This window comes from Triturus cristatus, chromosome 1_1 (assembly GCF_964204655.1).
Source record: "Triturus cristatus chromosome 1_1, aTriCri1.1, whole genome shotgun sequence".
NCBI classification, from domain to species: Eukaryota; Metazoa; Chordata; class Amphibia; order Caudata; family Salamandridae; genus Triturus; species Triturus cristatus.
Window position 1 is genome coordinate 307,749,402 of NC_140579.1, and position 72,089 is coordinate 307,821,490.

General features: G+C 47.0%; 1 protein-coding gene across 3 annotated transcripts; it reads left to right on the plus strand.

Annotated features, from left to right (window-relative positions):
• Nucleotides 1–20,200: 20,200 nt before the first annotated feature.
• On the plus strand, nt 20,201–43,029 carry LOC146870160 (uncharacterized). Of its 3 annotated transcripts, none has more exons than XR_014959138.1 (7): nt 20,201–20,238; nt 32,742–33,003; nt 34,099–34,203; nt 36,393–36,654; nt 37,750–37,854; nt 40,044–40,304; nt 41,400–43,029. XR_014959138.1 is itself a non-coding variant. In XM_085599648.1 (7 exons), the coding sequence occupies exons 2-6, from the start codon at nt 32,959–32,961 to the stop codon at nt 40,069–40,071; spliced, it is 414 nt and encodes a 137-aa protein (XP_085455774.1). In that variant the 5' UTR covers nt 20,201–20,238; nt 32,742–32,958; the 3' UTR covers nt 40,072–40,304; nt 41,400–43,029. The 3 variants fall into 3 exon arrangements, 1 of the variants encoding a protein (XP_085455774.1); XR_014959144.1 differs by having other exon boundaries at nt 32,742–32,872; XM_085599648.1 differs by having other exon boundaries at nt 36,393–36,523.
• The last annotated feature ends 29,060 nt before the right edge of the window (nt 43,030–72,089 follow it).

The window sequence follows — 72,089 nt, forward strand, 5'->3', positions numbered from 1 at the left end:
ATAGCGGGGCCTCCCTGACTGTGTGGGTCATTGGAAACAAGATATGCGATGCCTGGTAGCATCCCACAACAACCTTGATCATTCAACATTAAATAACTCCCATTTGAGAGCAGTTTGAACACCGGATAAATAACGGCAGCTGGGGATCCTTTAATGTGACATGATAGGTTTGCAACCAAAGCATTACAAGCTCCGTGAAGCATAATATCCTGACAAATTAGAGACCCACTTAATGAATTCTCACAGTCTGAACCACTGAGAAAGACTTCAGTGTCCCCATTCCTAAATCCATGCGGTAATTTCCAAAATTCATGTATGTATTCCTTACCCAATGCTTCATACCTGCCTACTTGGTGATATTGTGGACAATATTGAGTTTGGAACGTTGTGACTGGCAGTGTAATATGGCCATGGATTAGCCATTCTGTGGAGGGGGAGTCAGCCACGGTAAAAGGTAATTGGTCCAATTTTTCAATGTGACATTGTTATCTGTCTTTCTTTTATTATATGCAGAAAACAGAGATGTACTGTTGATATACTGCCAGGACACGTGACCAGAGCGCAATGATTGTAGCGTCCAGCTCAGTAATTGAATGGACCGCAATTGCGATTGCCCAGGCTGAAGAATAAACAAATCCTGTTCTATTATCTCTATTGCAAAAGACACAATGCTGCCCAGTAAATAAATCCTGAAAGTCAGTGTGGGCAGTGTGGGCATGCCATTGTCGACCACTGCCTTTTCTAAGGAAACCCTATCAATCTCATGGAATCTCTCTGCAGCTTCCTGTTGAGAGATTTTCTATACTTCATTATAAATAGCATATAAGAATCATTTCTGAAATGGTTTTTGGGGACCTAACAAAAAATCCCTAGGATCCATGCCGTCTGAGAGTAAGAACATGTGTTGTTTCACCTGGGACAGAGTTGAGGTTTTTAGCCACTCTAGGCACAACTCCCCAACACTATGTTTATGTTTATGTTTATGCAATTTATAGAGCGCGCAAATACCCGTGGGTGTCTCGGCGCTATGGAGTGTCTAGAGGACGAGATCAGTCATGGACATTTATTGGTCAAAAAGCCATGTCTTTAAGAGTTTCCTGAAGGAAAACAGATTTTGACATGTTTTGATGTGCGTGGGAAGGGTGTTCCATAATTATGGCAGTGGCAACGACAAATCTTCTGTCGCCCCAGGAAACCTTCTTTGTCCGGGGGACCTTCAGGAGGTTGGCCGTTAAAGAGCGTAAGGCTCTATTGGGCTAGTAATACAGAATGCCTTTGTTAGAAAGTGGGGTCCAGTATTGTGGATGGCCTTGAAGGCGATGCAGAGTGCTTTGAATTTAATACGGCTTGTTATTGGTAACCAGTGGAGTTTCCGGACCTGCGATGCAATTGACTGGTATTTGGGGGTGTCTGTTATCAATCTGGCTGCGGCATTCTGCACCATCTGAAGTTTGTTGGTGACCTTTATCTGCGAGTTAAGAAACAGACCATTGCAGTAATCAATTTTTGACATAACTAATGTGCTGATTAGGTTTTTTCTGGTAAAAATGGGAGGAGTTTTTTTATCATTCTAAGAGTGCGAAAGGCTGAGGATACAATTGAGTTGGCGTGAGACAGAAAGGTGAGTTTGTCATCGAACATGACACCTAGATTTCTCACTTTGGTTACCGGGAGCGGTGGTGGGCCCAAGGTGGTTGGCCACCATGTAGGAGACTAAACTGGGTGGAGCTTTCCGAAAATTAAAACTTCAGTTTTTTCGGAGTTTAGCTTTAAGCAATTATTGGCCATCCAGGTGCTCATTGCAAGCATTCCATCTTGAAAGCTGGCCGCGATTGCTCCTCCATCATTATGTATATTGAGCACCAGTTGAGTGTCATCGGCGTAGGAGGTGAGTCCCATCCGTGGGCTCTGATGACCCTGGCCAGGTCTGACACATAAATGTTAAAGTGTGTCGGACTAAGGGATGAACCTTGTGGAACAACGCACGGGAGGGGGGGCCAAGGGCAACAGCTTGTTTGCGATTGGAGAGAAACGAGGCCAGTAGCTCTTTAGACTTGTGTGTAACGCCTATATTTGAGACACGATCAATCAGTGTGGTGTGATCAACCATGTCAAAGGCTTCTGATAGTTCCAGCAGCACCAGTACTGCCGTGCCCCCCTGGTCTAGGATGGTTCTTACTTCGTCTGCAGCTTTAATGAGGGCGGTTTCTGTGCCATGGCCTTTCCTGAAGCCAAATGTCTTCAATATATTTGGCTAATTGCTGGTTCATTAATTTCTCGAATATTTTTGCCGGGAATGGTAAACTTGTGATAGGTCTATAATTTTGGGGATCTAGTTGGTCAAGATGTTGTTTCTTCAGCAGTGGTTTAATGATGGCCTTTTTCCAAATATCAGGGTAAGTGCCGGTCGTAAGATGTCACCACCCGAGTGTTCTTGTTGTACGTAGCGTTGGTCAGGCATATGGATACGAAACCCTTCGGTTGTACCCCTGAATCTCGACTGACACCTATTTGTGTTGATAAGCCAAACCAACTATCCCTTCCAATTGGGGTCTGAAGAATTGTATGAACCTTCATGTTTAATGTCACCTAGCATATCCTCACTATCCTCACTATGCTGTGTGTAGTTATGCCACCCCTCAAAGTTTGTGATTGAGAGAATGCGAGGTATGTTCAAGTCCTTGACAGGAAGTCTGCTGCACAGTGTCGTTCAGGAAGATGATTTGCTGTGGAATGAGGCATGCTCTAAATAAGACCTCAGTTCCCTGAACCTGCCAATCTTTAGTCCCCCAGACAGATTTTGGGTCTATGTTGTCCCTCCAAAAGTTGAAACCCTGAAAAGACAGCTAGGTAATAAAGGGAGCAGAGTATATCTGTTTCGTGTTGCTGAGCATATTTTTCCTTACAATTATAGACGCAATCTTATAATAATATGTCAGGTCTTTAGTGTTAAACCCAAAACAATTAGCAACATTCTGTGCAAAGGGTTGTGAACTACCTTTCGGTGGTGTCTGGCAATGTTCCCATTGATGGTAAGTGAAAACATTACGTGAGATACTTGCTTTGTGCAAAAAAGTATGACCATAATGTTGGTAACAATACATGGTGTCAAAATCAGATGTATCATCATACAATTTATTATTAGAGAATGCAGCAGATTGTTCTAAATCAGACTGCATACATATTACAATTTCAAAGCCACAATCATCAGAGAAAGTACTGGAGGTGAGGATATTATTCAAAGAAATGTTAAATAGGTGTAGTATTTTCAAAAGTGTAGTGGGACCAAATACATGATTTGAAACCCTATCCTAAACTAATACTTTGGGAACCGGAACTGCTGTAATGTTCACAAAGGACAGGTCTCTTTGTTAATGATGCATGTGGTTTCAGGACCAAGTTTACATGTTGTGCTGTGGAGCATTCTGGGAGATAATGTCCATTCAGGCCCAGGAAAAAGACAGTCAATACACCTATTCAGAAGACTAGAAACAGTGGACCAATTGCAATCCAGAGTTGTAGCCTGGGGGAAACAAAATACCTCTTTTTTAGCCATGTATTTTTTCTTTGTAGGAAACAGAAGCTGGCGTTGACTCAGGTTCACTCGGATCCAAAGAAAATGTATCGAAATCGATGAAGTATCCAGACGTTGTTTATATATCTTTGGTAGCTCAGTGGGTTTTGTAGAACTGGCTTTTGACTCATTTCAAGACATATTCACATAGATATCGGTATTAGGCTGAATTGAAATCTGTGTTTCATTTGTATTTTCTTGATGTTCAATGTCAACAGTATCGAGTTCCATTCCATTGTTGGTAACTCCTTCTTTCATAGATTTGAATCTTCAAATGTTATTAATCTTTCTGGCTGAACTTCCTGTTTGATAGTGAGAGGAGATCTGCGCCTACCCAGGCGTCCATGTGGCCTGCTATTCAGTATTGATCTCTTTTCGTCCTTGTCGGCAAGAGGTGGAAGAAGTACTGTTCTTGTTCCTTCGAAAGCCAGGACAGGTATAGACGCTACGTGAGATTTGTTCACAATCTTTTCTCTGACCAGGCCCTTGATCTTTGGGACCCAGGCAGGTTTTGCTGTAACAGCTTTCACTTCCCCAGTGGTGGTGCATTTTCCTTTAATGTTGCTTTGTAATGCCCGGAATTCATGGAGTCCCTGTAAAACAGCCAAACGATCATTGATGTCAAATGTTATTTCTTCACCACAATCGAGGTCGGGTACCCACATTGTCATCCCAAACAGGACCTCATATGGAGTATGACCTCCCAGGGAACTTCTTGGCATGTTATTAAGTGCCCTCTGGAACCCATATAGGTGATTGACCCAACTGCCACCAGAGCCTAGCTTGCTGCCAAGGATTGCTTTAAGTCCCGGTTTTTCCTCTCCACAATCGAATTTCCCTATGGAAGATATGGAGAGGAGTGCCACAAGACAGTTTCTAAGTGCTATAACGTGATAAATGTTTAAAAATTCATATCTCCGGTTCCCTACATTGGATGTTTGTTGTTTTGGTGTCATTTTAAAGATAAAATCATTTCCTATGTTTATAGATTGGTGTTGGATTTTTATTATATGGAGTGTCTCAATTATTTACTGAATTGGTGTAAATGCTTTACATACCTGTCTTTGAAGTTAATCAGGCCTGCTCACAGCCAAGCTACCAAGGGTTGAGCATGGGAATAATTTTCTAAGACCTATTCTGAGCCCTATACTGTGTTAGTGGCATTATTGCCAGCAGCAGACCTGCATTTGCCCCTACCAATAATACACTTTCCAACACCTATTAATTGTGATTTCACAGGTCTAGCTCCCAAATTATCTTTACCCAGCAAAGTATAGGTCTCTTAGAAAATTTAGGTAATCCCCGCTCCTGTTGTGCGGCAGTGCATTCCCTCAGGCGTTGGTGTATAGCCATCACTGCTGCCTCTCCTTTTATGTTTGCTAACGTAATTGTAGATACCTGGAAAAAATTGCCTATCTATTTCCAACCCTAAGTCCAAGGCAGGTTCTGCCCCATCCTCATTCTGTATGTGTTTCAATACTTCAGGTTTGACTGCTATTGAGAGGGTTACCATGCGTTCTGGTATAAACTGCAGCAAAGACTGTACCCCAAGTGGTACAATCTTTTATCGGGAGACCTATCCCCATTAGCAAGCAGATTGGCAGTATTCTATGTTTTTCTTGCTGGTCTGTGTGTGGAAACCCTGCCTCAAGCTGTGCTATTTTCTGTGCTATCCACTTAGTAGGCATTCTTTACATAATCACGTTCAGCGTTTTTGGGGTGATTTATGTTGCGGTCCCTTGTAGTTAACCTGTTTGAGTGACCCTTGTAGGTTGCAGTTTGAGTGTTCGCATAACGAACTGTGTAAGATTTCTGTAAAGATTTATAACTTCTTTGTGAAGTGAACATGAGTCTGCTGCTGGCAATTTGTAAATTTCTGGGTGCAGTGTGTAAGCAGCTACAACTGGCCATTCATGCCATCTCTGCTGAGCGGACCGAGTCTCACTTTTTCTTTGGTATGTGGGACGGTACCTTTAAACTAGTTTATATGTTCCTGGTACATTAATGCAACTTCTATATCTTTGTATCAATTGTATTTATCTGGTATTTCATCCAAAGTGTATGAATGAAATGTATTTGTGCGTGCTCCTGCAGGTGGGATTTTAACCCAAGAGTAGAACACCTGTGTTCTGTAAACCTCTTGTGCCTCAATCACAAAGGTAGCAGTCCCGCCTAACGCTGTGAGACCAACATTTTCTAATTTTACAGCAAGTGCATTTCTGCAATTTTCTGAAATGTTTATAGCACCTTCTTGCTCAGCTTCCTCCCTACTTGTACCGCAAGTACCACTATCACCTGTGTCTGCCCTTTGAGACATTTTGGGTAGAAGCTCTATGAAAAAAGAGCTACATTTTTGCACAATGTGAAGAACTATAATCCTTCAAGCTTTAATAAACCTACAGCCAATACTTAGGGAATACATACACAACTGTGCAGATTTTTTCCTTCCCACTCCAGACTTCTCTGGGTAAATTTGAGTACGGGTCTCTGAGAAAAGCACGAATGAACTACTCAGATTTGATCGTTAAATAAGAACTACACCAACGTTGTCAGTACCATGTTGTGTAGTTCTTACACATTAATTTAGGATCTGTGTGTTTAGACAACATAAACTGACGGATTGTTGTCCGGACTGATTCCAGACACCCCCAAAGGATATGTTAGTCTGTAGAGCAGCTAGCTCACAGTGCCACTATAAACCCTACAATCTTACTCTAAGGAGCGAATAGTTTCTGGCAACTATCAAACATGACAACCCGATCCCTTAGGGATTATGGAAACAGTACAGTACTTTTTGCTCAGTGACTTGTGCTCACTTTTTCTCAGAGAGATACACAGAATAAATGGTGTGGACGTTTTCAATCAACATTTATTGAACCAATGCCATTCTAGTAGAAAATACGTGTGCTGCAACAACCATTAGACAGAAACAGATGTATACAGTTATAAGCACCAACAGACTAAATAATAGGCAGAATTCTACCATGGTGCTAAAACAGTGAATATATGCAGGCATATAGATTACATGCCAGATCCGTTATGTAGAGCCAGGTAGGACAAATGTAAGAAAAAGGTTGCGCAACTACCTAGACCTATATTGGGGTACATTAGGGCTCATAACAATATCTTGCTTCACGTGTATTTTCCATTCTTGAAAAATCTGTAACAAACTGAAAAAAGTAGTATACGTGTGCTGTATAGAAATTGTTTATTTTTCCAATCTATTGGCCCATTCCTAGATAGAGAATTCTGTTTATTATGAATAAATGTACCTGTTCAATTGGTCCTTATTGTTTTGGCTTCAGTCAATTTGGGTTTTCTTGAAGTGGTTTGCCTTGTATGATTCTCTGTCTTCCATCACTGATTCTATTTGTGCATAACTTATGAGTTTATTTTGTACTGTTAAATACCTTATTTATAGTGCCTTTTCTTTGGATTTGAGCAATGATTCTAATTCTCCTTTTTGTTGCAAGATGATGCTGTTTTCCCCCCTATAACTTGGTTGGATTTGTTATGGTTTTAAAACAGTAGAAACATGTTAATACATTTGCCTCACAGACACTATCTAGCCTCTTCCCTGACTTTTGAGAATTGTAAATCTTGCCCCGTAGTCACTGTCCACCATTTTTCCAGAGGTAACACTTGACGAAGTTAGAATAGCTAATTCTTCTCCCCAGTCACTGTCCAGCACCTTCCCTAAGGTGGCACTTGGTGGAGTTAGAATAGTAAATCTTGACCCCCTGTCACTGTCCAGCACCTTCCCTGAGGTAAACTTTTGCAGAGTTAGAATAGTAAATCTTGCCTCCCGTCACTATCCAGCTCCTTTACTGTGGTGACACTTGGCAGAGTTAGAATAATACACCTCTCTACCTCTAGTGACTGTTCAGTACATTTCCTGTGAATTCTGTTTTTCTTTTTAAATTTAAAAAAAGTACATTTTATCTTTCACAATGCTGTGAAAATTGTATCATTTAAATTTAAAAAAAGAATATTTTTGTATATTAGCTTACATTGTAGCCTATTTAGAAAAACTTCACAGTCAGATTCTTCTTATTAATATCCAGTGAAAATATTGTCTGAAAATGTACATATAATTAGTATCTTTCACTTGTATAATATACCTTGCTATTTGTTTATATATAAATTGTGCAAGTTATACTTACTTTCAAAGATAGATAGCAGTCTTTTTTAGTATGTCTCATTCTCCTGTACTACAGTGTATGTGGTCACGAGATACCACAATTTACATTCAAATAAGTGTTGGAAACTATGTTTTTTCTGAAGCAAAACATGACAAAAAATATAATTATTTCTGTATTTCTGTAGTGAACTCTAATGTGTATTTGACCTCCTTGGTTGGGGACAGAGTGTTTGTTTATGTAGAAATTTAAAAAAGTTGGAACTTTTAAGTGTAGATAGTGTTCTACTATGCTAGAATACGCTTGTGTTGTGTAATGATATGTTGCTTTGTTTTAAATTTATTTTTGGCAATGTTGGTGAAGGTTGCGATGTGTTGTGCTGTGTTGCATTGATATGTAATGATGTTTATCAAATTTGAGTAGTGTTGCATTGTTTTATGTTGTGTTGCATGCACTTCATATTGAAGGGCTGTGTCGCATTGTGTCCTGTTCAGTTCCATGGAGATGCGCTTCAAAAAAGTACTTTTGACATAAAAATGTCGCACAAATGTGATATGTGTAATTTTAATTATATCATCAACTTATATATTGTTTACATTATTTTACATAATTTTTACTTTTTATATTAAAAAATGTTATGGTCAAGATTTTTGCAGTAAAATCTGGGTCATAGGGGTGTGGCCAGGATTGCGGCCGGAGCAAGTGCGGCTTGAAGAGTTCCACAAACTACCGGTTTGGAATCCTCTACTTATCCTGCCCATCCTGGTGCTCTTTGCCTGTACGGAAACTCCTGGCTCTCGGCACGAGTGGGAGCCATATGGAGATGTGGACTGCAGCTGAGGGCCTAGGCTCCAACTGTTTTGGTGATGAGGCCTAATGGGGCCTGGCGTAGGCTGTGGGTGTTTGGGTGGCCTGAACCGTGAGACGGTTGCCCGCAGAGAGTCCTGTCTCCCTGTTTCTGCGTTGTTGCTGGTGGAGCTGACCTCCCGCTGGTTGCGTCAAATACTGTGGGTGTTTGGAGGAGTGAGGAGGACGCCTAGATCAAGGCCCCCCCATCGGGGGCTGTTTACTTCCCTGCAGGTTGGGCCCAAGGGGCACCTCGCTGCTGGCTGCTGCCTGCGAGGGCTGAGCCGGCTGCAGAGGGGGCATAGAGCTGCAGACGGGCCGAGTGCTCAGTAAAATTAGCCCGCTTGTAGCCCAGCACTTGTGTGGCCGGCACGTGTCCCGACGGAGGTGTGGTAGCCACACTTTTAGATTCTACTGTGCCAGTCTGAAACATTTGCTGGCCACCAGGTGAGAAGCTGAAGTGGGCAGGGAGCAGAGTGGCCTGGCCTGGGTGGAGAGCCCCTATCCCACTGAGCTCTCCTGCTGTTGATGGACATTTTGCACTCATTTCAGTGGTCGCCAGGGTTCCTCATTTGTGTATTGCAGTTGATCGTCCCTGTGGGGGGGCTCTGTCTCCTGGTGGTGGGGGCCCTTGGACTTATGCCAGGTGATTGATTTGCCCTATTGAGGCATGACTGGTGCTGAGAGTTAACTGGGGCCATTGGCTGTCTTCTGCTGTTCCGGTTTTGCCTGGCCCTGGACAGTGTCTTGACACTACCGGTTATTCACCGTTGCACTCCACTACAAAAGAGATTTGCCCCACACTTACCTAAACAGACTTTGGGGGCTACAAATTATTCCTCAGTGGGCCATCACGGCGGGCTGTGCTAGACCTTGGTTATGCTTATTGGTGACTCGAGGTCTACCTTTACACTGCAGAATGCCGTGGAGGTGGCGGTACTTAATTTGCAGCTCATTTCATCTAACAACGTCTGCCCGCAATCTGAGTGCACTGCCAAAGCCAAGGATAGACCACAAAGGGGGGTCATAAAAAACAAAGGTGGATCAATATACGGCCCAGGGGGGTGCATTGAAGGTAGATCCTCCATGTGCGTCCCTCCCAGGGAGTGAGACATCACAATCAGACCCCTCAGGAGCTCAAATCCTTGCAGTTATAGAAGCAGTGCAAGCCAAGATCGACGCAGTGTCCCTAGATGTTGGACTCCTGCGAGTTGACCTCCGCACAGTGGCAGAAAGATCCTCTACTGAATAGACTGTGGCTGACTTGTAGGGTGAGGTTTCTGCCTTGATGGTTGCCCTCAGTGATTTGTCTGCTAAATTAGTGGTTTTGGAGCATAGAGCAGAGGACGTAGAGGGCCTCACACGGAGATGTAATCTCCATTTTGTCGGATTTCCAGAAGGGGCGGAGGGAGAGGCTCCAGAACTCTTTCTTGAAAAGTGGATAAAAACTGCATTCCCTATGGATAGAACTGTCATCTATCTTTGTGATTGAACGGGCACATTTTGCCCTCATGCAACCACCCCCAGCAGGAGCCCCACCTTGAACACTTATGGCAAAGGTCCTCAACTACAGGGATCGTGATTGGATCCTCATGGTGGCTCGTCGAGATGGAGACACCACTTTTGATAACCACATCTTCTGAATTTTCACGTATTATATGCGCATGGTGCAACAGCAGAGAGCATCCTTTGGGGGAGTGAAACAGAAATTGAGAGCAATGCACCTGCAGTATATGTTTCTCTATCCTGCCAAACTGAAGGTCATCCACAGAGACTGCACCCATTTCTTCAACACCTCAGTTGCCATGTGGGGTTGGCTAGAGGTGTGATGTGAGGGGAAATCTCTGACAAAGCAGGTATGGATGCCAGAAACTCTGGCAAAAAGCTGACGCGGAGGGCTGGGGACGAGGCAGGCGAAGCGGACTTGCCTCCTGTGTGACCCAATGAGTGGTGGTACGCCATGATGGTTCCCTGGATTTGGAAAGGCCGGACTCAGACAGTGAGGGACAACGACCGCTTAAAGTGGACCTGCTGTTGCTGCAGTCTGAATGTGAGGCTGCGAGAGCCCTGCTATCACTGCCTCTAACTCTGACGCTAGTATGGGAGATGTGGTGGAGGAGACCCCTCAATTGGATAATCCTTGAAAAGGCCAAGGAAGAGTGTTTCGCACATAAATGTCATCACTTGCTGGAAAGGAGGTCCATACGCTTGACTCTAGTGGTGGAGAGCCGAGAGGACTGCTGCATAACATAGTTTTAATGACTAGAATTTCCAGACTACCTATGGTGTGACTAGGATAGGTGCTGATATGTAACAGGCGGGCGCCTCTCCTTCCTTTCATTCCTCTCATCTCTTTACTTCTCCCCTGTTATCGCCTTCTCTCCCCTTCCTAATCCCCTTTTCTTCTTCTTTCCCCTGTTGGCTGTATTGTTGTGCGGCAGGGTATGTAAGGTGTGTGTCTGAATGTTTGCTTGTATGTGAGTGATGGCTGAGTGCTGGAAGGTGTGACCGGGGATGTACACAGAGTGGCTGCCGCTGGTGCATCTCCTCAATCTGGCACTGTGTCTTTCAGTGATTGACTGTGCAGTGTATGGGAGTGGTTTGATGGGCATAGTTTGCTGCCCACTGGTTGACTGGGTGGTGACAGGTGTTGTTTGTGGCTCAAATTGGTTACTGTCCACCATTCTTCCTCTGCCATCGTTGGATGAGTAAAGATGGCAGATGTGTGTTGCTGGGAATTGGGGTTCGACAATGATTGGGGAGGGACAAATTGTTCTTGTTGTGTTTACCCAGGTGGGTGTCATTTATTGAGGTTGTGGTCTTTGGCGATGGTGGCAGGTCAGCAGGTGGATGGAGCCGGGATGGCTACCGTTGGGGAGGGATGAGTAAATGTATATTTGTAACGTGGAATGTCGGGGCTAAATTCTTTCATGAGGCATTATAGGGTACAGTCTCATCTCTGTATACAAAGGACACAAGTTGCATTAGGGCACGAGACACTTATCAGACCCTGAAACTCAAAAGCTACTCAAGAAAAGGTGGGGACAGATGTTCTCGGCCACTTACTTCACATATGCCAGAGGAGTAGTGATTTGGGTGGCCCCACAGGTCACGTTCAGGGTGCGTGGTTGCAGGGCAGATATAGAAGGAAGGTATGTGGGGGTGTATGGCACACTGGACGGTGTGGACATATACCTCCTGAATGTGTATGCACCAAATGTGAATGATGATGGGTTCTACTTAGCATTGGAGAAGTTACTGCTTCCATTTGTGGGAGTGCCAATTACATGGGCAGGAGATTTTAATTGTGTGCTTGATGTGACCCTAGATAGGCACCCTCCACACACTAGGTCCAAATGACAGCTGCTCTGTGGTGGTGATGGATTGTTTACGCTATGTCGATATTCGGTGTGAAACACACCCTGGAGTGCAGGTTACACCTGTTACATGCCCTCACAAGCCATTTCTAGCAGGCTTGATATTTTTTCTCTCAAGTGAGGACACTGCGGGTGGTGTGCAGACCTCCGCATTAGGACGTTTGCCGTCATACCATGCTCAGGTACTGCTGGAGTGGGGGTAGGTGGCAGTCCGCCAAGGGTCCCTTTGTGGTGCCTGCATCCTAAGGCCCTCAGAGACACCGTGTTCTGGGAGGAACTTCAGGAGGCTGTTGCAGGATAGTTTGACACTAATTGGTCATCCACCACTGGCAGAGGACAGGAGTGGGGCGCGCTAAAGGTGGTCACACAAGGGGAATGCTTGTCCAAAATTGGGGGTACAAGGAGACGGCTGAAGAGAGAGCTTACCGAGGCAGAGGGTGCGCTGGCCAGGTTACAGCACAGGGGTGCATGTCAGAGCCATGTGGTGAGTCACTTCTACATGCCCGGCGTGGTGTTGGGGAAGGGTGGGATGGACTGGATTGCTTCATCCGATGCAAATATTGCCAGCTGGTTCATAGTAAGGGTGACAGGTTGGGGAGGCTGCTGGCATGGCTGATAAAGTGGGAAAGCTCAGCCCCACTCATACTGACACTAAGATACCCAGATGGGACCGAGGCCATTGTGCAGGCTGGTGTTAATTCTTTACTGCTGGGCCATTTTGCTGCGGTCTACAGGGAAGGCTCATGTTTCGACCCAATTGAGATTGGGGGGTTTCTGGATGCCCTACAACTCCCCCAACTTACTGGTTCGCAGACAGATGATCTAGGCAGGGTGCTTCGAGGAGCTATGAGTAGCAATACAGAACATGGCATGCTGTCAGTCTTCGGGCCCAATGGTCTCCCGGTGGAGTCCTACCAGGCAAATGGTGACCTCTTACTCCCCCGTTTAATGGAGACTTTGCAGGAGGACAAGCGAATAGGGGTTCTGCCATTGTTCATATTGGAGGCGTAGATTGTTATGCTCCCCAAACCGGGTTAAGATGTACGTGACCCTGGCGACTACAGGCCTTTACTTATGTCGGCGGTGAATGCCAAATTGCTGGCCAAGGTATTGGCGACATGTCTGGGCAAGTTAGTAACTCACCTGGTCCATGATGACCAGTCTGGGTTAATGTCAGGACACGCATGAATATACGTCGACTCTCACATGTACTGAACTCGATGGCAGATGTCGATGTTCGGCTGGTGATAGTCGCTCTGGACATCGAGAGTGTTCGATTCACTGTGATGGGAGTATCTATGAGAGGTCCTGACGAGGATGGGACTGGGCCACAAGTTTATATCCTCGGTCCGTTCCCTCTATTGTCGACTGGTGGCTAGTGTCCAGAATGGCGGCCTGATATCCGAATGCCTTACCATTGACAGGGACACGAGACAGGTATGATGATGATGATGATGATGATGATATGGAGCTTATTAATTGCTCGAATGCCGAGGCGTCTTGGCACTGATGAATGTAGGCAGAAGCAGGGACTGAGCTTGATCTACTCGGGAGTGAACAGCCAGGTTTTCAAGGCTTTCCTAAAAAATAGGAGGTTTAGTTGTAGTCTGAGTGCCACTGGCAGCTTATTCCACAATTTTGCCGCGCAACTGGACAGAGATCGACTCCCCATATGGCCCTTCGGAACGTAGGAGTACAGATCAGGCCAAGACTGGATGAACGTAGGTTTTGCGCGGGAATATAGGGCCTAAATATTTCCTGACAGTCATCTGAGCCCCCCCCCCCGAATTGTGCCTTGTGCACCAGGCAGAGTGCTTTAAATTCGATTCTTCGCCGCACAGGGAGCCAATGTAGTGCTCTTATTCCATGTGACGTAAGGTGACCCATAGGAAGCTTTAGAATTAGTCATGCCGCCGCATTCTACAGCGATTGCAATTTGCTAATCTAATGTTGATCGATACCCAAAAACATCGCATTGCAATAGTCCAATTTGGACAAAAAAAGGGCCACCATTACAGTCTTCTGAAGTTTGAGGGGAATGAAAGGGAAGATTTTACGAAGGGTCTTTAACAAGAAAAAACTATCAGACGTCAGACTGTTGACCTGTGCCGACATGTTAAGCTTATCATCGAAAATAATTCCGAAGTTCCTGACCTTTCTAACAGGATGCGGGCATTTCCCAGCCTCTACCGGCCACCAGGACTTGTTCCATAGTGATGAGGTTCCGTTTGCAAACTCGATCACTTCCGTCTTTCCTGTGTTTATATTTAAGAAGCTCAGGCTCATCCAATTCATGATGACCTTTAGGCAGGAGTGAAAACTGGCAGCTGTTATCTCAGGCCTATCTGACAGAGATATCACCAATTACGAATCGTCGGCATACAACACAAATGTGAAACCATGTTTCCTAACAGTGTTGCTAGTGGTTTCACATAGACGTTAAACAACGTCGGGGACAGAGCTGACCCCTGCAGAAAACAACACAGGGTAAATTAAAACTGTCCGATTCTAAGCCGTCCCACCTCAAACTCTGTTTCCTGTCCTGTAAAAAGGAGGAAAGGAGGGCCAGAGCTGCGTTCTCAATTCCTACCCCCCGTAGTCGCCGCACCAACACCGTGTGATTCACGGTGTCGAACGCGGCTGATAAATTGAGGAGAACGAGAATTGCCTGGCCCCACCATCCACCACTCTCCGAATCCCCTCTGAGACCACAATCAGGACGGACTCAGTGGAGTGTCTTGGCCAAAAACCATGTTGGGTGGGATCCAGCAGCCTATTACTCTCTAAGTATTCTGTCAGTGTCTTGTTGACAGATTTTTCAAGAATTTTAGCTACAAACGGTAGCCCCGAGATTGGACGATAGTTTTTAAGTTCAGTAGGCTCTAATGTGCTCTTCTTCAAAATTGGCCTAATACATTCGGTCTTCCAGGCCGAGGGGTAGATCCCTGATGCCAAGACTTGGTTGATCAGGGGGGTGAGAAATCCACACACGTCTCGGTATGCCCATTGTCCCCACTCCTTTTTGCCACAGGTGATCCGGTCGCATCGTTATATGCCCAATGGGGCATCACCGTGGATGGTCGTACCCATGTAGTTTCCTTATATGTGGACAACACGCTTCTGTACACTTGCCACCCGGAGGGAGCAGTGACTACACTCTTGAGTCTACTAGCCTCCTTTGGAACAGTTTCAGGGCTCCATGTTCATCGCGAGAAGTAAATTGTTTTCCTGCTGGCAGCCTTAGAGTGAGGAGATGCTACAGGCCTTCCAGATGTGGGGTTTAGGTGGGAATGTGATCACTTCCATTACCTGGGTATACAAGTGGCCCATCTGATGGATGCTCAATATGCCCTGAATATGGGAGTAGCCATCGCAGGGCTGGAGAAGTCTATTCGGTTCTGGAATTGACTCTAGAACTCCTTTTGCGGAATCCCAAAATCTGCCTTTGACACTCTAAATAATCTCCTGCTCTCCCTGGACGCAGTAGGGTAAAACTGGAGGTGCTCAAATATAGATATGGATTTGGAGAGGCTTGGGTCTCCCAGACTTTGGCCCCTACTATCTTGCAGGGCTGTTGCAACATGCGGCACAGTGGTGTGCTGAGGGTCCCAATGTAGAGAAGGGACTGTTGGCGGACTGGGGTGTGGGGCGGAGCTTCCAAGATACCTTATGATGGGCTCCAGGACCCCTTTGAATTTCCCGTTTGTGATCCGTCAGGTTGCAGAAGCCTGGGAATGGGCCTTTGCCCTGGTCGTGCATAGGGCCCCATATGCTTAATTGCACCCCCTCTGATGGCTCTAGGGCTTCCATCAAATACAGTCCGTCATGGACCTCATGAGGTGGCATGAAGGGGGATGTACAGCAGCTGGGGACATGTTAATTAATGGGACCTTCCTCTCTTTTAACAAGGCAAGGGAGTGCTTCCAAGTGCTGCATGGTCATTTCCTAAAGTAAGTGAAAATATTGAGCACAGCTTGCGAGATATGGACCACATTTTTGGTTGAGGCGGGGGAGACACAGACCTTGGTGCTGCTGCTTGATACAGGGTCTTCTAGGGGACTGATCTCCTGCGTTTATGAGGCCATGAAGGCAGATGGTAGGATTGAGGGGTTGAACACCCGGGACAGATGGATGGCTGACTTACCATCACGCTCATTGTGGGTGAATGGAGGTGGGCGTTTGCAGAGCTCTGAGAGGTGGCTAGTAATGCATGGTTTAAGCTCACTCAGCTTTTTTACCTGCATCATGCATATCTAAAGCCCCAGAGATTGTCACAGTTTGATGCGGGATACTCTTCACCATGCCCCCAGTGTGGAGTGGGTTTTGCGACATATCTGCATATGACTTGGGCTTGCACCCGACTTCAGGCACACTGGCAGGAGGTGCTGCATATACTACGTGCATAGACAGGTGTGTGTATTGAGGACTCATTCAAGCATTGTTTCCTGGGTGTGCTCCCTACTCCCAGGACGGGAACTCGCATGAGATATAAATTTGCTCTTCTAGGACTTGTTCTAGCTAAGCGACGCATCACCATACACTATACACACTCTATGCCCCCCGGCTGGCTAAAAGGAAAGCAGACCTGCATGAATGGGGCGTGGCCAAAGAGTGCAGACTTCAATCCGTACCCATCCATGAGAATGCGGAGTGTGATCTGGAGATATGCTAGAGAGCCTGCATACAGATAAGGGTCGGGTGAGGGGGCTTAAGCCACTCCGCAGACAATGGACCTTGATAAGCTGAATTTGGAGGATGACCCTTTGCTTGGCTGAGTGAGCTGCTGCACAGTCTATGGCTGCATGTAATGGGTGGGTAGGAGTGCTAGAGACTGGGCAGACAGCGGGCTGGCAGATGACCCGGAGTGTGAGTTCAGGGGGATGAAAGAGAGCTGCTTCCCTACACACACCCCTAATTGTTATCACAGCAGAGCTTGATTTGAATTGATTTGATTAGATTGTGAAATGTATATAGTGCTCAAATGCCCAAGGGTGTCTAGGCGCTGCACGGAGGTGTCTGCCAAGATTCCAGTTGAAGAAGGTGAGAACTGTTTCAAGAAAAACGCCACGTTTTCAGTAATTTCCTAAAGGAAAGTAGAGTTGGGCAATTTTTAATATCTAATGGAAGTGTGTTCCACAGTGTCACTGTATTCGGGATAAAACTGCTTCCTCTCCAGTGAACTTTCTCAAATTTGGGTGTCTGGAGGAGTTTGCTCTGAGCTGAACGTCGATTTCTGCACGGATGATACCAGGTGAGGTGTAGTTTTAGGAACGCAGCTCCTGTTCCATGCATAGCTTTGTGCGCTAGACATAAAGATTTAAATTCTATCCTCTTCTTTACCGGAAGCCAGTGGAGTTTTTTAAGCCTTGGCAGATGAACAGGAATTTGGGGATATCCAGCAACATTCAGGCGTCTGCGCTCTGTACTCGCTGGAGTTTGAGCATGTGCTGTTTCTGAAGGCCCAAATATAGGGCTTTTCCGTAGTCCAGTCTGGCCATGACGAAGGCCGTCACCAGTGTTTTTACTGCTTCGGGGGGAATAAAGGCGCTTACCTTCCAGATTGACTTTAGTGTTAGAAAGACCAGAGAGGCAACCTTGTTGATCTGATGTTGGAATGTTAGTCTGTCATCAAAGATAATGCCCAGATTCTTTTCCTAGAGAACTGGGGCTGGAGGATTTCCCATGCTCGAAGGCCACCAGTTCTGTGACCAAAAAGAGGTGTCAGATCCCAGCAGAAGAACCACTGTTTTGTTTCCATTGAGCTTTAGGCAGTTTGCACTCATCCATTGGTCTACGTGGGACATACATTGGCTAAAACGATCAGCAGTTTCCTCCGAGTCACTTGAGATGGACACCACTATTTGAGTGTCATCCACGTAGGAAACCAGTGAGAAGCCAAACTGCCTGATGATATTAGCTAAGGGGGTCACATATCAGTTGAACAAGGTGGGACTCAGTGAGGAGCCCTGCGGCACCCCACATGGAAGTGTGAACTGCTCTGAGCAAGAGTCCCCAATCTGAACATATTGAAACCTACTGTTCAGATAAGATTTGATCAGATTTAGAGCAGAATTCTTGACACCCAACTTTCTGATAAGGATGTCATGGTTCACGGTGTCAAAAGACGCCGATAGATCCAAGAGGATCAGGGCGGCCCTGGCACCTGTGTCCAATATTGATCGGAGCTCCTCTGCTGCTGTAACCAAGGCAGTCTCCATGCTGTGTCCTTGTCGGAAACCATATTGTGAGGAATCCAACAGGTCTTCCGAGGACACGAAGGTGGTGAGTTGGGAGTTTAGAATTTTTTCCAACACCTTAGTGAAAGGAATCCTCGCGATTGATCTATAGTTGCTGTGGTCGCTGGGGTCTAGATTGGGTTTCTTTAGTAGAGAAAGTATTGAGACAGTTTTCCACGCATCTGGGAAAATGCCTGACCTAATAATCTCATTAAAGAGTATGCAGAGTTCTTCGCTAAAACTTTCGGATGCAAGATGAAATATTTTAGGAGGGCATGGGTCGGAGGGTGCTCCAGATTTTAGTGATCTGGCTACATGCAAGATCTGTTCTGAGTTCGGTGGAACGAAAGAATACAAAACGTTAGTGGAGCATGAAGGGGTTATGATGGGGGTGTCAACTGGGAGGTCAATGTCCTTGTCTGTGAGGGAATCAAAAATGGATTGCACTTTGTCCTTAAAAAACCCTGCAAGTTGGTTGCAGAATGCCACACTGCTGTCCTCTAATACTGGTTGAGGACATTTGACTAGTTCCTTTAAAGTTGCAAAGAGTACTTTGCTGGAGTTACCTGCCTGCCGTATTTTCTCTGAGAAATAGCTAGTTTTCTTATCCAAGATTAGTTTTTTGTAGGTGCTCAATGATTGTGCCTATAAAGTTTTCTCAGCTTCATAGTAGTTTTTTCTCCTTTGTCTCTCAGCTTTTCTGCAGAGTTGCTTCTGTGTGCGCAGTTTATCACAGAACCAGGGTTAAGATTTTTTCAGACGCTTGCTGGTGAAGATTTTTTTCTGGAGCTAATGTATTTACTGCAGTTTGTACCCAATTGGTGAAACTGCCAGTTGCCATATGTACTTCGGACAATAGGTTTGGTTTTGAAGATGCTAGTGCAGATTGCATCCGCTGAGGGCTGATATTCCTACAGTTGTGCCCTTTAATTAACCTATTAATTAACCTATGGGGAACATGAGGACGAGGGATGTGGTGAATGGTAGTTACTGCAAACAAGATGACCTTGTGGTCTGACCATGGGATTGGCAAAACCTCTTATACTTTCATGGTCTAGTGTGTGACCGGCATCGTGTGTAGGATGCTTGACCATCTGTTGCATCGAGGCACTGGCCAACATCTCTAAAATAAAGGCTGTTTAATGGTCTTCTGAGTTTTCTAGATGATAACTAAAGTTTCCTAAGATAGAAAAATTATGTAGAACGGTGCTAGATTCTATAATGGGGCTAATGATTTCTTCAAATTTCTTTTCGCACCAGGAGGTCAATACAGTAAAGTGCCATTGAAGGTGTAGTTGTTGCTTAAAGTGATTCTAAAAGAGAGCATTTCGCAGTCTGTGCTGCTTCCTGTGGGGGAACTTTTTATAGCCAAGGTGTTCTTAATAATGATCGCTAAGCCACCTCCCCTCTTATCCTGTCTATCATTTCTGATTATTACAAAACCTTGAGGGATGGCTGAGGACAGTTCAAGATCAGAGGTGATGTCTGCCCAAGGTTCGGTAATGAAAGCCATTTCTATTTTGTGTACTGTCAACAACTCTGCAAATTCTGTATTATGTTTAATCCAAGAGCAAGTGTTCATGAGCAAACCTAAGACCGACTTGGGTAAGAGTGTTTGCCGGCGTGAGTCCTGTTTTACGGTAGGACAACCTATTGTTTTTGAGAAGAGAAAGTTTGCATCGCAATGTAGACATAACTTGGGCACCTTAAGTGGGTCAAGCTGCTGGCAAGGAGGCTTTGTATTAGATATGTTTAGACTCAGAAGAATTTTTTTGGAGTATGTCAATCTGGCCCCCGTTTTTAGTGGGAGACGGACAGGGTTTGTGGCCCTGGGCCCGATCCAGGCACGGACTGGTGCAGACGGGCTTGGGCGGCGCCAGCTGCGTGCATCCGCTGTGCATCCGGTCCAGCATCCTGCTTATATAGCAGTGAAGCGGGAAACTGGCTCGCAGGCAACTACCTGCCCCCTTTGAACCGGAAGTCTACCAAAGTGTTTCCAGATCACCTCACCCTCCACTACAAACAGCAGCAGCCGCGGTGGAACAGGGCTTAGAGCGGATCACTGGGTAAGTGTGCTAATGTGATCTACAGATAAGAGGACATAAAAACAGGATGTTTTTATAAAAAAAGGATAAAAGTGTTTTTAAAAGAGGATTTTTTAAACAGGATTAAGAATGTCTTTAAGAGAAGAAACAGGAGCTGCCAAACGAAGTGAGAAGTGCTTCGAGCAGTGAAATTCAATTAGAATGCAAAATTTTAAAATGCCAGGTAGCGCGATGGTCAAGAGCTGAACTATATATATTTATCTCAGCAGACTGTGCAGCTCTTCATTGCTATCTCGGGTTCGCTTTTCACTCACCCCCTGCTCACATGCATTGCTGCCGAACCGCTAGGGAATTGAGGGGCTCGGCACACATGCGTCCCTGCTTCTCTGCCTACTGCTCAAAGATATTTGTAGTTCTCCTTTTTTCTCCTTATTAGAGACTGCTGCTCACTTGCATGTCGCTGCCAATTTTTTTATTATAGTTTTTTTATTTTTATGTTGGTTACTACTGCGAATAGTTCTCTATATGGGAGTTGTTCTGTATGTCGCACAAGACAGCGCATGCCCAGCAATGACGCTTAGGAGCGGAGCTTATGGGCAAACGTTCAGGCCACTGTGATATCCTGCACTGCTTACCTGGAGTGTACGCTAATTTGTGGTTCTTTATTTTTTTCCATTGTTGCGCAGCCTGATGGACCTACATGTAATGTGATACCTGTACAGTATTGAATAAAAACTTTAAAAATAAATAAATTAATAAATCTGCATGGTAACAGTATACGTGGTAATGGTTAAAATAATGTAAGTCTACGTGTGTTTGAGGTAAAGACATGTGTGGTAAAGAAGTGCATGGTAATGGTATATGCGTGGTAAAGATTGTGTGGTAAAGGCTTGCACGGTAAAGGCATGCGTTGTAATGTCATACAACCTAATCCCCCCCCCCATTTCACTGGCAGTACTGTGAAGGTTCTGTGTTCAAAATTGTGTCAGTAATGCTGGGGCAGGGGGAATGTGAATCTTTGAGACAAGAAGTGTTCTTCCTCGTTTTCAACTTGTTCTGTGTCAAATTTCACTTTTTATGCTGCACACCCTATTGAGGTTTTCCTGTGGGTTATTCTGTAGTGCACGATCCAACAGAGAAAGATAACTTCTCATGAACTTTTGGCGACTTATTTTATTAACCTTAAGCTGAACTGCTTTGCGTCTTATGAAAGAGCTGGTAGCAGAATAATAGCAAAAATTATTCTCAGTGGCCCATCCTCATGCTTCCTTCCCTACCCCTGTACTTTCTGTGATTGAGGTGCTTAATAATGCCTCTTGCACACACACAGGTTTCTTATCATTGGCTTGGGAAATAGTACATTCTAACACAATCTTAAAATCAGTCCATTAAAACTTACTGACTTTTAATGACTTTTTTATGCATAATTATTGGGACCTAGTGCCCCCAACTTCTCATGTCTCCTTAGATATTATTCCAAGGCAATGCTCTAATTAGAATTTGTATCATACCTGCTTATTATACAAGGGGGAGGTTTCAGGTGTACAGAAATATTTATCTGGGTCCTTCAAGTACATCTAAGGGGCAGATTCCGATTCCGGCCTTAAAACGTACCTACCGACACGGACCGGGAACGGAGACCGACCGTCACGGACCGGCGCCGTACGACCAGCGCAGTACGATGCTGTGCGTTTCAATTACAAACCACACGCACGGAACACGAGCCGCACAACTGAACCGTACGCAAATCAGTGATTCGCCCGTAAAATGACCGGGAATCGTACCGACCGACACGCATCAGGAATTGACGTGACCAAAACGTACCCGCGATGCACGAGCCGCGCAGTACGATGCATTACGTGTGAATTGAGGGCGACTTGCATGGACCACGATCATGAAAACTGAGACGCACAGCAAATAGCACCCTGCCCCCCAAGAAGAATCCAAAGTTCACAGATAGTGAGTCATGATTGACGAAATACTCAGGGTAGAGCCACAGTTGTTTGGCACATTGGTCCAACAGACCCCCATGTCACAGAAAACCAAGATGTGGGAGAGGATTGTCGACAAGGTCAACGCACAAGCACCTTGTTTGCGCACAAAGGACGATATACAGAACAGGTATTAGGATGTGCGCAGCAGGGTCAAGCAGCTCATCAACAGGGAACACACCCTGAGCAGGCAGACTGGCGGTGGCTCTCCTGCCAAACCAACGCACTTCAGGTCCTGGGAGGAGAAGGTGCGGGCCATCCTACCACCGGAGAGCATACATGGATTAACAGGAATACCAGAGCCTGGTGAGTACACAACCAATTTACTCAAAATTGTGTGGCAACACACATATAGCACTGTCAAGGGGACTGTGAAACCAGTTACCACCAGCAAAGTCATAGCAACGGAAAGGCAACTATCCTGTAATGTGTATCTCAGTTACACAAACACAATACCTGCCATCCCACAGTAATACGGAACTACGACCTAACATGTACAAACCTAAAGACTAATACTGCAAGGCAATACCATAAATAACCAACAAACACTGTCATCGATTTTGCCACCACTGTCACACCACCTCACAGGAAAGCTGAGTCAAAATGAAGGAAGGTTTGGCTGCTAAAAGCTCACACTGAACCCTGCTCACCTCACAGGTAATGCAAAAGTACTGCCAAAATGGCTGACACTAGGCCCTGCTGTGGGGAGACAATTGCAAAAATAACAGTTGATGGACAGACTGCAGAACAATGTCATACATTCACCCCAGTACAGAGATCTTGGCCTAAATCCATCGTTTTTTTGCTCACCATGCCATTCCAGGTTGAACCCAGCTATATGCAAATCAGTCTTGACCCTGTGCCTCATGGGAACAGTCCAGCCCGAACTGCCAAGCCAGGTCCTCCCTGGACAGGAAACAAGCATCCTAGGACCGGTTTCGGGGTTTCACCCCTCTTCAGCCAGGATAGCTTGAGTCCAGTGGCATGGAGAGCACGGTACTCACGTCTGAGCATACCCGTCCCACTCGGGGTGACAATTGCAAAAATAACAGTTGATAGACAGAATGCAGAACAATGTCATACATTCACCCCAGTACAGAGATCTGGGCCTAAATCCATCGTTTTTTTGCTCACCATGCCATTCCAGGTTGAACCCAGCTATATGCAAATCAGTCTTGACCCTGTGCCTCATGGAAACAGTCCAGCCCGAACTGCCAAGCCAGGTCCTCCCTGGACAGGAAACAAGCATCCTAAGACCGGTTTCGGGGTTTCACCCCTCTTCAGCCAGGATAGCTTGAGTCCAGTGGCATGGAGAGCACGGGACTCACGTCTGAGCATACCCGTCCCACTCGGGGTGACAATTGCAAAAATAACAGTTGATGGACAGAATGCAGAACAATGTCATACATTCACCCCAGTACAGAGATCTGGGCCTAAATCCATCGTTTTTTTGCTCACCATGCCATTCCAGGTTGAACCCAGCTATATGCAAATCAGTCTTGACCCTGTGCCTCATGGGAACAGTCCAGCCCGAACTGCCAAGGCAGGTCCTCCCTGGACAGGAAACAAGCATCCTAGGACCGGTTTCGGGGTTTCACCCCTCTTCAGCCAGGATAGCTTGAGTCCAGTGGCATGGAGAGCACAGAACTCATTCATTCATTTCATTCATTTAAATCTTTATTTCGACGCATTTGTGTCATAAAAGAGCAATAGAAACATTTGTTATCTTACATTTTGACATTTGCTAGCACAAAAAAAAAATAAGAAAAGCAGTAAATAAAAGGTCAAATAAGCTAACCTATTCGTGTATATCCATAGCATCCGTGTATACAATATCTAATTTCATAATCTTTGTCAAACACATTTTACCCGGGCGGAAAATTTACAAAGTTAAAAATACAATTTAACAATAAATATAATTTAAAAACTATTAAATCAGTAACCGCTAGGACATTTTTTATATAAAAAGAATTCTTAAAAATTCGTATGAAATTCATAAAAAGCAACAACCACATATACCTAGTTGGAAAATAAAGCAGCAATTACATGTTTTAATATCATGGTCTTTTTGAGAATATCAAATAATGTATCGCCTCGATTTATCTTTTTCTTTAAAAATGTAGACCCAACTTTATTCTAATAAAATTAGCAGCGAGAAGAAACCTACTAACTCCAAAAACTATCACCTGGCTGGTGTCAGTTTTTAAAATTCTGCCAGCCTCCTTGTATGATCTAGAGCCTATTTTATGGCAGAGTGGTGCTATCCACTTTTTCCTTGGTATTACATAGCTGGAGCAGAATAGAAGTATGTGTAAATCATCTTCCTTAGTACCATGAGTACATGAGATACAGAGATCACTTCCTGATTTCGCCCAGCTTTTTTCAAAGGCCTTAGTTCTAAGGGTACCATATCTAAATTTTAGGTACAAGGTTTTTGATAAAGGCGGATGGATCTCGTCTAAAAATGGTTCAAAAGATGCGACATCCTTAAACAATAGGAACTTTTCAGTTAGCGGTCCATGAATTCTTGCATATACTAATTCGTTGCTCACGTATGACCAGAAAGATGATTTAACAATTTTCTTGGAGCACGAATTCAAAGCCTCAGGATCATTCCAAAAATGGGCCAATCCAATTGTACCTAACCAAATTCTTACATGCTTGAACCAATAAACTTTGTTACAATTGTCAAGATCCATGACTTCTTTCAGGCCGTTCTTGTAATTGAGTAGTTCTGGGGTCGTCCACAATCTAACCCACAGCAATAATGGTCTCAATATTGCGTGTTGATCTGTTCGTTTCAGGTTTAGATCCAAGAGAAGTGGTGTTAAAGGGGTATTTGTAGGTATTTTTATCAGCCCCCTAAGAAACTTGTTCTCAAGGTTTTCAAATGTATGTCTACATACAGGACCCCATAATTCCGCCCCATATAATACTGCTGATTGGACTTTATACTTGAAAATCTCTATCGCAGGGGTCACTGCCTTATTCAAGCATTCTTTGTGTCTCTTAAGAATTGGTAAACAGTTTTGTTTGAAGATGATCTTATTCCTTTCTAGCTGCGGTCTCCAAGCTAAGGAAGAGTCTATAGAGACACCTAAATATATAAAATTCTGCACATAATCAAGCTTCTGGCCATTTAACATTAAATTTTTCTTGAAGTTCCTATGTGGGCTCAGTGCCATGTATTTCGTTTTTTTTGTATTAATTTCTAGGCCCTTCAAGGAACAATACGACTGGAATCTATTTAACAAATTTTGAAGGCCCCGTGGTGTTTGGGAAATGAGAATGGTGTCATCTGCAAACAAAAGGGAAGAAACCCGTTCACCCCCTAGTCTTGGAGCGTCGTTATCACTACACTCCATATAAGATGGTATATCGTTAACAAACAGGGAGAATAGGGTTGGCGCCAGTACACACCCCTGGCGTACTCCTCTTTTTATGGGGATAGCTTTTGTGAGTTCCCCAGTAGGACCCCACCTCACCTTTGCATAGTTGTCCATATGTAGTCCAATAACCAATTTTAGTAGACCTAGCGGGATCCCCTGGGATTTCAAAGATTCCCATAAAAGGTCTCGCGGTATAAGGTCAAATGCGGCCCGTAAATCTACGAATGCCACATACAAATGACCTTTACGAATAACGACGTATTTCCAATACAAACAACAGAGCCTTAGGACTTGGTCAATGGTTCCTGTTTTTACTCTGAAACCTGCCTGATATTTCGTTAAAATTTGTTCTTCTTCCAACCAGGTATTTATGCGGTTTAGTATATGCCTAGCATACATTTTTTGGGTAATATCTAAAAGACTTATGGGACGATAGTTAGCAGGATTGCTTCTATCGCCCTTTTTAAAAATAGTAATAATTTCCGCCCCGTTCCATGTGTCCGGAATTGTCTCCCCAGCAGCAACAATGTTGCACAGATGATTAAGGTAGGGAACCCAGACATCTAGTTCATGCTTGAACAGATCACCTGGTACTTTGTCCAGCCCAGGAGCTTTCCCATATTTGACAGAGTTGATAGCTATTTTTGTTTCCACCAAATCAAAAACTATATGTGTAGATTCAACCTCTGTAAGCAACACAGCATGATCTTCCTGCACTGCATTAGCAGTCCCTTGGGCGGCGTACAGGTTCGTAAAATGGTCTATCCAGGTTGCTTCATTAAGATAAACTTCTCTCGAACCTTTCTCTCTTTGATTACCCTTAGCCACTGTTTCCCAAAATAGCTTTTGGTCCTTCATTTTAGCTGCCATCAGCAAACCGGACCATAATTCCTCATCCCATGAACGCTTTGCATTGGTCAGCACCTTATTATATAATTTCCTATTTTCTTTAATTACCATAGTATTTTTACTTTTGACCGAATCTATCAAAGCTGATTTTGCTGTTCGGCATTCTTTGTTGAACCATGGTTTACCTGTAGGCTGCAGCTTCACAGCACCCATTCTTTTTTTTGGTCTTCTAGTCATGAGTTCTAATAGTTCATTAAAGAACTCTTTATGTAATTTAAGAAATAAACCGGGTTCGCTTTCGGAGGGATTATAGATGTCAAATACATTAGTAAGGCAATTATAAATATTTGCCACTAAATCTTCTTGTCCCAGTATGTATGCCCATTTAACGGACCGACGATTATTACTTAATATAACATTCTCTGGGACAGGTTGGTGTCCTCCCTCATCTACTTCCTGACCCAGTATTAAGCTCTTTGCAAAGCTGACTTCCAAGGAATGGTGATCACTATCAAATCTATCTTTGACCATCAAGTCTTTTGTATATGGCCACAAGTCCATGGAAATAATAACATAATCAATTAAACTTTGGCAATTACGTCTCGTGAAAGTGGGTACCTTGGGACTGTCAGAAGGAAAACGCCCGTTACATGCCCTCAGTCCATGGCTTACCAGTACCCTTGTAATTTGGAAAGCTAGGGTAGAACCTGCAACTGTCCCATTACTAGATAAGGATGGTATGCCATTAGCACTATCTTCATCCTCATACAATTTATTCATTCCGGCAATGGGTTCAAAGTTGCAGTTCATATCCCCACATATTATCGTGCTTGCTTCCGGGTCCAACGTATCCAGTATTGATTCTAATTTGTCAATACATGGTGACTCCTTATATGATGGGCATGGTCGATTATATATATTAAAAAGATGGATCATCCGATTATCAATGGTAACCATTTTTAGACCGAGTATATCTAAGGAATCGGTTCTTAATTGCTGTATGGCTAAATTAATGGACACACTAACCCATATTATTAGCCCTCCTGATGGACGCCCTCTTACTGATGGAACTGCTTCCAACTGATACGTTCTATATCCAACCCTATGCCTAGCTGTCGTAGCCCATGTTTCTTGTAGAACGCATATTTCAAAGGAGTTTATATAAAGGTTCCATTCGGGGTCACTTGTTTTTGAACCCACTCCTGCAACGTTCCATGAAACAATCCTGGCCATAGAAGGGCCTTGATTTGAGCTGCAGCTAGCAGCCGATGAAGATTTACCTAATCTTCTCGGTATGTCTGATCTATTGCTATTAGGATCGTTTGCCTCTTGATGCTTTGTTTGTTCCACTTTGAGTGTGGGTTCAGGAGCTTCCAAGGGTTTTTTTTTAGATATAGTGTTTCCTCCCTGTATACCAGTTGATAGTAATTGAAATGAACCATTTGAATAATCAGGCGTCCTAAGGGGACTTATTAAAGCCACGGGTGAATTTACGGGTAAAACAAATGTACAGAGTGTGGATTTGTGTCCTTCCCCATGTACTTGGAGTCAATCAATGCCCTCCAGTCCACTAAACCTATTGTAACAAGAAATTAAAGGTTGAGTGTACTGTGGGCCCATCCATTCTCTGTGATACTGAGAGTTGGCATGTTGGGGCCTCCCTGCCCTACGTTGTATTAAAGTCCAGCCATCATCCCCCTCCCTTCCCCATCTTTTAGGATATGTGTTCCCGAAAAATTCACACCCAATTCCACCCCTATCTGGATTTGAGTCCCTTAACCAGCTCCATGCATTATCTTGGTGTTCCATTGGTGGATAAAAATAAGCCAGGGGTCTTGCTACAATCAGTGAACCATTATTCCTTGGGACTCCCGAACAGATATGTCCTACTGACCGAGGGTCCTCAAATGATACAATCACACAGTCCCCTTGTATTTTTTTCCTATTATGGCCTACCCAGGGGACCCTCTCTACCATTAAGATATTGCTTCTTATTGTTGGTGGTAGTGGATGATTGTTATTCAGCCAATGTGACACTTTGTTTTTGAGCGCCACATAAGGTTCTAAGACTGATGAGCCTAATTCCGGAACCCCAGTTAGAATAACTACATAATCACATGCTTCAGGAGGTAAATTAATATTCCTGCGCTTTTCTGTGTGCGTGATGACGTTATTGTTTGTAGAGATACTACAAGGAGTCAACTTTTTAGCTGTTTCACATGACGTTATGGACTTTGCACTATTTTCATCTACGTCAATAATGATAGGATTGTTGATAGAGACCTTTAGGGCTGTATTCCTTTCCTTTTCTATGTCATTGTCAAGTATTTTTGGTACCTGTGCATTGATAATAGGGGCTGGAACCTGAGTTACCTTTTTTTGATTGCTAGTATATTCATCTTTTTTCTCTTTCCTCAGTTCTATAAGTTGTTTTTCTATCCCGATTAGTCTTTCTTCTATAGGAATGAGCAAGGTCTTGAGTATTTTTGACAAGGTCAATATAAGGGAATCTTCGTTCCCTATGTTTATGCCTATACTTTCAGCTGATAGATTAACAGATAAAATGTCAGCTAAGGAGTTATCTAAAAAGCTGTCATCTACAATATTCATGGGTAGTGTCTTAGGGGCAACTCCTCCTTTCCCCGGTTCTTGGCCCTTGCCTTCCCTTGACCCTCTTGCATTAGATATATTATTTTCTTTGCACTTTCCTGACTTAGAAGCCTTAATAGATTTAGTAGCGGGATATTTTTTATTTAATCGTCTACTTGTTATTTTTTTGGGAATTGCTCCCTCCCTTATCCCTTTTCTTGAGATATTATTGTTTGCTGTCTGGTTTTCTGTCTGAGGGGCTAGCGAGATGCTTTCTATAATAGCCAAACCCTGTGGATCAGGAGTATTACAATCTTGAGTATCGGAGAGTGCCATTGTAATACCGTGAACCTCTGCATTAATATGCCGTGTGTTAGAATTGGTAGTAATATTCTCAAGGGTTCGCGTTGGGGTGCGAGCTGTAGCAATATGGCCCATTGATGACCTTTTTGCTTGGGCAAGATCTTGGGAGACCCTCCTTTCCATAAGGACAATACCCTGATCTATCAGTGTATTTGTACGAACTATAAAATCATCTAAGGTTCCAGTTAATTTGGAACTACCTGACATAGCTTTACTACTTCTGGTTTCACGTGACATTTTATCAATATGGTCTAGGTAGCTACGCACAAATGGATAACGACGAATTTTTTTATACTTGTTTAACTAATTACCATAGCATTTATAATAGTTAGTCAATAAAATTCCTATTACGGCAATGGATGGGGGATAATAACATCTATTGTGTATGTAAAATTAACCCACATATACATATAACACTATTGCCTAACTGTCCGAATAATAATAATAAGTATTAACAATGGTGTGCTTACAATGTCCTGAAGTTTATCCGACGAAACGACCAACGTCCCTGGCCCAGTCCAGTCTCCTCAGGCCTCTGAGGGCCTAAGAGGGCCCGCCCTTTGCCCGGGCTTAGCCCGGCTGCGCCCGCGCGCGTCCCGCGTCACGGGGGTGGTCCGAGAATAAATGCGCCTCCAGGCGCTGGCGTGGATGGTGCTGGCGGGCTTCCGGCGCGAAGGAGCTTGGGGGATGTAGTTGTCTCCTCCTCCCCTCCCCTCTGCACACTGCGGCCGCTCCTGAAATCAGCTGTGGCGGCGGCGGCAGGGAGGATTCGCGTTCCCTCGATCAGGTAGGCAGCCTGAAAGTGTCTTTCTGAGCACGGGACTCACGTCTGAGCATACCCATCCCACTCGGGGTGACAATTGCAAAAATAACTGCTGTGGGGAGCACAAGGCCCTGCTGGGCCTTGGGTTCTAACTGACAACAGGACACCAATGCCAGACAGCCTGAAAGGTGACTACTACTCCCTGCAATGGAAGCATGCTGCATGGTGGGATGTCTGGACTGGGGGAGGAGGATTGCCAGCTCTGACTACAACTGCCAGCAGGCACTTGCACCCCCCCCTCCCCCTTAACACAAACTACACCCAGACCACCTGGTCTAATACATTCCCTCAGAATCAATTTAAATATCCCACAACGATTTACCACACTGGGTTCTGCTGTGTGGAGGACATGGGCTTGTCGGGACTTGAGTGCAAGCAAACACCAGGACACCACTGCCTGCCAACCTGTCAGCACAGGCACACCACCACATAGGGAAAAAGATTCACAGGAAGGAAGCTGAGATATTGTGGTAAGGTGGGTGGAGCCAAAAGCATGATGGGAGTTGTAGTCACAGCCACCAGTCCCCCACCCACATGTCCCTGCAAGCTCACACTGAACCATGCTCACCTCACAGGGAGTGTAAAAGTACTGCTAAGATGGCTGACACTAGGCCCTGCTGTGTGGAGCACAAGGCCCTGCTGGGCCTTGGGCTCCAACTGACAACAGGACACCAATGCCAGACAGCCTGAAAGGTGAATACTACTCCCTGCAATGGAAGCATGCTGCATTGTGGGATGTCTGGACTGGAGGAGGAGGACTGCAGCTCTGACTACATCTACCAGCAGCCCCTGTCACACACACCCCTCCCACCAACACCAAAATACACACCTGGGATTATGTTCCACAAGAGAGTCAGTGAAAAGTCTCTACAAAGAACCCTGACAATGTGCTCTGCTGTGGTGAGCACAAGGCCCGCTTTGAAATTGTGCACAAACAAACAACTGAATACCACTGTCAGTCATCTTGCCATTGCTGTCTCAATCACGCACATGGAAGCAGAGTCACAGGAAGGAAGCATAGGTATCGAGGGAAGAAGGGTGGAGCCAAAAGCACGATGGGAGTTGCAGTCACAGCCACCAGTCTCCCACCCACATGTCCCTGCAAGCTCACACTGAACCATGCTCACCTCACAGGAAATGCAAAATTACTGCCAAGATGGCTGACACTAGGCCCTGCTGTGGGGAGCACAAGGCCCTGCTGGGACTTGGGATCAAACTGACAACAGGACGCCAATGCCTGACTGCCTGAACGTAAATTGTGACTCCTTGCAATGGAAGCATGACACATGGGGGATTAGCTGGCCTCTGTGGGTGAAGGGGGTCCTGCAATGACTCCAAATGCCATCAATGCCGCCTCAAAGCACACCTTCTCAGCCAGAACAAAGTGCACCCTTGGGACCAGTCACTCCAAAAGTAAATGCCTTGGCAAGATGGCTGACACATGGTCATGATGTATGAATTGGCTGCAAGTCACACCTATGCACTGGCCAACTCAAACACATCTACACTCACAGCCATTGGAACTGTAGGCATCCTTCCACTCTCTGGAGATGCAGTGTCCCTGTGGTGTCCCCTGACCTGGCTGTGAAGGTGTGTCTCGTAGATGACAATTGGGGAGATGTAGACATAGTACATAGCAAGAAGCACACTCAATGTCACCTATACATCATTGGCAGTGAACACCTGACAGTGACTAGAATGGACACACACATATAGCTGACACTGTAGCATGGTGTCATTCACAAAATGTGCAGTTGTGAGCTGCATCATTCATACAAAACATCATTCACTGTCATGGACACCCCAAACACAATGACTAACCTGGACTGCATCTGAGGGGGCATGCAACTCACAGCAGCTGAACTGTGACACACACACCTCTGCCCATCACTGTCATGAGCACTGAAGAGCAAGAGAGCTTCTGTGCCCAATCCCTCTCACTATGGAGGAATTTGACAAGATAGAAGGCGTTAGCACATACAAAACTCAGCACCAACTTCATTAGCTATGCTAACACCATGACTTGTATGAAAAGAGATGTGAACTAGGAACACAGACAACAAATTAGTATCTCACATTGGATATCAAGCATACCGTACTGCAACCATGTTGCACAGACACACCAATGTAACGCACAGAGGAAAGAAAAGAATCACACAACACATGCCCCAAGCTCGCCACATACCCCAAGTGTAATTGTACGTATGTCATTGTTAAGGCACAAATGTGGACAGGGATAATACAGCTGTGTCAGGCATGTGATGGAACTTGAGTGGCAATGGGCATCTACAGACAATTGATCAATACATGAGCTGGTCATGCACGCAGCTTGACGTGCACATCGAAATGCTCCAGGTTGCCATTAAAAAGTGCTTCAACAATATCAACCTCTGTCTGTCACTACTTGAGGCAATGCAATGTACAGCCTCTCATAATGATTCTTAGTGGCAAATGTCATGTGTGTGAAACTTTGATGTCGGTAGAAACATAACATGCATTGTGTGTCTCCTCCAACCACAGGGGATGCTGGGGACACAGCAGGACCTGAAGAAGAGTCCCAGTCCCATACTCTGGTGGACCCTGAGCTCCCCGGTGTGGATCACTCTCCGTCCTCTTCGGACGACGACCTTGACCGACCTGGCACCTCTGGTGTGAGTCATTGTGAAGTCCCAGCAGCAGTAACATCAGCACCCCTTGGCAACCACTCCTGCCACATCTGACACCAGACCGAGTACCCATGCTGACACGGACAGGCCCCGGCCACAGAACAACAACGGAACAGGTACACAGGGCACCCTGGAAGCAAGGGACAAGACTACCGGTGCAAACACTCAAGGGGGCCCAGTGTTGCCTGTGCTGGCCACGACAGGTCCTGCCCACGTGGGTCGGGGCGGTGGGAGGGTGGGCAGCCAGAGGACACGGCCTGCAGAGGGGGCTGGACTGCATTATGAGCCATACCTGGAACGCATCATAGATGTGTATCAGGAAAGCACTGAAGGGTTTGGACAGGTTATGGGGATCCTCAAGGAACTCAAAGAACAGCAGGCTGGCCACCAAGTCCACTTGGGCTCCCACACGTCCCGGTGGAGTCCAAGTGGGACAAATTGGATAAACTAACAGCGGTGCATAGGGACATACTGACATGCCACTGCCAGATCAGCACCAACATGACCACACCTCCCTGTGCGCCCACAACATCTGATGCCACAACATCCGCAACAGCCACAGGGAGGGAGGAGGACTCTGGCGGAGAGTCCTCAGCACAGCGCAATTGAGACACTGATTTTAATGATTGTGACATACTGCAGACTGTTTAATTTTGGATGCACTGCCCCTGAGACTGAAGCCAGTGATGGCTGCTTAGCCATACTGGGCCGTAGCATGGTATCCCACTTGCTGATGTGTATACCGCAGTAATGTCAGTTGTACAGCATGCACTCTATTGTGGCATTGACCATCAAGACATGGGCACCTCATGGTGTCTTGTGAATGAAGCATATCCATTTCACTGACAATGATTTTGGCCATCCCTTATCCTGACACATGTACTGAGTCAGTGGCAGGAGATGGGATGTGTGTGTACTGGCAGATTTCAATCACGATTTCTGCAGTTCGGAGACATGTCTCTGTGGTGCATGTGCCCACATATGAGAAGTGGCATACTACATGCACCAGACAGACGGGACCATAGAGGGGCAGGATATGAGGGGCATGGTTGACTGGCAGACTGAGAGGTGTCATTTTCAAGAAATGTCTGCATTTTTTGCAATATCTGCCACTTGATGCAAAGGCGTTCTCTGTGATGTGCTGTACTGACTGTGATGTGTCAGGTGAAACAGGTGACTGATGTGGATCTGTTTATCCCGATTGATTGCAGATACATCAACGGCTACTGGAGGAGACAGCTCCACGGACCAAGAGGAGCCACAGAGCCAGACTGGGTCTGCTTCAGAGGAGTTGGAGGGACCCAGTGGCACAGAGGGTGAGCTGTGTGGAGGACATGGGCTTGTCGGGACTTGAGTGCAAACAAACACCAGGACACCACTGCCTGCCAACCTGTCAGCACAGGCACACCACCACATAGGGAAAAAGATTCACAGGAAGGAAGCTGAGATATTGTGGTAAGGTGGGTGGAGCCAAAAGCATGATGGGAGTTGCAGTCACAGCCACCAGTCCCCCACCCACATGTCCCTGCAAGCTCACACTGAACCATGCTCACCTCACAGGGAGTGTAAAAGTACTGCTAAGATGACTGACACTAGGCCCTGCTGTGTGGAGCACAAGGCCCTGCTGGGCCTTGGGCTCAAACTGACAACAGGACACCAATGCCAGACAGCCTGAAAGGTGAATACTACTCCCTGCAATGGAAGCATGCTGCATTGTTGGATGTCTGGACTGGAGGAGGAGGACTGCAGCTCTGACTACATCTACCAGCAGCCCCTGTCACACACACCCCTCCCACCAACACCAAAATACACACCTGGGATTATGCTCCACAAGAGAGTCAGTGAAAAGTCTCTACAAAGAACCCTGACAATGTGCTCTGCTGTGGTGAGCACAAGGCCCGCTTTGAAATTGTGCACAAACAAACAACTGAATACCACTGTCAGTCATCTTGCCATTGCTGTCTCAATCACGCACATGGAAGCAGAGTCACAGGAAGGAAGCATAGGTATCGAGGGAAGAAGGGTGGAGCCAAAAGCACGATGGGAGTTGCAGTCACAGCCACCAGTCTCCCACCCACATGTCCCTGCAAGCTCACACTGAACCATGCTCACCTCACAGGAAATGCAAAAGTACTGCCAAGATGGCTGACACTAGGCCCTGCTGTGGGGAGCACAAGGCCCTGCTGGGACTTGGGATCAAACTGACAACAGGACGCCAATGCCTGACTGCCTGAACGTAAATTGTGACTCCTTGCAATGGAAGCATGACACATGGGGGATTAGCTGGCCTCTGTGGGTGAAGGGGGTCCTGCAATGACTCCAAATGCCATCAATGCCGCCTCAAAGCACACCTTCTCAGCCAGAACAAAGTGCACCCTTGGGACCAGTCACTCCAAAAGTAAATGCCTTGGCAAGATGGCTGACACATGGTCATGATGTATGAATTGGCTGCAAGTCACACCTATGCACTGGCCAACTCAAACACATCTACACTCACAGCCATTGGAACTGTAGGCATCCTTCCACTCTCTGGAGATGCAGTGTCCCTGTGGTGTCCCCTGACCTGGCTGTGAAGGTGTGTCTCGTAGATGACAATTGGGGAGATGTAGACATAGTACATAGCAACAAGCACACTCAATGTCACCTATACATCATTGGCAGTGAACACCTGACAGTGACTAGAATGGACACACACATATAGCTGACACTGTAGCATGGTGTCATTCACAAAATGTGCAGTTGTGAGCTGCATCATTCATACAAAACATCATTCACTGTCATGGACACCCCAAACACAATGACTAACCTGGACTGCATCTGAGGGGGCATGCAACTCACAGCAGCTGAACTGTAACACACACACCTCTGCCCATCACTGTCATGAGCACTGAAGAGCAAGAGAGCTTCTGTGCCCAATCCCTCTCACTATGGAGGAATTTGACAAGATAGAAGGCGTTAGCACATACAAAACTCAGCACCAACTTCATTAGCTATGCTAACACCATGACTTGTATGAAAAGAGATGTGAACTAGGAACACAGACAACAAATTAGTATCTCACATTGGATATCAAGCATACCGTACTGCAACCATGTTGCACAGACACACCAATGTAACGCACAGAGGAAAGAAAAGAATCACACAACACATGCCCCAAGCTCGCCACATACCCCAAGTGTAATTGTACGTATGTCATTGTTAAGGCACAAATGTGGACAGGGATAATACAGCTGTGTCAGGCATGTGATGGAACTTGAGTGGCAATGGGCATCTACAGACAATTGATCAATACATGAGCTGGTCATGCACGCAGCTTGACGTGCACATCGAAATGCTCCAGGTTGCCATTAAAAAGTGCTTCAACAATATCAACCTCTGTCTGTCACTACTTGAGGCAATGCAATGTACAGCCTCTCATAATGATTCTTAGTGGCAAATGTCATGTGTGTGAAACTTTGATGTCGGTAGAAACATAACATGCATTGTGTGTCTCCTCCAACCACAGGGGATGCTGGGGACACAGCAGGACCTGAAGAAGAGTCCCAGTCCCATACTCTGGTGGACCCTGAGCTCCCCGGTGTGGATCACTCTCCGTCCTCTTCGGACGACGACCTTGACCGACCTGGCACCTCTGGTGTGAGTCATTGTGAAGTCCCAGCAGCAGTAACATCAGCACCCCTTGGCAACCACTCCTGCCACATCTGACACCAGACCGAGTACCCATGCTGACACGGACAGGCCCCGGCCACAGAACAACAACGGAACAGGTACACAGGGCACCCTGGAAGCAAGGGACAAGACTACCGGTGCAAACACTCAAGGGGGCCCAGTGTTGCCTGTGCTGGCCACGACAGGTCCTGCCCACGTGGATCGGGGCGGTGGGAGGGTGGGCAGCCAGAGGACACGGCCTGCAGAGGGGGCTGGACTGCATTATGAGCCATACCTGGAACGCATCATAGATGTGTATCAGGAAAGCACTGAAGGGTTTGGACAGGTTATGGGGATCCTCAAGGAACTCAAAGAACAGCAGGCTGGCCACCAAGTCCACTTGGACTCCCACACGTCCCGGTGGAGTCCAAGTGGGACAAATTGGATAAACTAACAGCGGTGCATAGGGACATACTGACATGCCACTGCCAGATCAGCACCAACATGACCACACCTCCCTGTGCGCCCACAACATCTGATGCCACAACATCCGCAACAGCCACAGGGAGGGAGGAGGACTCTGGCGGAGAGTCCTCAGCACAGCGCAATTGAGACACTGATTTTAATGATTGTGACATACTGCAGACTGTTTAATTTTGGATGCACTGCCCCTGAGACTGAAGCCAGTGATGGCTGCTTAGCCATACTGGGCCGTAGCATGGTATCCCACTTGCTGATGTGTATACCGCAGTAATGTCAGTTGTACAGCATGCACTCTATTGTGGCATTGACCATCAAGACATGGGCACCTCATGGTGTCTTGTGAATGAAGCATATCCATTTCACTGACAATGATTTTGGCCATCCCTTATCCTGACACATGTACTGAGTCAGTGGCAGGAGATGGGATGTGTGTGTACTGGCAGATTTCAATCACGATTTCTGCAGTTCGGAGACATGTCTCTGTGGTGCATGTGCCCACATATGAGAAGTGGCATACTACATGCACCAGACAGACGGGACCATAGAGGGGCAGGATATGAGGGGCATGGTTGACTGGCAGACTGAGAGGTGTCATTTTCAAGAAATGTCTGCATTTTTTGCAATATCTGCCACTTGATGCAAAGGCGTTCTCTGTGATGTGCTGTACTGACTGTGATGTGTCAGGTGAAACAGGTGACTGATGTGGATCTGTTTATCCCGATTGATTGCAGATACATCAACGGCTACTGGAGGAGACAGCTCCACGGACCAAGAGGAGCCACAGAGCCAGACTGGGTCTGCTTCAGAGGAGTTGGAGGGACCCAGTGGCACAGAGGGTGAGCTGTGTGGAGGACATGGGCTTGTCGGGACTTGAGTGCAAACAAACACCAGGACACCACTGCCTGCCAACCTGTCAGCACAGGCACACCACCACATAGGGAAAAAGATTCACAGGAAGGAAGCTGAGATATTGTGGTAAGGTGGGTTGAGCCAAAAGCATGATGGGAGTTGCAGTCACAGCCACCAGTCCCCCACCCACATGTCCCTGCAAGCTCACACTGAACCATGCTCACCTCACAGGGAGTGTAAAAGTACTGCTAAGATGACTGACACTAGGCCCTGCTGTGTGGAGCACAAGGCCCTGCTGGGCCTTGGGCTCCAACTGACAACAGGACACCAATGCCAGACAGCCTGAAAGGTGAATACTACTCCCTGCAATGGAAGCATGCTGCATTGTTGGATGTCTGGACTGGAGGAGGAGGACTGCAGCTCTGACTACATCTACCAGCAGCCCCTGTCACACACACCCCTCCCACCAACACCAAAATACACACCTGGGATTATGCTCCACAAGAGAGTCAGTGAAAAGTCTCTACAAAGAACCCTGACAATGTGCTCTTCTGTGGTGAGCACAAGGCCCGCTTTGAAATTGTGCACAAACAAACAACTGAATACCACTGTCAGTCATCTTGCCATTGCTGCCTCAATCACGCACATGGAAGCAGAGTCACAGGAAGGAAGCATAGGTATCGAGGGAAGAAGGGTGGAGCCAAAAGCACGATGGGAGTTGCAGTCACAGCCACCAGTCTCCCACCCACATGTCCCTGCAAGCTCACACTGAACCATGCTCACCTCACAGGGAGTGCAAAAGTACTGCCAAGATGGCTGACACTAGGCCCTGCTGTGGGGAGCACAAGGCCCTGCTGGGACTTGGGATCAAACTGACAACAGGACGCCAATGCCTGACTGCCTGAACGTAAATTGTGACTCCTTGCAATGGAAGCATGACACATGGGGGATTAGCTGGCCTCTGTGGGTGAAGGGGGTCCTGCAATGACTCCAAATGCCATCAATGCCGCCTCAAAGCACACCTTCTCAGCCAGAACAAAGTGCACCCTTGGGACCAGTCACTCCAAAAGTAAATGCCTTGGCAAGATGGCTGACACATGGTCATGATGTATGAATTGGCTGCAAGTCACACCTATGCACTGGCCAACTCAAACACATCTACACTCACAGCCATTGGAACTGTAGGCATCCTTCCACTCTCTGGAGATGCAGTGTCCCTGTGGTGTCCCCTGACCTGGCTGTGAAGGTGTGTCTCGTAGATGACAATTGGGGAGATGTAGACATAGTACATAGCAACAAGCACACTCAATGTCACCTATACATCATTGGCAGTGAACACCTGACAGTGACTAGAATGGACACACACATATAGCTGACACTGTAGCATGGTGTCATTCACAAAATGTGCAGTTGTGAGCTGCATCATTCATACAACACATCATTCACTGTCATGGACACCCCAAACACAATGACTAACCTGGACTGCACCTGAGGGGGCTTGCAACTCACAGCAGCTGAACTGTAACACACACACCTCTGCCCATCACTGTCATGAGCACTGAAGAGCAAGAGAGCTTCTGTGCCCAATCCCTCTCACTATGGAGGAATTTGACAAGATAGAAGGCGTTAGCACATACAAAACTCAGCACCAACTTCATTAGCTATGCTAACACCATGACTTGTATGAAAAGAGATGTGAACTAGGAACACAGACAACAAATTAGTATCTCACATTGGATATCAAGCATACCGTACTGCAACCATGTTGCACAGACACACCAATCTGACGCACAGAGGAAAGAAAAGAATCACACAACACATGCCCCAAGCTCGCCACATACCCCAAGTGTAATTGTACGTATGTCATTGTAAAGGCACAAATGTGGACAGGGATAATACAGCTGTGTCAGGCATGTGATGGAACTTGAGTGGCAATGGGCATCTACAGACAATTGATCAATACATGAGCTTGTCATGCACGCAGCTTGACGTGCACATCGAAATGCTCCAGGTTGCCATTAAAAAGTGCTTCAACAATATCAACCTCTGTCTGTCACTACTTAAGGCAATGCAATGTACAGCCTCTCATAATGATTCTCAGTGGCAAATGTCATGTATGTGAAACTTTGATGTCGGTAGAAACATAACATGCATTGTGTGTCTCCTCCAACCACAGGGGATGCTGGGGACACAGCAGGACCTGAAGAAGAGTCCCAGTCCCATACTCTGGTGGACCCTGAGCTCCCCGGTGTGGATCACTCTCCGTCCTCTTCGGACGACGACCTTGACCGACCTGGCACCTCTAATGTGAGTCATTGTGAAGCCCCAGCAGCAGTAACATCAGCACCCCCGGCAACCACTCCTGCCACATCTGACACCAGACAGAGTACCGATGCTGACACGGACAGGCCCCGGCCACAGAACAACAACGGAACAGGTACACAGGGCACCCTGGAAGCAAGGGACAAGACTACCGGCGCAAACACTCAAGGGGGCCCAGTGTTGCCTGTGCTGGCCACGACAGGTCCTGCCCGCGTGGGTCGGGGTGGTGGGAGGGTGGGCAGCCAGAGGACACGGCCTGCAGAGGGGGCTGGACTGCATTATGAGCCACACCTGGAACGCATCATAGATGTGTATCAGGAAAGCACTGAAGGGTTTGGACAGGTTATGGGGATCCTCAAGGAACTCAAAGAACAGCAGGCTGGCCACCAAGTCCACTTGGACTCCCACACGTCCCGGTGGAGTCCAAGTGGGACAAATTGGATAAACTAACAGCGGTGCATAGGGACATACTGACATGCCACTGCCAGATCAGCACCGACATGACCACACCTCCCTGTGCGCCCACAACATCTGATGCCACAACATCCGCAACAACCACAGGGAGGGAGGAGGACTCTGGCGGAGAGTCCTCAGCACAGCGCAATTGAGACACTGATTTTAATGATTGTGACACAGTGCAGACTGTTTAATTTTGGATGCACTGCCCCTGAGACTGAAGCCAGTGATGGCTGCTTAGCCATACTGGGCCGTAGCATGGTATCCCACTTGCTGATGTGTATACCGCAGTAATGTCAGTTGTACAGCATGCACTCTATTGTGGCATTGACCATCAAGACATGGGCACTTCATGGTGTCTTGTGAATGAAGCATATCCATTTCACTGACAATGATTTTGGCCATCCCTTATCCTGACACATGTACTGAGTCAGTGGCAGGAGATGGGATGTGTGTGTACTGGCAGATTTCAATCACGATTTCTGCAGTTCTGAGACATGTCTCTGTGGTGCATGTGCCCACATATGAGAAGTGGCATACTACATGCACCAGACAGATGGGACCATGGAGGGGCAGGATATGAGGGGCATGGTTGACTGGCAGACTGAGAGGTGTCATTTTCAAGAAATGTCTGCATTTTTTGCAATATCTGCCACTTGATGCAAAGGCGTTCTCTGTGATGTGCTGTACTGACTGTGATGTGTCAGGTGAAACAGGTGACTGATGTGGATCTGTTTATCCCGATTGATTGCAGATACATCAACGGCTACTGGAGGAGACAGCTCCACGGACCAAGAGGAGCCGCAGAGCCAGACTGGGTCTGCTTCAGAGGAGTTGGAGGGACCCAGTGGCACAGAGGGTGAGCGGAGCCACACGGAGGAGACCTCAGCTACGACCACCTCAGCTGAGGAACACAGCATCTCCAATAAGGACTCCCTTGTGGAGGTGGGTGTCAGCAGACCACAGACAACACTTAGCTAGTCTGTCCCTGCCACCACCACCATCTCCCCCCATCTGCTCCCATCCCAGATGTCTGTGGAGCCCCCTTGTGAGGGAACATGTCTCCTTTGGTCCAGGCACCGCACCCCCTGCCCCTGTCTCCCCTGCTGCCCTGAGTGTGGAGTCTGAGGACTTACTGAAGACGCTCCATGTAGGGCAGACAGTGATGCTGAGTGTACTCCATTCCCACACCACTCTGTTGACTCAACTGGTGTTCTTCATGGAGGGCATCTCATCCAACATGTCTGCCCTACATCGGACCATTCAGTCCATGGCCTCCACACAGACAGCAGCAGTGTCCCTCCTCCAACAGTCCACCACCCCTCCTTCCTCTGCCACATCCACAGTCCCCACTACCCTACCTGTCCAACGCACACACACACACTGGCACCAGCATGCACCACAACAGACCCAAGCAGTACACAGCCACGCAAGTCAAAATCAAAAGCCACAGGTACGCACACTCCGGGGACTGATGGCACACACACAGGGGATGGGTCAGAGATGCACAAACAGGCATCCACAAGCACTCCGCAGACCTCAGATGCCTCTCCCTCTAGAAGCACATTCTCTGCCTCACCAGCAACCCCCCCTTCATCTGTGACCTTGGCCTCTTCCCCACCGACCCATCTGCTCCGACGCACAGGGGAAGAGGAAGTCACCATGCACAGGGGGGAATTCCCCTGCCACACAGACACCCTCCCCCAGGCACACGGACACTGAGGCCCCCATCCGCAAGTCCCCCCGGAGCAGGAAGAGCAAGACTCCCCCATCCCACCGCTCAAAGTCACAGTCTCTGTCCTACAGCCCCAAGGCCACCACTCCACAGGTCCCCCCGCCACACCCTGCCCCTGGTTCCCCCACACACCGATACCACATCTCCAAAATGCTTAGGCCCTCCCCCACCACATGCACTTCCACCCCTCCCCTCACACGCTCAGCCTGTTCCTGCCACTGATGTGGAGACCGTGTCCCCCCCTATGTCCTGCCCACCTCACCTGAGCACCATGACACTCCTTTGGAGTTTGGCACTGCAGTGGAGATCCAGTCCCAAACATCTGACCTGCCCACTGCAGTGGTACCGGTAACAACCCCGTCTGATTTGAGCCCTGCAGTGATGACAGCACCCACCCCATTGGAATTTGGCCCTGCCGTGGTGACTGCACCCACTGTGTCAGACACCTTCACTGCAGTTGCCAGTGACACTCCTGCACCCACCAGCCCTCCCCTGCCCCATTCTGCTGTCCCCTGATCCTGTCCCTGCGGTGCCTGGCCTGCCACTCTGTATGCCCCTACAAGGGGAGATGTCCCCTGCACATAGCAGTGCAGGCAAGCAATGGGTGACAACTTGTCACATCTCACCCTGGGAGGACTCCTGATATGGACTGGCCATTGGCCTTTTGACATTGTGACTAAACGGTTTAAAAGAGTTATGTGCCCAATAAAGTCAATTGTTGTTATCCAGTGTTGTTGCATCAAATGTACATGAAGTTGATGATGGGTGTCATAAGGTATAACAGACTGATTTGTTGATGTGATGTACTCCATGTGTTCCATGGAATATGTGAACTTTTCTGATATGTATCCATGACATCCTTAGCTGCAATTTCAGGCTGTAATGATGTCAAAATGTTGTGACCAGGATTATCTCTTTGGGTTTGCTACATCACATCTTTTGCATACACTGTTGCACATAGGTTGTGCTTACATTTGGGCACATAGTAAGATTCCCTGACTCGAACCATCTCCACTGGACAGGCATGTTTGTGCATCCATGTTACACAAGTCATCTGTGTCATCAGTCCAAGTTGCTAAACATGTGTATTGCATATGTGCAGATGACTGAAGGAAGTCTCCCGTACACAGGCTTTTCTTGTTTTGTAATTGTTGGATCACTGGCAAGTGTTGTGCTGGCATGACAGAAGCCTGCACCGACAACGTTTGGCACAGCTAACCTTCCCCAGGAGTGGAGTCCTGTCATGGCATTGTGTCATTCCGTGACATTGCCTGGGCACATGGTGTGTTTTGTGTGAGCATGTCTGTGTGTGTTCACTTCCCTTTTCTGGATGCAGACTGTGTTCCAGACAGATGTTCCTTTATTGTGGACTTGCTGACTTAGCCTGTGTTCATCTGACTTATTTGCCCTGCCTTTTCTGGGATGTAGGTGCATGAGAAACTACTGGTCATTAGGGTGTCATCCCTGGCAGTTTTCGTTGTAAATTCCAGGGATGTTGGCCAATGTACGTGGGACACATTCTGGATATCCATTGGCACTTATGTGTTAACAACATCATGTTGTTTTCCCTATGTGGTATCTGACAGTGAGAGGCTCACTTGTATGTGTGTGTGACTACTCCCTATCATCAGGGTAATTGCTGCAATGTTGGAAGGTGTCGACATTTGTTCGTTGTGGCTCTCCTTTGGTTCAACATTGGTGTAGGTGTGTGGTAGGAGTCCAAATGAATTGTGTAGTTTTCACGTTATGCCGATGTGCCGCATGCTGTGCAGTGTGGCAGACGTTCACAGGTGTTGTTGTGAGCCCATGTGTGAGGATTTGTGGGTACCTTAGATCCCCCCACCCCGGATTGTCATGTGTGCATGAGCACGATCACCTGTCCCTGTGTGCCTGGCTGATGCACATTGTTGCAGATCAAGGTGTGTGGTGTTGATGGTGGCCAAATGGGAGTTGTTTCATGTCTAGGCCTCTACCTACTTTTTGCCCATTGTTTGCAGGCCATGACCAGTGATTTGTGTTCATGGAGGTGTTATGTGAGTTTGTTGTTCAGGACACATGACCCAGGACGCACATCTGACTGTGCTACGCTGTATGGTGAAAACCTAGCTTTCTCATCACAGTGGGATTGGTGTACAGGCTAATGTCACCACAAATTTGGGTACTTGAGGGTAGTGCTGTGTTGGTTCTGTTTCTTGCTGTGTTAGTTACTGTTCCACCCAGCTTGTGTCACATGAATCCTTTGTGATCCCACTCACCTGACAATGCCTGCTTGCCCAAAAGATGTGCCCAGTTACTGAGTTACTTTTGTATGGCACTGTGTAGACATGTTTGTCATTGTAGTTCAGCCCACCGTCATGTGTTGTGTACTAGTCTGGGGACACTGAGACACACACACGTGTTGTGTATGATATGCAGTGTGTTGCTGCCTGTCTGTGTTTGTGCATCTGCGCCTCTGCATTGGTATGACGTTAGCGTTCCATTGGGGGGATGTTGTTTGGAGGTTTGTCCCTAGTGTCCATGCATCTTGTAGCTCATCATCCTACACATTGTTCATGTTTGGTATGTCCCATTGCTGCCATGGTATGTGACTTTGTCACATAACATCAACAGTCTTCCCAGGATTCCGCAGTTTGTGTGTCTGTTCGTCAAGATATGTGTGTATGCATCATGATGCTCACTTTTCACATAGTCTAATTGGACACTGTTGGCACTATCAGGGGTCATGGCCAATGCTTGTCTGCACATGGCAGAGGGAGGTCTTGTGATACACAGCATTCTTTGCTTCTCAAATCTATGTTTGCATGTGACACAACCACCACATTGCCACTACATTGGTTGTGGTGTTGGGTCCAGTAGTCACAATTGCTGGTCTGGTGATGCTGCTATTGTTATATCCACACTCACCTTTTGGTCACTGTAGTGATGGGGGTTTTAGACCCCTTTACCACAATGATCCTACAATGCTGGATTTTTGGACCCCACACTCACCTTTTGCTCACTGTAGTGATGTGGGGTTTAGACCCCATTACCACAATGATCCTAGAAAGCATGTTTTTGTAACCCCACAACAACCTTTTGTGCAGACATCTGATGGGAGTCACATTGTATGTTCACTGTCAGGATCTGTGTTGTGGGCATTTTGCCCACACATACATATAATCTTGCCAAGATGTTAGGGGGTGGTTTGCTTGGTCAACCTATGGGTGGGGATGGTAGTGGTGCAGGGCATCCAGCTCCCTATGAGTGGGGAGGGTAGTGGTGCCAGGCATACAGCCCCCTATGAGTTGTGGGTAGTGGTGCAGTGAATCGAGCCCCCTATGAGTGGGGAGGGTAGTGGTGCAGGGCATACAGCCCCCTATGAGTGGGGAGGGTAGTGGTGTAGGCATACAGCCCCCTATGAGTGGGGAGGGCAGTGGTGCAGGGCATACAACCCCCTATGAGTGGGGAGGGTAGTGGTGCAGGGCATAGAGCCCCCTATGAGTGGGGAGGATAGTGGTGCAGGGCATCCAGCCCCCTATGAGTTAGGGTTAGTGGTGCAGGGCATACAGCCCCCTATGAGTTGGGGGTAGTGGCGCAGGGCATCCAGCCCCCTGTTAGTGGGGAGGGTAGTGGTGCAGGGCATCCAGCCCCCTATGATTGGGAAGGGTAGTGGTGCAGGGCATCCAGCCCCCTATGAGTGGGGAGGGTAGTGGTGCAGGGCATCCAGCCTCCGGTGAGTTGGGGGTAGTGGTGCAGGGCAAACAGCCCCCTATGAGTGGGGAGGGTAGTGGTGCAGGGCATATAGCCCCCTATGAGTGGGGAGGGTAGTGTTGCAGGGCATACAGCCCCTTATGAGTTGGGGTAGTGGTGCAGGGCATACTGTCCCTATGAGTGGGGAGGGTAGTGGTGCAGGGCATCCACCCTCCTATGAGTGGGGTGGGTAGTGGTGCAGGGCATACAGCCCCCTATGAGTTGGGGGTAGTGGTGCAGGGCATACCGCCCCCTATGAGTTGGGGTAGTGGTACAGGGCATCCAGCCCCCTATGAGTAGGGAGGGTAGTGGTGCAGGGCATACAGCCCCCAATGAGTGGGGAGGGTAGTGGTGCAGGGCATTCAGCCCCCTATGAGTGGGGAGGGTAGTGGTGTAGGACATACATCCCCCTATGAGTGGGGAAGGTAGTGTTGCAGGGCATACAGCCCCCTATTAGTTGGGGGTAGTGCTGATGGGCAACCCCCCTAGGTATGGGGACTGCTGGTAGTAAGGACCATGCTACACCTGTGGTTTTGCTGTTGCTGATGGAAGGGATGTCACCCCCATGTGTGTGTGGCATTTCGCGCGTGCGTGACGTCGGACTTACCGTCTGCGATGTGCGCGTCTGTTCATGATCCGGTCATAGATATACAGTACTGGGATGACCTGCGCGATGGGATTCATTGTTGGTTCGTCTCATACTTGCTGCTCGTTGCTCCGTCTCGTACACGTTGAGATTTGGTCCGTCTCGTAGTCGTGGATCGTGCTGTGGCGCGAATCGGACCTGATATGCAGCTCTACCCGATGCTGTGACGTGCTGCTAGTGGCGACCCGTCCGGCACGTACGATTTGCGCATCATACTTGTCCGGCCGGAAACTGCTTTGGGAATTGCTTCCGGGCGACTCGAATCGGCGTTCGGAGGTATGGCTCGTATGGGAAATGATGCTGGAATTGCAGCCTACATGTCGGACGGAATTGTGGCACTTTTGCGCATCGTACTTCATCGCCCGGACGGACCAGCTCCCGGTACGAGTCGGTCGCAAGGTAAGGCTACGGACAGCTATCAGAGGGCAGTCCAACCCGGATCGGAATCGACCCCTTAGTGTTTATGATAACTCCTTTAAATTCCACTCAATATGTGTCAGCTTCCCTATGCATTCCAGAACTTAATTTAAATAATGCATGACATTTTTTCACTTCGTTTTTTACATGGTGTAATTTGTGCCTCCATGAACCCTATACATTAAATAATATTCTTCAAGCCAGTCACTTTTTCTGTAAGCACCATATTTCTTAGTTTTAGGGTATTGTGGAGCATGCTACAATCATCACAACAGGTATTTGTACCCACTTTGTACTTCCCTGCCTACTTTGGTATTAAAGATAATGCAGTGGGACCTTTCTGCTGCTCCGTTCTGTGTTATAGATTGCATCAGCCCAACAAGTGTGCTGGCACAATGACAAAGGGACATTCCCTCCTTGTCATGAGGGTATGACCCCATGCAAATGAGGGAATTTCTTTGCAAGGGTCAGACGTTGTACTGATTGTGCATGACATATAAAGTGGTGCACAATCAGTGACCCCCTACACCAAAGGATGACTAACTCCATGAAGCACCCACAAGCAGGTGCAATCACACACTTTAACACTTGTGTGGAGTCACAGACCCCTTAAAAATAGGTTGGGTCTATTTTCAGTGAAAGAGGAAGCAGTGGTTTCAATGTAAGTGTAGGAGAGTAGGGTCTGCTATCCTATGGTCACCCCAAATTTTTGCTTTTTGCTTCACTGGTTTTTGACATATTGAGGCTGTGGGCCTGCCAATCAGACCCCCAGCCTGCTGTTCTCTCTACTAAATTAAAACTATGCACCCTAGGTGCATAACCAATTGGAAGTGGATCACCCTGTCAGCCCCTGTACCAGTGTACACTAGGTACCCAGGGCATTGGTGTACCCAAGGCCTGCCAAGGGCTGCAGCATGTATTATGCCACCCCAGGCTTGGCCTAACAATTTGACACAACTGGCTGATCACTCAGCTGGGGTAAGTTGGTGTAATCACCTCTTACTTAGGTGTAGTATACCTATACCTAACCTTAAATGGGACACCTGGTAACCTATAAGTCACTCCTATGGCAGGCCTTAACAATCCTGAAGGCAGAGTGCTTGGTTCCATGTGAGATGGTGCTCTGGCATGAGCTGAGCCTGTCTGCAGTGGTCGGAACAACTTCCTTCTACTGTTTCCAGATATCGTCATACCATATACTCTTAAGTGCATTATGAACCTCGCGGTTAAATGCTATCTTTGGTTTGGCTTTATCAAAACATGTCGAGTAAGGTGTCATACGAATTGGAATACTAACCCCTCGCCAATTCTGGCGACGGGGTTAGCATTCCACCCTTCTAGAGGGACACGACATGTACAGTGCCTGAAACCCGGGTAAAATCAGACACAGCCTCAGCTCCACAAAATGGATGCTGCCACCACAGACACAAGTCTGCCCTCCTGCTGCTGGGAGTCCTTCCAGCTTGGGAGGTGTGGACAAAGGGTTTCCTGCCAGGGGAGGTGCGTGCACCACCCCAGACAGGATTTTGTGTATTGGTCAGGTAGGGCTTGAAAGAAACCAGACATGCCTGTGGCTCACAAGGAGCCTCGGTGCATATGCCAGTTCAAACCGGTCCTGGGGCACACCAGTCCCGGGCCTGGGGCGAGCTGGACAAAGGATTGGGGGTGTAACCACCCCCCTTCCTGGTCCCACCCATAGGGAGGGACCTAGCAGGTAGTCCGGCCCCTAGAATCCGAATAAAGGTAGGAGCTGTGTCCTAAGACTTCAGACATCCTGGAATCAACTTGAAACTAAGAAGAAGACGGGAACTTCGACATTCTGCTGCACAGAAGACTGAAGAAAATCTCCCCTGTGGTCAGGGAGTGACCACCTTGCTAACGCAAGCACCATCCAGCGAATCAACGTCTGCTTTGCCGCCGCCTCCCGCCGGAGCCCGAGCCCAGAGACTGACAAGACCTGGACCTCCAGACCTCTCACCGCCCGATCCACAGTCCCTGCAAAGAGGAGACCCGTGGAGGCACCGAGACACGTGGAGCCAGCCATCTTGAAACGACTACGACAAGCTGACCAGTGCAACAACCGAGGCTCCCTCCAAGTTGTGCTTTGGGTCCTGAGAAGCCCAACCCTCGAGCAGCATCTGCACCAAAGGTGAGCCCTCCAGCATCTCCACGATCTGCGTGGGGCCCTTCTGCATTTTGCCACTCGACGCGCCTAACCGGTTGCTGGCCCGCTGGCTAGTGGCCATCTTGGCGACGAAATCTACGACAAACACCGCTGGTCTGGTTGCTCCAGACTGGCCCTTGCTCCCCTCCAAAGGAGCAGTTCCTCTGACCTTGCTGGTCAGAACCATCAGCTTAAACTCCTTGCCTACAACAATTGCTTTTGCCAAGGCTTGTTTGCTTCGATCAAGTCGCCGACACCGCCGACAGCGAGAGCCTGCGTGGGACAGCTCGTGACTCGACTCCTGGACGTCGTCGACCTTCAGGGACCACGTGGCTGCAGAGTCAAGCTACACCTTCCTTCCTGTTTGCACCCGACATCGCCTGGTACCCACCTGGTGCCACGCTGGTCACTGGCTAGTGACTGTGAACACTGTCCCCTCTGCTTTCAGGTCTTCAACATCTCCGATCCACTCTTGGATCCACCGCATCTCTTCCCGACCGACCGCCTGCAGCACTTTTGTCTACAGGCCCCACGGAACAGATAGAAGAAACCCGACGCACTTCGAGGCCTATGCACCCGCTTCCTGTGGGTGAGGTAAAGCTGGCACACCTGTGCCCAAGTGTAGTATTACATCTCTAGTGCCTGTGTTCCAAATCTTAAGTTCCTAGGTCATCCGGAAGATTCCTTTTGCAGTAACTTTGTACTTTTTACGCACCCATTGAAACCTATGGGAGCACGCGTGTGACTATTTGCTCTGCACACGCCACCCGTGGACCTCCTGGTCACTAACTGACGTTAGCTCCTTGTAGGCCCAGCGATTCTAGAGGCCCTAGGCCTTTTCCCTTTTCTGTTCGTGGTACTTATACCACTATTTTAGTATATGGTTCGAGTGGCCACCAGGGCCTATCCATATAAAGTGCAACTTCTGTGTATTCTGTGATAATCTTGTTTGACGATTTGTGCTCCTGTGCTCATAAAGAGACTAGGGGTTACTTTGAGAAATAAATACATATATATTTTGAATATATATCTGTGTGGTGTCCTTTCATTGGTATAAAAGGGGGTTACTATTGGTAAAACAGCTTGCTTAACACGCATCACGAGTTTAGCCTCAAAGACTGCTTAGCCTACGCTACCACTAGGGCAGCTAGTCCGAAAAGGTTGACTTACAACCACACCATAAGGGTTGCTTGGCATGGTACAAGGTGGTCACTAGAACTAGTGAACAGCATATACCAGGCCAACTTCTCACATTGGTGAGCAGCGGTTGGATTTGAGCTTGCTGTGTTTTACCATTGTAATCTCTTGGTTACCAATTGAAAGATCACATAGGTACCTGTAGGTACATATAAAACAAGATTAGATATACTTAAGTTCTACTGAACTTAGTTGTTGTAGAGCAAAGGGAGTAGCACACCCTGACTACAACTACTAGATAGGTTTAGTAGGTAAACCCAAGTGTAGGTAGATTGCAACACATCCACCCACACTTAAGAGCAATGGCTGGGGCAGAGGGGTCCACTGTACCCATCTCTGTTGAGAGTGACCCCCCGAGGGCACCATCCATCTATGCTACCCTTAATCAAAATGAGCTCAGGCAGCTGGCAACTCTTAGAGGCCTTAAACAGCCCAAGAACCCTACCTCTGCTTTGCTCAGAGAGCTCTTGCAAGAAGATGAAAATCAAAAAGAGCTCAGGAAAGCTTCCCAGTTAGCCCCCTTAGGGACAGGAACAGGAGGCCCCCCTTCTGAAGATGCCACTGAAGTACCCCTTCCCAATAGTCACCCCTTAGATGGGATGCCTACCACAGAGGATGAGAGTGAAAAGGATACTGACAGTAGTGAGGATGAAGGGAGAACTAGCCCAGTGCCAAGTGTTATACTTGGCCCAGCTAAACTAAGGCTATTGGGGACTGACAGTGGGTTCACCCCACTGGATCTCCCCAGTGGACTTAACACAGGGCTTGGAAGGCAAAGGAATCGCTCAGGTGACTCCAATGCTTCCCATGGCTCTAGAGGCTCTCAAGGTCACTCCAGGAGAAGGATGACCACCCCTCAGAGGAGGGAACATGAGGCCAAGATGCAAGAAGCTCAGCTGAGGATCAGGAAGCAGGAGCTAGAAGTAGCCCTGATGGAAGAGAAACTTAGCAAGGCTAGACAGCATAAAGAGAGTGGGTCTATACCCACTGGTGGCAGCATTGTCCCTAAGGACAAAGATAGGGTTTTCGATAATAGAAACCTGTCTAAGGTTGTGCCCCCCTACAAAAGTGGGGATGACATCCACAAGTGGATAACTGCTCTTGAGAGGGCCTGCAAAGTACAGCAGGTTCCTGAAGACCAGTGGGCAGCAATCCTCTGGCTCTCCTTTGAGGGAAGAGGCAGAGACAGACTCCTCACTGTTAGAGAAGAGGATGTCAGAAACTACAGAGTCCTGAAGAGTGTTCTAGTTGATGGGTTAGGCTTAACCACTGAGCAGTACAGGTTAATGTTCAGAGACACCCAAAAGACACAGACTCAGGACTGGTCTGAATACATTGAATGTGCCACTAAGGCTTTGGAGGGTTGGTTGCTGGGAAGTAAGGTATCTGATTTTACAGGATTGTATAATTTGATGAGAGAACAGATTTTAAATAACTGTCAAAACCAGCAACTGCATCAACACTTGGTTGACTCTGATCTGACCTCTCCCCAAGAATTGGGAAAGAAGGCAGACAAATGGGTCAGAACCAGGGTTAAGCAAAAGAACCAGAACCAGGGCCAAGGGGGTGATCAGAAGAAAACAGACCAAAAGGGTGGAGATCAGAAACCTAAAGACCAGAAGTCTTCAACAGGGCCCCAAACTACTGCTAAGGAGGGTGGGTCCCAACAGTCCAAGAAGAAGAAAGAAGGTCAGAAGAAACCCTGGTGCAATCATTGTAAAAATACAACTCACTGGACTAGTGATTGCAAAAAGGGTGGAGCCCCCAACACTGTTGCCCCTAAGGCACCTGCTCCCAGTACTACTGTTAGCAGTGTTGGTCCCCAGACAAAGGGTGTAGTGGGAATCACTATGGGAACTGAAGGAGATTCTGACTTAGACAGAACCCTGACACAGGCAGTCTTGATCTGTGATGGGGACATTGATTTGTCCCTGACTGTGAGCCCCAGTAACCTGGGCAAGTACAGACAGACTCCTTTAATTAATGACAAAGTGGCTCAAGCCTACAGGGACACATGTGCCAGTGTCACTATGGTGACCCCAGGCTTTGTGGACCCTGGACAGTACATACCAGGTGAGAACTACCTGGTGACCAATGCCAGCAATGCCACTACTTCACATAGTGTGGCAGTTGTTAACTTCTCATGGGGAGGGGTAACTGGCCTCAAAAGGGTTGTGGTTAGTGCAGACCTCCCAGTAGAATGTTTGTTGGGCAATGACCTAGAGAGTTCTCTATGGTCAGAAGTGGAGTACAGGACTCATGCAGAGATGTTAGGTATATCATCACATGTCCTTGCTGTGACCAGGTCACAGGCCAAAAAGTGCCTCACTGAACCACAGGTCTTGGATCCTGGAACAATGGACCAAGCACCTACCAAGAAGAAGAACAGGAGGGTCAAGGCTGTGCCTTCCCCCCTGCCTCAGAGTGATGATCAGCCTTCCCAGGAAGCTGATCTAGAGGACCCTGAAGGAACTGTCCCTGAAGAGCTTGAACCTGACCAGGTTGAGTTTCTGGGGACAGGGGGACCTTCAAGGGCTGACTTGAGGCAGGCTCAGTTATCCTGTCCCTCTCTTGAACCCCTCAGACAGCTGGCTGCTGCTGAGGCTGCTGGGAATGCTCAAGGTACCCATAAAGTGTATTGGGATGAAGGGCTCCTTTATTCAGAGGCTAGAGACCCCAAGCCTGGTGCAACCAGGAGGTTGGTTATACCTCTGCAATTTAGGGGCTTCCTTCTTACCTTGGCCCATGATATTCCTTTAGCAGGACACCTAGGCCAGAACAAGACCTGGGACAGACTTGTCCCTCACTTTCACTGGCCTCATATGAATGAAGATACAAAGGAGTTTTGTCGCTCCTGTGTTACCTGCCAAGCCAGTGGCAAATCAGGTGGCACAACAAAGGCCCCCCTGATACCACTACCTGTGGTGGGGGTTCCCTTTGAAAGAGTGGGAATAGACATAGTGGGTCCCATGGATCCTCCCACTGCATCTGGGCACAGATTTATACTGGTGGTAGTGGATCATGCCACCAGGTATCCAGAGGCAATTCCCCTTAGGACCACTACAGCTCCTGTTGTGGCCAGGGCCCTGCTGGGAGTATTCTCCAGAGTGGGGTTTCCTAAGGAGGTAGTATCTGACAGAGGTACCAACTTTATGTCAGGATACTTAACAGCTATGTGGAAGGAATGTGGTGTCAACTACAAGTTCACCACCCCTTATCACCCACAATGCAATGGGCTTGTTGAGAGATTCAACAAGACCCTAAAGGGTATGACCAAAGGATTACCTGAAAAGCTCAGGCGAAGATGGGACATCCTTCTACCCTGCCTTCTGTTTGCTTACAGAGAGGTCCCACAAAAAGGAGTTGGCTACAGCCCCTTTGAATTATTGTTTGGGCACCCTGTGAGAGGCCCACTGTGTTTGGTGAAGGAAGGCTGGGAGTTACCTCTCAAAAAGCCTAAGCTAGACATAGTGGACTATGTACTTGGTCTCCGCTCCAGGATGGCTGAGTATATGGAGAAGGCATCCAAAAACCTTGAGGCAAGCCAGGCCTTACAGAAAGCTTGGCATGACCAAAAGGCTGTCTTGGTTGAGTTTCAGCCAGGACAGAAGGTATGGGTGTTGGAGCCAGTGGCCCCAGCAGCACTCCAAGACAAATGGTCTGGACCCCATACAATCCTGGAAAAGAAGGGAGAGGTCACCTACTTGGTCGACCTAGGAACTCCCAGGAGTCCCCACAGGGTACTCCATGTTAACAGGCTTAAAGCATATGTTGACAGGGCAGACATGGGCTTGCTCATGGCTACAGATGAGGGACAGGAGGAAGAGAGTGACCCTCTCCCAGACCTGTTGTCTCAGAACCCTGAAGATGGCTCAGTTGAAGGAGTGACCCTTGGAGGCAACCTCACTGCCCATCAGCAGACTGAATGTAGACAGGTTCTACAATCATTTTCACATATGTTTTCCTTGATACCTAGTCAAACTGACTGGTGTACCCATGTGGTGGACACTGGTGACAGTCTGCCTGTAAAGAACAAACTTTACAGACAACCTGACCACGTCAGGGACTGTATAAAGGCTGAGGTACATAAAATGCTGGAATTAGGTGTCATTGAACCCTCAGAGAGCCCCTGGGCTAGCCCAGTGGTTCTGGTCCCCAAACCTCACACCAAAGATGGCAAGAAAGAGATGAGGTTCTGTGTGGATTACAGAGGACTCAATGCTGTCACCAGGACAGATGCACACCCTATTCCAAGGGCAGATGAGCTCATAGACAAACTAGCTTCTGCAAAGTTTTTGAGCACATTTGACTTAACAGCTGGCTATTGGCAAATCAGATTAGCTGAGGAGTCTAAGGCCAAAACAGCATTCTCAACCCCAGGTGGGCACTACCAGTTTGTGGTGATGCCCTTTGGTCTGAAGAATGCACCTGCCACCTTCCAAAGGCTGGTGAACCAAGTCCTTACTGGGTTGGATGACTTTTGCGCAGCATATCTTGATGACATTGCTGTCTTTAGCTCCACCTGGGAGGATCACCTGATCCACCTGAAGAAGGCTCTTGAGGCTCTGCAAAGGGCAGGCCTCACTATCAAGGCTACTAAGTGCCAGATAGGGCAGAGTAAGGTTGTATATTTGGGCCACCTTGTAGGTGGAGGCCAAGTTCAACCACTGGAGAGTAAGATACAATCCATCAAGGACTGGTCCCCTCCAACCACCCAGACTCAAGTTCGAGCTTTCTTGGGCTTGACTGGGTACTACAGGAAGTTTGTTAAGAACTATGGGTCCATCGTGACTCCTCTTAATGATCTGACATCCAAGAAGATGCCCAAAAAGGTTCAGTGGACAGTAAGCTGTCAAAATGCATTTGATGACCTGAAGGAGGCCATGTGCTCTGCACCTATCCTGAAAAGTCCTGACTACTCCAAAGAGTTTATTGTCCAAACAGATGCTTCTGAGTTGGGTGTGGGAGCTGTGCTGTCACAACTTAATGTAGATGGTCAAGACCAACCCATTGCTTTTATTAGCAGAAGGTTGACCCCCAGAGAGAAGAATTGGTCAGCTATTGAGAGGGAGGCCTTTGCTGTGGTGTGGGCCCTGAAGAAGCTGAGGCCATACTTGTTTGGCACTCACTTCAAGATTCAGACCGACCATAAGCCCCTCTTGTGGCTAAATCAGATGAAGGGTGAAAACCCCAAACTGCTTAGGTGGTCCATTTCCCTACAGGGGATGGACTTTACAGTGGAGCACCGGCCAGGTACTGACCATGGGAATGCAGATGGTCTCTCCAGGTACTTCCACTTAGGACATGAAGACGAGACTGGTCAAGGCTAGTTTAATGTCCCAGCGTTTGGGGGGGGGTTGTGTAGGAGAGTAGGGTCTGCTATCCTATGGTCACCCCAAATTTTTGCTTTTTGCTTCACTGGTTTTTGACATATTGAGGCTGTGGGCCTGCCAATCAGACCCCCAGCCTGCTGTTCTCTCTACTAAATTAAAACTATGCACCCTAGGTGCATAACCAATTGGAAGTGGATCACCCTGTCAGCCCCTGTACCAGTGTACACTAGGTACCCAGGGCATTGGTGTACCCAAGGCCTGCCAAGGGCTGCAGCATGTATTATGCCACCCCAGGCTTGGCCTAACAATTTGACACAACTGGCTGATCACTCAGCTGGGGTAAGTTGGTGTAATCACCTCTTACTTAGGTGTAGTATACCTATACCTAACCTTAAATGGGACACCTGGTAACCTATAAGTCACTCCTATGGCAGGCCTTAACAATCCTGAAGGCAGAGTGCTTGGTTCCATGTGAGATGGTGCTCTGGCATGAGCTGAGCCTGTCTGCAGTGGTCGGAACAACTTCCTTCTACTGTTTCCAGATATCGTCATACCATATACTCTTAAGTGCATTATGAACCTCGCGGTTAAATGCTATCTTTGGTTTGGCTTTATCAAAACATGTCGAGTAAGGTGTCATACGAATTGGAATACTAACCCCTCGCCAATTCTGGCGACGGGGTTAGCATTCCACCCTTCTAGAGGGACACGACATGTACAGTGCCTGAAACCCGGGTAAAATCAGACACAGCCTCAGCTCCACAAAATGGATGCTGCCACCACAGACACAAGTCTGCCCTCCTGCTGCTGGGAGTCCTTCCAGCTTGGGAGGTGTGGACAAAGGGTTTCCTGCCAGGGGAGGTGCGTGCACCACCCCAGACAGGATTTTGTGTATTGGTCAGGTAGGGCTTGAAAGAAACCAGACATGCCTGTGGCTCACAAGGAGCCTCGGTGCATATGCCAGTTCAAACCGGTCCTGGGGCACACCAGTCCCGGGCCTGGGGCGAGCTGGACAAAGGATTGGGGGTGTAACCACCCCCCTTCCTGGTCCCACCCATAGGGAGGGACCTAGCAGGTAGTCCGGCCCCTAGAATCCGAATAAAGGTAGGAGCTGTGTCCTAAGACTTCAGACATCCTGGAATCAACTTGAAACTAAGAAGAAGACGGGAACTTCGACATTCTGCTGCACAGAAGACTGAAGAAAATCTCCCCTGTGGTCAGGGAGTGACCACCTTGCTAACGCAAGCACCATCCAGCGAATCAACGTCTGCTTTGCCGTCGCCTCCCGCCGGAGCCCGAGCCCAGAGACTGACAAGACCTGGACCTCCAGACCTCTCACCGCCCGATCCACAGTCCCTGCAAAGAGGAGACCCGTGGAGGCACCGAGACACGTGGAGCCAGCCATCTTGAAACGACTACGACAAGCTGACCAGTGCAACAACCGAGGCTCCCTCCAAGTTGTGCTTTGGGTCCTGAGAAGCCCAACCCTCGAGCAGCATCTGCACCAAAGGTGAGCCCTCCAGCATCTCCACGATCTGCGTGGGGCCCTTCTGCATTTTGCCACTCGACGCGCCTAACCGGTTGCTGGCCCGCTGGCTAGTGGCCATCTTGGCGACGAAATCTACGACAAACACCGCTGGTCTGGTTGCTCCAGACTGGCCCTTGCTCCCCTCCAAAGGAGCAGTTCCTCTGACCTTGCTGGTCAGAACCATCAGCTTAAACTCCTTGCCTACAACAATTGCTTTTGCCAAGGCTTGTTTGCTTCGATCAAGTCGCCGACACCGCCGACAGCGAGAGCCTGCGTGGGACAGCTCGTGACTCGACTCCTGGACGTCGTCGACCTTCAGGGACCACGTGGCTGCAGAGTCAAGCTACACCTTCCTTCCTGTTTGCACCCGACATCGCCTGGTACCCACCTGGTGCCACGCTGGTCACTGGCTAGTGACTGTGAACACTGTCCCCTCTGCTTTCAGGTCTTCAACATCTCCGATCCACTCTTGGATCCACCGCATCTCTTCCCGACCGACCGCCTGCAGCACTTTTGTCTACAGGCCCCACGGAACAGATAGAAGAAACCCGACGCACTTCGAGGCCTATGCACCCGCTTCCTGTGGGTGAGGTAAAGCTGGCACACCTGTGCCCAAGTGTAGTATTACATCTCTAGTGCCTGTGTTCCAAATCTTAAGTTCCTAGGTCATCCGGAAGATTCCTTTTGCAGTAACTTTGTACTTTTTACGCACCCATTGAAACCTATGGGAGCACGCGTGTGACTATTTGCTCTGCACACGCCACCCGTGGACCTCCTGGTCACTAACTGACGTTAGCTCCTTGTAGGCCCAGCGATTCTAGAGGCCCTAGGCCTTTTCCCTTTTCTGTTCGTGGTACTTATACCACTATTTTAGTATATGGTTCGAGTGGCCACCAGGGCCTATCCATATAAAGTGCAACTTCTGTGTATTCTGTGATAATCTTGTTTGACGATTTGTGCTCCTGTGCTCATAAAGAGACTAGGGGTTACTTTGAGAAATAAATACATATATATTTTGAATATATATCTGTGTGGTGTCCTTTCATTGGTATAAAAGGGGGTTACTATTGGTAAAACAGCTTGCTTAACACGCATCACGAGTTTAGCCTCAAAGACTGCTTAGCCTACGCTACCACTAGGGCAGCTAGTCCGAAAAGGTTGACTTACAACCACACCATAAGGGTTGCTTGGCATGGTACAAGGTGGTCACTAGAACTAGTGAACAGCATATACCAGGCCAACTTCTCACAGTAAGGCTCCGCCTTTCACTGATGCACTCTCTGCAGCAAAGGTGTGAGCTATCAGAGTTAGTGCCTTTGCTAGGAACAACACGTTTCTTTGTAGTCAGGGACACTATGCCAATATGTGCCAGGCACATCAACTTAGAGGTGTATAGGAGCGCAAACTAAGGTAGTGCGTCTGATGTGCACTTCAATGCTTAGTTTTGGAACTGACCACCACCTGTGCAATAATTCCATGCAGCATACGACCCTGGTCTGACAGTCAACTACATTAGCCAAAACAAACTCAAATTTGTTTTGTAAATGGAAAAGTGATGGATGGGATGCTTGAAATAACCTCAACTACTGGTAATTACTCGGGGCTGCATCCCAGTGCATTGTTAATGTGCGCAGCATGTCAACTCAGTATGACCCCAGCCATTTGCAAATCATTCTAGACCCTGCTTCAGTGGGAACAGTCCAGCCAGAACTGCCAGTCCAGGTCCTCCTTCAACCAGAACATGAGCAACCCAAGAGTGGTTTGGCCTTTATTAGGGCTCATCAGTCAGCCATAGCATGATTCCAGTGGCACGCTGTGCACAGGATGCACGTTTGGGCATATGTGTCCCACTTAGGGCATCACACTGAAGTATACAAAAAAATGATGGGCATACTGATTGAATTACTCTCAGCCACCTTGTATACTTCAAATAGAAGACTGAGAGGCTGGTCACAATACATCACAACTATTATGATTTTTTAATCAACTTTACAGTCGGTAGACAAATTGCAACATTTCGTTTTCCATGTTATCATTGGAAACATAGTGAACAAACTGTTACTCATCGTCATCAGACACCGCATAGAAATAAAAGTATTACTATCAATGATGTTATTGTAAAAAGCTCAGCTTAAGCTGATGACATATTATTATATATTAGTATATATATATGTATATATATTATCTACTGGCGGTCGCCAGTAGATAGTTATAGTTAGGATCGTGTTTCCATAGGAAATCCGCAACATTCTATTTGGAATAACTTTGGCGCCGATTGACGAATCCTCGCAAAATTTTCAAAATAGGTGGGGCGCTCCGCTCCGCTCCTTCCCTGAAAGTCTCGGGGATATTCGTCAAGCGGGGGCTGAGAAAAAGGGGGGGTCCCAAAACGCATTTTCCCCATGCATTTTTCCATAGGACCTTTAGTCCAAGCTACAGCCCGAACGGCTGAACAGAATTACTTGAAATTTGGCAGAGAGGTAGTCCTCAGGTCAGGGATGTGCCTTTTGCAGTTCTGGTGTAAATCTGTTCAGTAGTTCCTGAGAAAATAGCATTTAAATCAATATATATATCTATAAGCGCGCACCGTGCGCGTACGGTAAAACTTACCATACGCGCACGCTGCCGTGCGCGAGCGCGATTCTGATTGGTTGTTAGATCTTAGTAAACATTCGAATTGGTCGAAACCAGGAAGTGTCGGCCGCCATTTTGTCTCTCGCAGTCTGAGGGGGTGAAAAACAAAGGTGGAGAACGTGAAAAGGGGGCAGGGTGGACAGTTCCTGACCCCCTAGCCTTTGTCAGGGGGTCCCAGAAGGACCCCCAAGGGCCAAAATTTCCTTTAATTTTTTTGCAAAAAATCGCGGAGTACGCGTAGCGTGCGCGTACGGTAGAAACAGAAAAATTCCGCGAACTGCGTAACGTGGGCGCGCGGGTACGGTACGCGCACGGTGAAAAACCTTAAAAAAAAAAAAAAAAAATACATAACTTAGCATTTAAAAAACCGTACAAATTCACTGAAAAAACCATAGGTTTCACACACGTTATAGTTAGGAATTAGCATTTAAAAAACCTTGCAAATTCACTTAAAAAACCATAGGTTTCACACATGTTATAGTTAGCTGGACATTTCACTCGTGAAAAACCATTGAAATTCCCCCGTTATAGTTAGTGCAGGCAACTATAACTCACGCGACCGCAATCCTCTGCTGATGACGTCAGATATTACATCACTGATGACATATGTGTCTTTCTGAAAAAAAAATATTTGTAATATATGTATAGCTAAAAATTAATGGAAGAAGGCATGGGTAAATAAGTGTCTAAATACAGTGATGTAATATCTGACGTCATCAGCAGAGGATTGCGGTCGCGTGAGTTATAGTTGCCTGCACTAATTATAACGGGGGAATTTCAATGGTTTTTCACGAGTGAAATGTCCAGCTAACTATAACATGTGTGAAACCTATGGTTTTTTAAGTGAATATATATATATATATCCAAAAGCAACCACGTACTTCTTCAGTGACGTAGAAACAGGCCACTCCATTCAAGCTTTTGAAGTTTCTTTATTTTCGGCAAACAGGTAGGCATTACGCGTTTCGACTCGCATGAGTCTTAATCATATGCCACTGTATACTGGTGGGTTCGTTTAGCTTTTTAAATAACGTAACTTGTCAACATTGAAAACGGACTAATGTCCAAATTCTTGCTTCTTTAAAGGGACAGTTATTTTTTGCAAGTTCATTTCGTTCACTCTCAGCAACAAAGGTTAGTATAGTTCTTTCAATTATTCAGGCTCAATCCTTCGAGCATAAGTGCTCATTCCAAACGTGTTTTCCTTATGTTGCTGTCAATCATCATAATTTCTTTAGTTTTGGGACCACATTTCCCATAATGCTTCATAACTGCCTTTTTCCTCTCGTTCGATATTCAATGTTGGTTGGTGGCAAAACTATTCTTCTTTACTAGTGAACCGAGTGCAATCACTGCTTCAACCAGAAAAGTTCCATAAAAAGGGCACTATTTTAAACAGGAATGTCCCGCTACCACCAGATTAGTTACACAGTTTATCACTTGCCTTTTATGCTGGTGGCCTCATAGCATGATGTGCGCAGGAAAAAATCCCTCTTGCAAACCCTGGCTGCTCAAAGTTCACTCTCTCAGTTTTGAGGCGGGCCTCCGTGGCCCTTCCGTCGTAACTCAGGTCGTGTCCAATATCGCAGCCGGTGGGCACTCCTTTGATACAAAATCCAAACGCCAGTCTGACAAACAGGAGCGCCTCAACCTCTCGGGTCAGGGCCTGTCAAAGGTGTGTCAGACACCTTTAAAAATCCAAAAGCAACCATGTACTTCTTCAGCGACGTAGAAACAGGCCACTCCATTCAAGCTTTTGAAGTTTCTTTATTTATATTTATAATCCTAATTATATTTTTTTGACCCCAATCCCCAGGGCCGGCCACTGTTTTTTATTATTTTAAAAAAATATATATTTATAGACACACCTAGGACATGCTGGACAAACCGTACGTACCTATCACCATGACGATTTGCATGATATTCATTAAAAGGCGACTATGCATACAATGAATCCACGTGGAATGTATTTACACCACTAGTGAAGCTCTGACATGTCTGATGCCCTACCGTGCCTAATCCCGGTAGACACCCTTGTCGTTTATTTATACAAACATGGGTAGCTATTGACGGGCGCATTAAATACACATGCACACCAAGCCATTCAAAGGGGATTCGACAAAAATTCGACCAAAACTATGCAAGAAACCCCCCTCACGGTTAATAAAACACACATCCACTGCCGGATGTGTAATACTTTTTATTTTACTCTCTGGAAAGGGGACGAACATCACTTGAGAGTCACAGCACGCTCCTGGCAGAGCCCAATGCTGTGTTACACCCACCATTGCCTGCTGAGTGCCACACACCTCTGTGTTGTATTCCACTAGCTAGTGCATATGCTATGACACTCTCTAGCCCATGTGCACTGTAACACCACCCCGTGAATATGTCATGCCACACTTGTCTTCGCACGGGTTATATTGCCCCATCTAACGTGCCTTCCTCGATGCCTATGTTATAACGCACAGTGCTATGCCATACATATTACAATCTGGGATCCATATCTTTGTCACAGTGCATATTCAACGTTACACTCCCCAGCACATATTTTATATTACAACTTTAGAGACTAGTTAGGTTACACAACACTGCCCTGTGCATATTACACTCCAAGGCGCATATCGCATAGCACGCGCTAGTGCCTGTGCTATCTTGCTCTCTCCAATGAATCTGTCATTGCGCACAATGTATTGCATATTATATTTCACGCCCGGTTCATCTTATATCACACTTTTTGGTGCATAGTTTATACCATACACTATATCTAGTTTTCATTTTCAATCGTGCTCTCAGGACCATGTTCTATATAACACTGTGTTCACCTACCCTTTTCACGGGCATTACATTTTGCGATAGGGGGTGGAGGGTCAGGGGGTGTTTCTGCCAAGTGAGCCCGGAGTCACAGTCACAAATGTCCTCTTCTTCCTGAATAAAAGTAAGATTATGCTGCATACTTGTTCATATTTTAAGTAATTCGCACAGTTTTAAAAACAATAAAGTTCCTAATACCCGCCTTCTCTGAACAGTTAGCTTGCTGCCCCATCACCCTCCTCCCTATCCTCTGTTGTGTGAATCCTTGGACTAGCCTCCTCCCTCCTGCCATGCATGGTCTGATGTGCTGCCACTGCCCTCAATTTAGTATGATGTACCAGTCCACTCCTCCTGCCCTCCATTGCCCAATTCTATGCCCCATCATTGACCTCCTGATTAAACTCTGTGCTTAGCTTGCTGCCCCTATTCTCCTTCCCCCTGCCCTCCGATGTCTTTGTGCATGCCCCTGCTCCATCCTTTTTGCCTACCATGTTCCATGGAACTGCCACTCCTATCTACTCTGAGTGTTCTGTTGAGCTGCCACTCCCCTCCCACCTGCCTAGCATTGTCAGATGACTGTAACCTGTCCCTGCCACCTCCACCCTGCCTGTCCACATGCCATGCCCCTATCCTCTTCCTCCTGTCCTACATGGCCCATTGTACTGCCACACCCTTCTGCCCTCCCTCGTCTGTTGTGCTGCAACTGCTCCTCCTGCCTGCCCCGTGCGGTCTGTTGTGAGGCCCCTTCCCCTGAACTTTCTTGTCTGTGCACAGGTCCTGACCCTCCCTTCTATCCTCCATCGTCCTTTGTGCATGCCCCTGCACCCTCCTTCTTGCCCATCATAGCCATTGTGCTACCACTAACCCTCCCACTTGCCATGCATGGTCTTCTGTGCTGCCATGCCCCCTCCCACCTTCCCTGTGTGGTCAGTTAGCTGCCCCTGAACCCCTCCCACCTTCCCTCCATGGTCTGTGTGTATGCCATCACAGTCTCACTGTTGCTCTTCATGGTGTGTCTTGCTTCTAGTGCCCATCCTGCCTGACCTCCATGGCTATCTTGCTGCTCCTGCCCTGCCCCCTTTCCCCCAGCCCTCTGTTTACATGTGCAGACCCCTACTCCCTCCCTCCTGGCTTGTCTGTTCCATTGTAATGCCCCTGATCCATCCCTCCTGCCCTTTATGGTCTGTTGTGCTGCAGCTTTCTCTCCTGTCTGTCCATTATGGTCCTGCCTCTTGCCCCTCTGTTCTCTGTTGTCCATGTGCATGGTCCTGTCCCCTCCCTCTTGCTTTCTATGGATTGTTGTGCTGCACTCCCGTCCCGCATGCCCTGTGTGGTGTATTGTGCTGCTGCAAACCCTGATGCCTGCCCTGCAGGGTCAGTTTGGTGCACCTCTCCATGTCCCTCCTGTCCTCTGTTATCCAAGTCCATGTCCCTACCCCTTTTCCTTCCATGATCCAATGTACCATACTTGCGAACATTTTGAACTTGGTAAGAGGGAGATTTTGAAAAAAAACTGGGGTATTGATTTTCCCCTTTGAAAAAGAGGAGATTGTAGACAGGAGACAGATAAAATAAAGCCCATTTGAGCTTAAAAACATTGGACGTTTCCTGGCTGAATCGGGTCTGTTGGCATGTATGGTTGTATTACCATTGCCTCTTCCTTCTGCCCACAATGGTCTATTACATTGCCACAGCCTCTCTTACAAGTACTATATTGTTGGTTTGTTGCCCCTGCCCCCCTTTCCACTGCCCTCTATAGTCTGTTGTGCTGCCACGGCCCTTCCTGCCTGCTCAGTGTGGTTAAATTGTTGCCTTTGCACCCTCCTACCTGCCTTCAATTTTCAGAGTCCGTGCCCCTGGCCTCTGCCTCTCATCAGTATCCTGATGAACAACTAGATTGCTAACATTCTATATTTATTACAAAAGTGTGGAACGCCTGACGTCATCTTGATGTAATCAAAACTGTAATACCTAGAGCATTTCCTTCTAGAGTTTTCAAATAGCGAGAAAGCACTTTTAAATTATTTGTTACCTTTATGTTATTTTATCTAGTTGACCACATGATTAAATGTTGCACTTAGGGGAGAGGATGTGGTGTTACTTCCAGAACTGCAGACTTTGCAACTGGGGAGCCAGGTTGGAGTTTCTGCTTCAGCTCGACATTCTGTGATTCTGGTCAAATCACTTGATCTCCCCATGTCTACAACCAAAATGAATTTGTTCTTGTGTGATGTAACCAATGCTCATGTAAAGCACTCCAATACCTGACAAGCCTGCACTATATAACACTGCAAAAACACAAAATAATAAGTGTTTTGCACACTTCTGTCATTGGGCTATATTTGGGCTACATCTGGGTGATTTTGGGCTACATTTGGGCTCTTTTGTCTCCGGTGGCCATCTTGGGAGATTTATTTGTTATGAAGTTTCCTAATTTCCTCATGTACTGCAGTCTCCTCAGTAGGAAATGCTTTCAGTTTTTTACTTTGATTCCATCATGAAGGTATTCAGATATGTCACACATTTGCCATAAATTCTGAATGTTAGCACTCTAGTTGCTCATTAGATCACTGTAGTAAAACTACTGTTCACCATGGAAGTCTGCTCCTGGTATTAAAAGTGCATGTTTCAGTCTGCATGTCAGAATTTTTTAATGAAATAGAAGAGGATTTGAGAAGTCACTCAAAATGTGCCCTCATTTTCTTTCTTCAGCATTAATCATAATTTCTATGGCAAAATGAACCCCCTCATTGTGTTCCTTTTTAAATTAAATGTTTTAAGAGTTACCACTTTAATCCAAGCAAGATGGCTTCAGGTGTGCCATACGTTTATCATAAGTAGGACTGTTAGCGCTCTAGTTGTTCTTTGGAACACTCTGGGAAGCTGCAGTAGAACACAAAGGAATCAACTGACAGTCTCTGCCCTTGTTGGATGTACATGTTTTACTGAGAATGTCAGACTTCATTCTCACATGACTGAGAAAGATAATGTGAATTTACAGAAAATAAGCTCTCAGTTTAGCTTATAGATCACCTTCCAAACCTCTGTGGGAAAAGCATGAGAAAATATTTTTCTCTCAATCATGATATCCCAGCAGAAGGCTTTTTCACATGGTGAAATCACCTTAGAACATACCACAATTCCAAAAATGAGTATGGTACCATCAACAAATGATTTATAATGTAACTAAAGTCTTAAAACCTTCTATTAGCTGCAATGCTTTTTAATGAGGTGCTATCATGTATATTGGTCCCAAGATGGCTGCCAACACTTCTTGGATGAAGTGCTGACAGCCAATCAGATCTCAGGATGAGATGTGTGGTTAGGCTCCGCCCACATATATATATGATTTTACTTTTGATTTTCTCAGGAACTACTGAACAGATTGACACCAGACCTGCAAAAGGCACATCCCTGACCTGAGGACTACCTCTCTGCCAAATTTCAAGTAATTCTGTTCAGCTGTTCGGGCTGTACCTTGGACTAAAGGTCCCTATGGAAAATTGCATGGGGAAAATGTGTTTTGGGACCCCCCTTTTTTCTCAGCCCCCGCTTGACAAATCCCCCCGAGACTTTCAGGATAGGAGCGGAGCGGAGTGCCCCACCTATTTAGTTAATTTTTCGAGGATTCGTCAACCGGCGCCAAAGTTATTCCAAATAGAATGTTGCAGATTTCCTATGGAAACACGGTCCTGACTATAACTATCTACTGGCGACCGCCAGTAGATAATATATATATATATATATATATATATTCACTGAAAAAACCATAGGTTTCAGGGGTGTTATAGTTAGCTGGACTTTTCACTTGTACAAAACCATTGAAATTCCCCCGTTATAGTTAGTTCAGCTAACTATAACTCGCGCGCCCGCAATGCACTGCTGATGACGTCACATATTACATCACTCATGACATGGTCAGTGACATCACTCATGACATCACTGATGACATCTCAAATGACATCACTGATGACATCACTGATGACATCATCCAGTGAATGTGTGTTTTTCTGAAAATTAAATATGTTTTATATATGTATATCTCAAGGTCGATGGAAGAATAAATGGGTATATAAGTGTCTAAATGGATGATTTGTTTTTGAAAAATTGATTGTGTAACTGACTGATTAAGTGTATCATAGTGAATACATGGCTTAGTGAGTAATGTTTAAATATGTAAATATCTGTATCAGTCTCTCACTTTGTGTATAAGTGGCTGCATGGGTTGGTGAGTAGCTACATGGGTGTCTATATAGGTTATTAGTTGGTTTTTTGAGTATCAGTCTGAGTGTCTGCATGGTTCGGTGGGGGGTATTACGTAGTGCATAGGTGCATGAATGAGTGACTCACTGTTTGTATGGGTTGAACACAGCATGTGTGCAGGACTGTATGGGTGGATGAGTGTGTGTATGGGTGTGTTAGTGAGTGAATGACTGTCTCAATAGTGTCTTTATGAGTAACTACATATGTTTTAAACTAGTATATGTGACTATTGGTGTATATATGTGAGTATATGTGAGAGTGAGAGATTGAAAGAGTTCCTGTATGAATAAGTATGTGTTTCTATAAGTGATTGTTTAAAAGACTAAGTATGTGTAAGTTTCCGTAGAAGTAAGTATGGTGGTGTGTGTATAACTGTATATGCAAGTAAATGTATGTTTGATTCTTTATTAGCATGAGTGACTATGTGTGTGAGTAACTCTATGGATGAGTGGCATTGTGTAACAGGATGTATAGGTGTATGAGTACATATGATGAGTGAGTACATGTATGAGTGACTGTATAGGACTGTTGGTGAATGAGTGGATGTGTATGTGGATCTTAGAATTACTGAAGAGGTTGTTGTAACTGGTATTGGTATGTCCATTGTTTTGAAAATTTTAGTCTCTATTTTTGAATGTGTGTATCAAAGGTTATATTAGGGTGAGAGGAGGTCTGCCACTCTATCAGAAGGATGATGTCATCAGTGATGTCATTTGAGATGTCATCAGTGATGTCATGAGTGATGTCACTGACCATGTCATGAGTGATGTAATATGTGACGTCATCAGCAGTGCATTGCGGGCGCGCGAGTTATAGTTAGCTGAACTAACTATAACGGGGGAATTTCAATGGTTTTGTACAAGTGAAAAGTCCAGCTAACTATAACACCCCTGAAACCTATGGTTTTTTCAGTGAATTTCTGAGGTTTTTTAAATGCTAATTCCTAACTATAACGTGCCTGAAACCTATGGTTTTTTCAGTGAATTTCTGAGGTTTTTTAAATGCTAATTTCTAACTATGCCTACAGAGATAGGACATGTGAAGAAAGAAGAAAAAATGCACAGAAAGAAACAAAAGAAGTGCAGAAAGAAGCAACAGAAGTCCTCAAATACGAAGATAAGTGCAGGAAGAAGGATAACGTGCAGAAAGAACAAAAAGAAGAGCAGAAAGAAGCCTTGTTGCAAAATCATCCTGTACCCTCAACTTTTTCAGACGGATACTGGTGGTAACTGAGTCTGACTAACCAGTCCTAGAGCCAGTGCTATGTTAAAAGACACTTAGAATACAGTGAAAACACCTACATACACTAGGGAACATTATGCGTTGGGGTCCCCCTGTGATTAGCATGACCTCCTCTGTAAGCCCCTGGTATATAATAGGGCATGGGGATTAAAACTACCTCTTAAAACAGGCCACAGGGCGTTTTTGCACACGTTAACTCAGGCCCCGTCCCCTCCATTCACCACTGTGTAAACACGCCCTGTGTCCATTTTTAGTTGGGAGATTAAGTTCATTTGAATCCTGAGGGTCCCTAGGGTCCAACTAGCCCACTAGGTACCTCCAGTAAGTGCCACAGAGCTGCGTTGCAGAGAGGTGTAAAAAGTGGCACGGCCTGGACCACCTCTCTGCAATGCAGCTCAGTGGCGCTTACTGGAAGCACTTGGTGGGCTAGTTAGCCCCCAGGGGCCCTCAGTATTGAAGGGAAATTATATCCCCAATTTAAAACGTGCCATAGTGCGTGTTTGCACACGTCACCTCAGGCCCCGTCCCCTCCCTTCACCACTGTGTAAACGCGCCCTGTGGCTGTTCTAAGTTGAGAGATTAAGTCCCCTTGAATCCTAAGGGTCCCTAGGGTCAAACTAGACCACTAGGTACCTCCAGTAAGCGCCACAGAGCTGCGTTGCAGAGAGGTGTAAAAAGGGGCTTGGCCTCAGAACACCTGGCTGCAGCGCAGCTCCCTGGCGCATACTGGAGATGCCTGTTGGGGGCGCGTTTGCAGAGTGCTGCACGGAGGGGGCATGGCCTCCGGCACGATGCCAGTCTTTTATTTATTTTAGTTTTTTAAGAAGGGGGGCTGTTTGGTTCCCCTTCTTATTCTAATTTATTGGCCCTGATGACCCCATCCCCCAGGGCCAGTCTCCTAATTATATTTTTTTGACCCCAATCCCCAGGGCCGGCCACTGTTTTTTATTATTTTTAAAAAATATATATTCATAGACACACCTAGGACATGCTGGACAAACCGTACGTACCTATCACCATGACGATTTGCGTGATATTCATTAAAAGGCGACTATGCATGCAATGAATCCACGTGGAATGTATTTACACCACTAGTGAAGCTCTGACATGTCTGATGCCCTACCGTGCCTAATCCTGGTAGACACCCTTGTCGTTTATTTATACAAACATGGGTAGCTATTGACGGGCACATTTAATACACATGCACACCAAGCCATTCAAAGGGGATTCGACAAAAATTCGACCAAAACTATGCAAGAAACCCCCCTCACGGTTAATAAAACACACATCCACTGCCGGATGTGTAATACTTTTTATTTTACTCTCTGGAAAGGGGACGAACATCACTTGAGAGTCACAGCGTGCTCCTGACAGAGCCCAATGCTGTGTTACACCCACCATTGCCTGCCGAGTGCCACACACCTCTGTGTTGTATTCCACTAGCTAGTGCATATGCTATGACACTCCCTAGCCCATGTGCACTGTAACACCATCCCGTGAATATGTCATGCCACACTTGTCTTCGCAGGGGTTATATTGCCCCATCTAACGTGCCTTTCTCGATGCCTATGTTATAACGCACAGTGCTATGCCATACATATTACAATCTGGGATCCATATCTTTGTCACAGTGCATATGCAACGTTACACTCCCCAGCACATATTTTATATTACAACTTTAGAGACTAGTTAGGTTACACAACACTGCCCTGTGCATATTACACTCCAAGGCGCATATCGCATAGCACGCGCTAGTGCCTGTGCTATCTCGCGCTCTCCAATGAATCTGTCATTGCGCACAATGTATTACATATTATATTTCACGCCCGGTTCATCTTATATCACACTTTTTGGTGCATAGTTTATACCATACACTATATCTAGTTTTCATTTTCAATCGTGCTCTCAGGACTATGTTCTATATAACACTGTGTTCACCTACCCTTTTCATGGGCATTACATTTTGCGATAGGGGGTGGAGGGTCAGGGGGTGTTTCTGCCAAGTGAGCCCGGAGTTACAGTCACAAACGTCCTCTTCTTCCTGAATAAAAGTGAGATTATGCTGCATACTTGTTCATATTTTAAGTAGTTCGCACAGACACAATGTTTTAAAAACAATAAAGTTCCTAATACCCGCCTTCTCTGAACAGTTAGCTTGCTGCCCCATCCCCTTCCTCCCTATCCTCTGTTGTGTGAATCCATGGACTAGCCTCCTCCCTCCTGCCATGCATGGTCTGATGTGCTGCCACTGCCCTCAATTTAGTATGATGTACCAGTCCACTCCTCCTGCCCTCCATTGCCCAATTCTATGCCCCATCATTGACCTCCTGCTTAAACTCTGTGCTTAGCTTGCTGCCCCTATTCTCCTTCCCCCTGCCCTCCGATGTCTTTGTGCATGCCCCTGCTCCATCCTTTTTGCCCACCATGTCCCATGGACCTGCCACTCCTATCTACTCTGAGTGCTCTGTTGAGCTGCCACTCCCCTCCCACCTGCCTAGCATTGTCAGATGACTGTAACCTGTCCCTGCCACCTCCACCCTGCCTGTCCACATGCCATGCCCCTATCCTCTTCCTCCTGTCCTACATGGTCCATTGTACTGCCACACCCTTCTGCCCTCCCTGGTCTGTTGTGCTGCAACTGCTCCTCCTGCCTGCCCCGTGTGGTCTGTTGTGAGGTCCCTTCCCCTGAACTTTCTTGTCTGTGCACAGGTCCTGACCCTCCCTTCTATCCTCCATCGTCCTTTGTGCATGCCCCTCCACCCTCCTTCTTGCCCATCATAGCCATTGTGCTGCCACTAACCCTCCCACTTGCCATGCATGGTCTTCTGTGCTGCCATGGCCCCTCCCACCTTCCCTTTGTGGTCAGTTAGCTGCCCCTGACCCCCTCCCACCTTCCCTCCATGGTCTGTGTGTATGCCATCAGAGTCTCACTGTTGCTCTTCATGGTGTGTCTTGCTTCTAGTGCCCATCCTGCCTGACCTCCATGGCTATCTTGCTGCTCCTGCCCTGCCCCCTTGCCCCCATCCCTACTCCCTCCCTCCTGGCTTGTCTGTTCCATTGTAATGCCCCTGATCCGTCCCTCCTGCCCTTTATGGTCTGTTATGCTGCAGCTTTCTCTCCTGTCTGTCCATTATGGTCAGCTAGCTACCATTGCCTCTTGCCCCTCTGTTCTCTGTTGTCCATGTGCATGGTCCTGTCCCCTCCCTCTTGCTTTCTATGGATTGTTGTGCTGCACTCCCGTCCTGCATGCCCTGTGTGGTGTATTGTGCTGCTGCAAACCCTGATGCCTGCCCTGCAGGGTCAGTTTGGTGCACCTCTCCATGTCCCTCCTGTCCTCTGTTATCCAAGTCCATGTCCCTATCCCATTTCCTTCCATGATCCAATGTACCATACTTGCGAACATTTTGAACTTGGTAAGAGGGAGATTTTGAAAAAAAACTGGGGTATTGATTTTCCCCTTTGAGTTACATTGAAAAAGAGGATATTGTAGACAGGAGACAGATCAAATAAAGCCCATTTGAGCTTAAAAACATTGGACGTTTCCTGGCTGAATCGGGTCTGTTGGCATGTATGGTTGTACTACCATTGCCTCTTCCTTCTGCCCACAATGGTCTATTACATTGCCACAGCCTTGAAGGAGGGTAGATTTTGTATCACAGGGGGCCCCTGGCCCGTTCTGTCCACACCTGAAGTATGAGACCCTTGTCCTTGCCCTGCCAGCTGCATTTGTAGGCCGTATTAA

Bases quoted from the DNA above. Each gene is read 5' to 3' on its own strand.
- LOC146870160 (XM_085599648.1), top strand. From the start codon at position 32,959: ATGCTGACACGGACAGGCCCCGGCCACAGAACAACAACGGAACAG. The intron at 33,004-34,098 runs GTACACAGGGCA...GATTGATTGCAG, and splicing joins ACAGAACAACAACGGAACAG to ATACATCAACGGCTACTGGA. The intron at 36,524-37,749 runs GTGAGTCATTGT...GATTGATTGCAG, and splicing joins ACCGACCTGGCACCTCTGGT to ATACATCAACGGCTACTGGA.